This window comes from Carassius gibelio, chromosome A13, assembly GCF_023724105.1.
Source record: "Carassius gibelio isolate Cgi1373 ecotype wild population from Czech Republic chromosome A13, carGib1.2-hapl.c, whole genome shotgun sequence".
Classification (NCBI taxonomy): Eukaryota; Metazoa; Chordata; class Actinopteri; order Cypriniformes; family Cyprinidae; genus Carassius; species Carassius gibelio.
Genome location: NC_068383.1, coordinates 2,794,048 through 2,860,238, shown reverse-complemented (window position 1 = coordinate 2,860,238; position 66,191 = coordinate 2,794,048). Strand labels below are relative to the sequence as shown.

The following is a 66,191-nucleotide window of genomic DNA, read 5'->3' as shown; positions in this document are numbered from 1 at the left end:
GATTAACAACATCTACTTGAATGAACGATACACTCACTCATAAATCACTGCATCATTTACTCATGTCATGTCCATTACAAACCCTAATGACTTTTTATTCTGTGATATGAATAATGAGGTGTTAAGCAGAAGACCTGATCTGATCTTGGGGATAAAAACGTTTAGATGCATTTTAGATGGGAAAGCTATGTAATCAAAGTGTGTTGACACGCATATAATTAAAGTTCATAGCTGTTCAGGCCACATGCATGAACTTTACATCTCCAAAACCAAGCAAAGTCCGCATAAAAAAGTTTGCCAACCCCTTTTTGTGAGCTCAAATATCAGTAACTGTCAAAGATACCATAAAAGTAATCTATACGACTTGAGTGCTTGCAAATAAGTGAATTTACCATTGTTATACACTGAAAATATTCCCTTGTGTCGGCTTATATGTCCCATTTTGATGCAGCAATAAGAATGAATGCAATTTGAGAGCTGTGGTGGACTGAATGCTTAATATATTGCTTTTGGCTAAAAGCATCTAGTCAATGAATAAATAATAACATCATTGTACATTTATTTGAGAAACCAAATAACCATTTATTTGTAGAACAGTCAAACCATTGAGAGATGGCTAGACAAATGTTAAAAATCCACTTGCAAGAATGATTCGCCCAGAAACAAGACAAAACTACCAGAGTAACACTTCTAATAAACCTTTTTGTTGATGAGTGCTCATGCCAACTGACTTAAAAAAAAATGTGTCCACAATGCATTATTTACTAGTTTTGAGAAGGTCATTATTATTAATTATTATAATGCACAGCATTCAGTATATATCATGGCTTTTCTGGCCATAAATATGATTCTTATGCAGTTTTATTGTTACCATGATAAATACTAACTGCATAAATGCAAATGTAACTGAATTATTTATAGCTGTTTAACTGCTGAAATGGCTTTTGTCACAAAAACACAGATTCATCATTATGTTGTTCCTTTTGGCATCTCAGTGCCAGAAATGTGTCAACACTTGGAGCTCTTACTCTGCAGTTTAAATGTATAACGTTGCAGTTCCTATAAACAAACACAAAACGGCATTCACAACCTATTGTACTTACATAATCTGATTTACTTACATGTTAAACAGCATTCAATATAGACTTAAAGGAATGGTTTACCCAAAAATGAAAATTTGTTGAAAATACTCACCCTCAATGAGTGCTAGTATCTACAATCCTTTGCAGTGAATGGGTGCCGTCAGAATGAGAGTCCAAAAAAACTAATAAAAACACGACACTATTAACATCTTGTGAAACAAACCCAGGCAAATCTTCATTTTTGGGTGAACTACAACTTTAACAATTTGTAATAACACAATAATCATGTATTAAGAGACAAAATGCTGAATTCATGCTCTGTTTCATTCACCAAAGCTAATTTTAATTTCATTTGGTACTAATTTGCTCTCTGCCTGCTCTAATATCGTCATGCATATATACTTCATCTTGACTGTGAACACAGAGAGAGTTGCTGATGAGACTAGAGGAGTCTAGCTAATGACAAAATCTCTGCCTGTCTCTCTACGCTATTGACGCTGCTTAGGCAGAGAACATATGGTTGCATCTATCACTAACTTGTCAAGATTCACCCTGAATGTTGCTGTTTATAATTAGCTGAGCAATTAAATGACAGTGCCTCTCTGGAGGCTGACAGCAGTGGAGGGGCTGAGTTAGATCTGTGGAGGGGTTGCCATTGGGGAAGACTATTGATAAGGATGTCATTCTGCAAAGACCAAGCAGCAGAGTACGCTCTGATCTAGAGATACAGCATGTTCACCTATCATCAGCACACACACATACACATTTATCTGACTGAGCTAACTTGATGAAGCATTAACAGTGTTTGATATAATTCCAGGGAGTCTGCAGGTTTTATAAAAGTACATTTAAGACAGTATCGAGATGTTTTTAAGGCCAAGTAAAGAAAAGTTCAGGAATAAATTAAAGGGAACAGGAACATTATAGTTTAATGTGGTCTCTGTAAATATCTAGAGAGCAGACATTGAGCTGTAACACTTCATAGATTAAAAATACAACTTCCAACACATTACTTTTTACATATTTTTTTACATTTCAAACACCAAAAAAAAAGGCTCAACTAGAATATGGAAATAACTTTCACTGTACCTTCTGATCACACGGCAAAAAGTGTGCTTTTTCTCAATATTTTTGTCTTGTTTTCAAATTCTTAAATAAAGATATATTGAGATATAAAATGACAAGATTTGAAGTTTTGTTCTCCGAGAAATTAATAAAAATTTATAATTAAAACAAGAAAAACTCTGCAAGAATAAATAAATAAATAAAAGTCCTAATGGGAACTATTTGATAATGATTTTCAGGTGTTTTACTTGTATTTTGAATTATGCATTGCAATGTGTTGTGTTGTATTTAAAGGTGAAAGGAAATAAAACCATAAAATAAATTTTCTCTCTCTTTCTCTTTCTCTTTCTCTCTCTCTCTCTCTTTTTTACAGTGAGTGAATATCTGCCAACCAGCAAAGAAAAATTTTGCATACCTCATTAATAAATATTTGTCCACTTTTAAGTATAAACTCACTTCATTTAGTTCAATTTCCCAGAAAACAAGAATTCAACTATCTTCATCACACTGTAAAAAATAAGTGTAATTTTAACTGTAAAATTTTGTAAAAACGCTACGGAAAAAAACTGATAATAGGTTAACAGTAAGTTCCCGTACTATATACAGGGAAAAACTGTAAAAGATCTAACAAAGCATTTAATGTAAATTTACAGTAAAATTCTGTTAATTATACAGCTCTTAGAAGTAAAAAAAGAACAAATCAATGTATAATTTACAGTCTAAAACTGTAAACTGATATTCCCAGAATTCCCTGCGTGACACTCCACGTTTGAAAGTATTTTGTTTAAATAATCATGTTTTTAAATAGTTCTTGTTATCAGTTATGTACATTTGAGCTTTATGTTACATCTTCTGTTGCTTAATGAAAGTTTTTTGCATTATTTAAGTATCACGTGTGTTACCATGATGGTGTTTTGTGTTTCCATAAATGTGCACCTTCTATATGTTAATATATACTTCTGCTTGTGGTGAAGCTACTTGTGATGAGCTTTGATACTTCATGTGGCTTTCTCTTATACAGTACCATCTTTATTATTATGGTGGTTGTCAGTATTTTCAAGGTACAAAACAGATTTAATTTTGTGTGTTGTTGAATTTACTGGTTTATATTCACATTTTCTTGTTTGTAAATTACAGCTTTATATTGTAAAATTAACAGTTTTTGACGTAAATGTGTTTACAGTTTTCTGTATTTTTACAAAATTATTCTGGCAACCACAGCTGCCAAAAAGTTTTTGTAAAAACAACAAAAATTTTTTTACAGTGCATATATCAAGTAAATATGTTCTGATTTATGGATGTGTAGATATTTGTACTGGAAAACAAGGCAGAAATACATTCAACGGACGACAATGCATGCAACATTAAAGCCATGACTATAAAAAGGCTTTCTGCTATGATTTAAGATGTTTTAAAGGGCCTAATTTCTAGAAGACAACAACAACAACAACATAGATAAAGTCAGCAAAATAATACCCTATAATAGCAAATGCATAATTCAATAATGCTGCAATACATGCTAAATCAACAACATTGTTCAATAAGAAATTATTTGCTCATACAGCTGTGGGAGAAATGTTAGAGGACAACGTGGGTCTAACATGTGTTTTAATGAAGATCACATGAAGAGTCACTAAAAATGAAGTAATTCACATTTCCCGGGGAGACAGAATGTTCCATATGCTGTCTAAAATGCTTTTCTACAGTATTAAATTAACACAATATTATAACATGAGCTAAGCAGTCGGGAATCACTTGTCAGCATCTGTCATTAAGGGGTTAATTAGTCATTTTCACAGTAAAACATTTCACTTAAATGGCACAGTGTGTTATCAGATGATCAGTCAGTTATGTTGGCTGAAACATATGTTGATAACCATTTAGTTCCCTGCAGGGATCGACATCTTGTAGTTGTGGTGCACAGAGTTTCTTTACACCATTATTTTATGACTGTAATCCATTGATTGTGTCCTTTTCATGGCTCCTCATTTATAGCTGTGGGAGAGAGATGATCTCTGAGGAGCCAATTAAAGTGACCTCCTCTACATCAATAACTGATGAGGAGGAGACGAAAAGAATCATAACATTCATTGTGCAGTGATGATGAACAGATTGTTTCCTCTAATCTGAATGAAGTCCTTAGATTTTGTCTGATTTGACGGATTTTTATTTTGATATGATCAAAAAGAAATAATTAAAAAATCCACTTATTTTAACATTAGAAAACATTTTTTAATTTATCATTAAAGCAATATTACTCCCCAAAACTTTTTAACTAGTGGTATTATTTTAAAAATCACCCTAGTGTTCACTCAACTGCAAACTGATTTCCATTTTTAACATTTTAAAATTATTATTTTATTCAATACATCAAGAAAAAAAATAAAAAACTTTTATTTAACAAGGATGCATTGAATTGATGAAAAATGACAGTAAAGTATCCTGAGTGGGGGTGGGGGGTGCACAAAGATATTAAGCTGTTTTCAACATTGATGATGATCAGAAATGTTTCTCGAGCAGCAAATCAGCATATTAAAATGATTTCTGAAGGATCATGTGACACTGAAGACTGCAGCAATGATGCTGAAAATACAGCTTTGAAATCACAGGAATAAATTACATTTTAAAATGTATTCACATAGAAAATAGTTATTTTAAATTCTAATAATATTTCACAATTTTACAGTACTTTTAATCAAACAAATGCAGCCTTGGTGAGCATAAGAAACATATTTTTCAAAAACATCTTTGCAACCTCAAACTCTTAGTGTACGATGTGGAAATGTAAAGCAGCAGGAATGACGCTCTTTCCTCAGTTCAATCAGATATGAAACTTATGAGACATTTTAAGTACCCTAAGCTAAATTTGAGGAAAAGATTCCCATCAGAATACTGTATCAGTTGATTATAGTTTAGTTATTTCAGAAGAGATAAAAAATATAATATGGGGATAAAATAATGTGGATATGAAAGCAAGGCCATCGTCAGTGTAGTAGATGACATTACCATCAAATAAAACATGACCTCACATCAATGCACAATGGGATTTAAGACAGATCCCTTGTTCTCTATATCATGCAGCATTTAGGTGGAACTACAGAAGATGAAGTTTACTTTACCTCATGTAAAACTGAACAGGGATTACCTGATACCTTATAAACCATGTGGCCCTGCTGAAATGGATGCTCCGCTGGCTGCATGTAACCACAAAAGAGCAATAATCATTATTATCAGGTAGTAAGGAGAGGTTTCTTATTGTAGTGAATGTCTGTGTAAATGATGCTCATTGCAGAAGGAACTACTGGAAAAACAGAGCTGTGATCATAGAGCGTCCTTTAGGTGGATCCTCTGCAATAAATCAATGCTGCGTAAATCATATCATATCCTTCATAAAAAGGCATATTGGGAAAGCAATAAAAAAGATTGGAACAAAGAAAATATTCCAGTAGTTACATCAGACTTTCATTTCCAGGAAGCATATAGCAAGGCCAGTTTAATGATTTAGCACTTTTCATGCTAATTCAAAGGGCTTTAAAGAGAAGTGGAGGGGAAAGGGAGAAAAAGACACATAAAAGTGAATATAAAGATCCATTAGGAATATAAAAATGAATACGAAAAACAATAATGAAAAGTTGTAATTAAACATTTTTCTTGCCTTTTGCATTTTGAAAAATGCCTTTTAAGTCAATTATGTAAAAAAAAAAAAAAAAGAGGTCGAAGAATGACTTCAATTGCATTAATAAATTGCATTTTGCCAAATCAAGGAATATTAATAAAAATTAACATACTGATTTATTCTGAACTGCTCTTCCTCTTCCTGTCATTGCATTCAACAAAATGACTTAAAATATAAAACAGAGAAAAGTGTTTAATTTCTACTATTTAATTTCGCAAGATGAATAATATATGACAAAAAAAATGTAAGAAAATATGCACTGTTGTGTTGTGTCGAGGTAATAAGCATTGTAATGGGGAATCATAATTCACAGCAAAACATAATTAAAAATACACCATTTAATTATAATATATTTATAACAAAACAGTTAAAAATAAAGGGTTTTTATATAAATTAAATATAAATGGTTTTGTGTGATTACGAAAATCCAAGTTGATATAAAATCTGTGTACAATATTAAACGCTTACATGCTTTTTAAAGATTTTTATATATTTAGTTTTTTTTATTAATTTGTAATATATTTTATAAAGTATAAATTGAATATAGAGGGGAAAACACACACACACACACACCATCTTTAAATATTTAATATTTCATTATTTTGTGTAAAATAGTAATGCTTTTCCTATTCCTTGAATAGTACCATATGTTATGGACACAAATGCATTCTTAAAACAAATGCAACATTACCCTATTACCTATATATATATATTTATTTAATGTATTGTTCAAATCTACTAACATTTAATGACATATTGACATATTTTTGCATTATTGACGCACGTTTTCCTAATGAATGTTGTTCAGTTGCTTTGTCGCAAAAGTGCATTGAGTAAATATATAGCAGACTTTAAGTATATGAAAAGTACACTTGCAGCGTATTTTTACTAAGTACATAAATGTGTAAATGTATTGGTAGTATACTAAGCATCAAATAAATGTATAGATTTTAGAATATCTATTTCTCACTAGGGTAGCCCATCTTCACAAATGAATTAGGCATGAAATCAACACTGATTAGCTTGTTGGCTTCACCACGCTCCCGCAGTAATCGCTCTTTCACTGATATTATAATAGCAACAGCAACTCTCAAGGGTCAGTGAAAAAATATTTATCTAACACAGGAATGTGTCTCACTTCAGATGTGATGGTGTTTTGTAGCAGCAGCACTTCTCCTTGCGATCAGATGTGTCTCGGAGGCTCGTGCGTCGCTGTTGAGTACTTTGGACAGGTGCCACGTCATTGAATCGCGCTCCTCTTACACCTGCACAATCTGTTCAGCAACAATCCCATCAGGCCACAGGGAGCTTGAACAAGACCTGCAGAACAATCACATTACTTCCTGACAGGGTAAATGCTGTGTGACTCTGAGCATCTTTATAGCTCCATTCCTAATTGAATAAACTGCCTTGCTGTATATTACATAAGTAAAGAAGGCAGCGACCTTCTAAGATTACATCCTGACTGAAAACAAATCTCATTGGCAGAGATGATGTGCTATAAAACTCCTCAGATTCCCACAGATTTGGGAAACTGTCATTCATTTAACATTAGAACATTTCTGCAGATTTTCCCTGCAGAAAATGCTTGATTTGGAAAACTCTTCACAGGCAACAACTCAAATATCACTACCATGAGAAGTGCACAGACAATATATTCATTAACAGTTATTTCAAAGGAGAATCTCTAATTGATTAATAAAAATAACTATACAAAAAAGTGCACAAACAGCATAAACCAAACACATTATTACTAGCCCTTTTTTATTTTTTATAATTATTTTTAGATGAATTCAGAAAAAAAATCAACAACTCAAAACTACTTTTTGGAGGTCATCTTTGTAGATGCTTTTCTCTTACAGACCTTAAATAGCCACTTTTTCTTCGTATTGATCACACTAAAGAAAACATTAAATAAATAATAGATGGGTAAATAAATAAATACATGTATATACATACATAATATACAAATAAGTTTAGGTGAAAAATAAATACACAACTAAATAGTGTACAAAATAAGTGTAGGTTAAAATAAATAAATGATAGTGTATAAAATAAATGTAGGTACAAGTAAATAAATAATTATATGCAAAAAAAGTGCAGGTGAAAATAAATAAATAAATACAAATATTATTGTGTAAAATAAGTGTAGGTGAAAATAAATAAGGGAATAAATAAATACACAAATATGTACATATATAAATAATAGTATTTTTAAGTAAGTGCATAAATAAAAAAATAAGTGCATGGTTGAAAATAAATCCAAAACAGCAAAATATTACAGAAGCATTGCAGAGATGCAGTGGTGGGAATTAATGTTCTTATTAATAACAGACACCCTTCACTGCTCAAACAAATTCACCTTTGCCTGTACCTTTTTTCTTGTACAAATTACCGTCATCCACACTGCGTTCTGCTTTGCTGATTCCTCCTCCCCTACGACCTTCACCAAAGGATGCACAAAGACATATAATCTCTATCTGTCTTTACACAGACCTGCACAAATATTTACTAAATGGCAAAACCTCCACCTTCTTTTCAAACACCCATGGTTTCGATTCGCAGTGAATGCATGAACTGATAAATCATCTAAATTGAATGCAATGTAAGTCACTTTGAATAAAGGCACCTGCCCAAGACATGAATGTAAAATCTATATCATAAGGGTTAAAGTAAATGTAGACTGTATTAACCACTAGCATTTTGATCTGTGTTCTATGGAATTACAATATGCATCAACTGATCTGTCTTCATTCCTCTGAACAAACCACAAAACATCACCGACCTCAAAACAACACTGACATCTCCGATTGGAAATGGCACACAAATGTTTACAGCTCGAGAAGAAAATAGGGCAAAGTAACTAGAGTCTATTAATAAATCAGGAAATGTGTTGCACCAATGCAAATGACCTTTGAGGGTCTGATCTATAATAAGTGGTGCTTTCTGAGTCAAACATCACTGTCACTTTTGCTCATAAGGATCGGAATTAATTAAACGAACCTAAAAATACAAATGCTTCAAATCACTAAATGTGCCCTATTAGTTTTTTAAGGCAACAAACATATAATACTTGTGTTTCTGATGAGAACACAGCACAAAAAAGCTAATCTACAGAACAAAATATCACTTTTTTTCACTTGAGGCAGCAAGTAATTATGATGTTCGGCTGCAGAGGAAGAAGAAAGACACAAGTGAGGAGGAAGACGGGAGAAATATAAGCAGAGCATCAGAAATAGTTGAGCTTATATAATAGTGCTGTGTAAGAGTATGTGCATTATATAAATGCAGAGCCTCTATGGCAGAATGTTTTCATGAGTGAAAAGTCATGTGATTATTAAATATGTGATGCTTTTGAACCCAATCAGGGCGATGTCTGACAACACATTTACATATTACATCCCCTATTTACAATGTATAACACTAGATAGAATGAAGAACAGATAAAGAACTGATGATCGTTTATCTGGTATATAGAATGCTAGATAGAAAGAAAGAACGATAGAAATAATTAAAGAGCAATAGAATGATATATGGAATTCTAGAATGAATGCATGATAGAAAGAATGATATATTCAACTATATAGAAAGAATGGAAAACAGATAAAGAACTACCAGTTAATTGACTGATATATAAAGCACTAGATAGAAAGAATGACAGATAGAGCACCTTCACATTGGCGGGCTTTACTCCCTGCTGTATTACATAAAAAATGCATGAACGTATACATAAATGCATGGACTTTCTCTCAGATATCTGTACAGAGAGTCTCACTGGATATAATTTCACCTCTCTGAGAGGACAGCTGGGAACAAAGCATAATGATTACAGTGAACTGATACGTTAAGATTAAACATAATTAAAAAAGCCTGGATGGGAAAACACATGGTTTTTCTGAAAAAAAAAAAAGCATGTGTAAAAATCGCCACCATGACATCAGGGCGTTGCTATGTGGTTGCCAGGGTGCTTCCAAAAAATATGCCTCCAGTGTAAGTGTGTGGGATTTTGAAAAGTTTTATCGCCTGCCAAGTGGAAATCTTGCATCTGATTGCTTAGAAAATGCAACAAGTCACATGATTTGAGACTTAATTAATGTTTAAGTTAACAAATGAATGAACATCAGTAACAGTGATAGTTGCATTAGCAAACAGCACTAATGAGGCAAAATGAATCAGTTTTATATAATTACTAACACCTCTCTCTCACATCTCGATCATTTGCAGTAGATTCATCATCGGTAGTGAAATATATCTGGCAACTCGCTGATAAAAAAATGTAGTAGATGCATTAGAAGTTCTGTCAGAGTTTGTGAAAATCACACAGACACAAACAAACCAAAGACAGTTGTGCTGGGTGAGTTATGCATAACACATTACCGGATCACTGTCTATATTTGATGATACAGTAGCTTCCTTCCCTGATCTCCTCTCAGTCCTGGGGCTCCTGTAAGAGAGCGTTTACACTTTACTAGAGAACAAACTTTTCAGAGACTTCAATGTTCCTATTTGTGTAAATATGAAAAGTAAACCAATGTCAGAATCTGTTGGGATAACGATCATCACAGCACTTACACAAAGATGATGAACCACATGATAACAAACATACTGTAGAATCCATTTAATATTAATGTTTTTATCATTAGTATAATTATTAGCTTTATGTGAGACACTTTTTCTAAGACGTTATTTACTTACTGATATACACCAAAAAATGATGGCAGTAATAATTAATCAAATAAACATTAACTTATGAAGCACCATTAAATGAAATCCAGCATAACCTAATACAAATATATACTTTGTACAAATAAAATATATATATATATATATATTGTTAAATTTGTTACAGGCAAATATATTTGTTTTTCATACATTTCATTTGGGTTTTAATTTTAAACAGTATAAATCACAAAAATAAAAAATGAATATTCTAAATAATATTCATAATATTCAAAAGATTTACGTGTGTTTGGATTAAATCTTGTATTTTGGATTCAAATGAATCAATTAAGCAATGAAAACCATATTTAACATGTAACTTTAATATCAAAACTAGATTAGCTACATGAATGTAGAATTTCACCTAAGGTAAAAAATTATTAAATAAAAAAGAGGGGTAAATTTTACATTTTACTGACTATTACTTATGTTTTTGTGATGTCTTTTAGAAATACGTGTCATATTTTCTGTTATATGCAAAATACTACTACTACTACTACTACTACTACTACTACTACTACTACTACTACAATCTAAATATTATTTATTAATTTATTTAATGTGTTGTGTTTTTTGTTTTTAGACAAACTGAACAAAACCGAAACTGAAATTTTCAATTAGACCTATATATATATATATATATATATATATATATATATATATATATATATATATATAGCGTTTTCTCAAGTTAAAGTAGTTGTTAACATGAACATCTGCTGTTTATTTCTCTCGATGTGCACACTTTTATAGCATTAAAATGTGTATAGTTTCATTTGGTTAACTGCAAGTGTTTAAAATCTCTTACATTGTGGAGGACGCCAGCGCACAGAAGCGTTCTTTGTTCACATTAGTTCAGAGTTACTGCTAGTTTTAATGTAAAATAATGCAATTCACTTCATAAACTATAACTTACATCATTAAAGAGGTCTACGACTCAAGTTTCATCGCATTTATTTAGGACCAAGACAAAACATTACCGTCTCCAGCCGCGAGAGGGCGCTCTATGTTCTCAGGGGTAGACTACAGGAGCACTGTGCAGCATAGAGCGCCCTCTGGCGGCTGGAGATGGTAATGTTTTCTCTTGGTTCATGTCAAATTAATTTTGATAAATAAGTCGCACCTGACTATAAGTTGCAGGACCAGCCAAACTATGAAAAAAGTGTGACTTATAGTCCGTAAAATACGGTATATATATCTGCACATTGCTGGTGGTTGAGGAGAGACCCCACATGATTGTACAGCGCTTTGGGTGGACAACAATACACAAAGCACTATATAAATGCATCATTCATTTATTCATTCGTTCATATAGGCTAGCCATATATAATTGATATTAATATTAATTAGGGCTATATTTTTATATTTATTGTTATGGTTATTTTCCCCTTACCTAATTAACGTTCTGTGATAAATAAATGTTTTCATTTACAAATTAAACTAGCGAATTATTAATTTATAATTCTACTATTTATTATTATTCGGTTAGGATATTTATTTAGTTATCGTTAAATTCAACCTCTAAAGTGCACTTCCAGTAAAAAATTCCTGTCACATAGCATAATCAAAAGCTTTATTGGCATGTCGGGCTTTTACAGTATAAGCTATTATTTACAAAACTCTTCAGGGCTGCGTTTTCCTCTGAACTAATGTAAACAAAGAACGCTTCTGTGTGCTGGCGTCCTCCACAAGTTAAGAGATTTTAAACACTTGCAGTTAACCAAATGAAACAATACACATTTTAATGCTATAAAAGTGTGCACATCGAGAGAAATAAACAGCAGATGTTCATGTTAACAACTTCTTTAACTTGAGAAAACGCTGCTAATACACGTTGTCATAACGTTCACCTTGGAGATTAAAAATGTTTCTTTTGTGAGACACCAGGAGCCCAAATTCAGACCCAGTCACCCAGAACAATAAAACCCACAGAAGAGGTGGGAGTTCAAAGGAGGAATCTTTATATTACCAAACTGCAGGGAGAGGAAGAGTAGATATATAAGTCATGATCTGCAAGATTAACCACAATCTGATGCGATTCAACCACCTCAGAGAAAACTAGAATTAAAAGTTAGTGAACTAACTTTGATGTTGGCTTGGCCATCTTGGCCATGGGGCAAAAGAGCCACAGTACTTGTGTGCCCAACATTCTTGAGTTGCCCCGCTGCAAAAAAAAAAAAAAATAATAATACCATAAAAAAATACACCTGCAACAGTCTTTTTCCATGGTCCCTTGCTGTTTTCTTTTTTAATAAAAAAGCCTAGGCTATGATAACAGCTACGACAGGGTCGTCTAGCTGAATGCGAAATAAGTCATGCAAAAACCATAATCTCCTAAATACCATTCAATTTAATCTTATTTTAATAGTACTGACAACATATTTTAAGTTATCACCCATTACTGAAAAATTTAAGAAGGGACACTATATATAGTATACTTCGATGAGTCAAGAGCTAAACAAAAAGTCCTGTTTCATTACAAAATACTGTAACTTTTATAAACTTTATACTATCACCACAAAATTTTAATTAATATTTATTATAAAATAAATATTTCATAAAACTGAAACTTAAATATATTATTTCTATAGGCTATACAAAACAGAAAAGAAAAAAGACTAAATAATAAGGCTGAATAAGCTGATCTATAGCATGTTAAATGGTGGTTGCCTGTCTATGAATGGTACACCCCTCTAAGCTCACAGAAGTGGTTTGACCCAAGTCCTCAGCAGCCAATGACATTGACCTCTTCAAACTGATTTTTAACATGTACTTCACGTGTATTTCACGTGTATTTCATGTGTATTTGACACGTGAAATACACGTTAAATACCCCCTGATTTTTCACGTGTAAACAACACGTATTTAACGCGTTAAATAATATTGGATATAATATCGGAGTAATATAGTATTTTAAGAAGCTCTTAAAAATATATATTATGTTGTCAAGCCAACATAACAAGTGTCTTCTTCTTCTTCTTCTTTAGGGTTTATCGGCAGCTTGCATCCATTATTGTTGCACTACCTCCATCTTCCGGATTTATTTTCCTTTAATATCCATTTAGATCATATTCTTCTCATCAGACCTGTTCTTGATAAAAAAAAAAAAAAAAAAAAAAAAATATATTTCCTCTGCTTTGGAAAACAAGTGTCAGCTGCTGCAAAAGCTTTTGAAGCACAGCAGCTGTGGTAAAAGAGTTCTCGTGTGTTCTGATTGGTGGATGATGATGATGAGTGGATAAAGACTAGAGCAATCAAATAGTGAGAGAGTGATCTGCTCACCTGGTTATGTTCATGGATGTTTCGACGTGGAAAGCAGTTCAGAATGGAAATATTGATATTTTATTTGTTAATAACATACTTTTTGTACGTTAAAATCAGTAAATGTTATGAAATTAGAGAACTAAGCCAAAAGTAGTGCTGGCGGTGTTGATTTGGATGGGAACTTCAGATTGTGAATCATTTGTGTCAGTTTGGGAGTTCAAAGCGAGTTTGCAAATCATTTGAGTTATTCTGGGAGTTCGGATCGGGATCGCGAATCATTTGCGTCAATTCCGGAGTTCAAAGCGCGTTCGTGAACCATTTGACTCAGTTTGGGGATCACGAATCATTTGTATCAGTTCGGGAGTTCAAAGCGGGATCGCGAATCATTTGAATCAGTTCGGGAGTTCGTAGCTGGTTCTCGAATCATTTGAGTCAGTTTGCGGATCGCGAATCATTGGAATCATTTCGGGAGTTCGTAGTGGGATCGCGAATCATTTGAGTCAGTCCGGGAGTTCAAAGCGGGATCGCGAATCATTTGAATCAGTTCGGGAGTTCGTAGCGGGTTCGCGAATCATTTGAGTCAGTTTGGGAGTTCGTAGCGGGTTCGCGAATCATTTGAGTCAGTTCGGGAGTTCAAAGCGGGATCGCGAATCATTTGAATCAGTTCGGGAGTTCGTAGCTGGTTCTCGAATCATTTGAATCAGTTTGCGGATCGCGAATCATTGGAATCATTTCGGGAGTTCGTAGTGGGATCGCGAATCATTTGAGTCAGTTCGGGAGTTCAAAGCGGGATCGCGAATCATTTGAATCAGTTCGGGAGTTCCTTTATGATGATTTGGCCTAAATGATCTGGTCCAGTACCATTTTGGATGCACGCTCACTCACTCACTCACTCATGTTTATATGTATATATATATATATATATATATATATATATATATACACATATTAGTCCAGATGGAAATAGAGGTCCATGCGCATCCCCCGGCTTTTTTATGCCACCTGATTTTTTTTAATCCTTAAAGTGTTTATTTTCATAATCTGCCAGGTACCAAGCGGAAATAATGTCCCAAAGGGTTCTTTTTTAACCCTTTGCTGCACCCGACCGGAACCCGAAAAATAAAAAAAATTATATAGAAAGTGGCATAACATTAGAAGTAAACAACATACAGAGACAAATGAACACATTTTCAATTCTGACCCCAGGAATTTAATGGAATGGTTATTTTTGACATTTGACAATATATTGACCTTATTTCTGGACTAAAATAGCAAAAAATGGCCAAAGATGTGTAGAGGATCAACTATTTTTTATATATATATACACACGCATACACACAAACCGGTATGCTAACACACACACACACAAATAAGTTGCATACATATCTAGAATTCAATATGACTGTATTTAAGAATAAATAATTAATACCATTAAAGCAATCATTACAAGCATCTTACATAATAAATAAATATTTTACTGTCTTATGGCACTGATATTTTTTTTTCTTAAGTTGTTATAGAAAGCTCTTAAGACAACAAAACGTTTAACATACTGATTTAGATGTATAGACAATTACTGTACTAGGCACTCTATTAAAACAATATTCACATTAAAAAAATTGAATTACTACAAAAAACAATGCAAAAGATGTGCCACTTTGCATCTTTTCTTTCCTTTTGATAATTTATGCACAAAAAAGGCAAAATTAAAGGTTTATTTGGTACACTACCCCAAACAGTACAAGGCTCTACTTCTAGTGCTTCCTGTACATAATATTCACTAAGCTTAAAGGGTAAGTTCAACCAAAAATAAAAATTTTGTCATTAATTACTCACCCTCATGTTGTTCCAAACTTTTAAGACACCTCGTTCATCTTTGGAACACAAATTAATATATTTTTGATGAATTCTGAGACCTCTCTGACCCTTCCATAGACAGCAATGTAATTATAATGATATAGGTCCAATAACGTGGCAAGAAGATCGGTAAAATAATCCATGTAACAACAGGGGTTCAACAATAATTTTACGAAGCTACGAGAATACTTTTTGTACATATATATATATATATATATATAACTAATTTATTCAACAAATTGTCTCCTTGATTTCACCATGGTGCTATTTTGGAGAGGATCCATGCACTGAACGTGAGCAGCGCATGCTATTATGTGTCAGCTGAAAGGTCAGAGAGGTCTCGGAATTCTTCAAGAAATATCTTAATTTGTGTTCCGAAGATGAATGGAGACCTTACAGGTTTAGAACGACATGAGGGTGAGTAATTAATGACAGAACTGTAATTTTTGTGTGAACAAACCCTTTAAACAAGTGCTACACAATGAGATAAAGAGAATAATCTGAATAATTACCACAGGGAAATGTTTATATCACTGGGAAATGTTCTTATAAATGTGTCACCATTGTGTGCTTGAGTTGGTTCTAGTAGTAATAGAGTCCTCTGCAATGCTGTTTTTGAGGTAAATGTGACTCACAGCTTAAAGACAGTTCCCTCCTTTTCATTTGTCTCTAAAAAAAAACAAAGCAAAAAAAAACATGACATATGGACAAAAATGTTATTGCCATATATACACACACACACACACACACATGTATGACTGCATAATGTACATACACACATATAGCACAATTGTTTATACACTTATTTATTTGCCAATTTGTACATTTTTTTTTTTTTGTCTGTGTGTTGTTGTCTCTGTGTACTGGAAGCTTATGTCACTAAAACAAATTCCTTGTATGCGTAAGCATACTTGGCAATAAAGCTCTTTCTGATTCTGATTCTGATTCTGATATAAGGTCAAAAGTTTACATACATCTTGCAGAATCTACAAAATGTGAAACATTTTTGACAAAAGAGGGATCATACAAAATGCATCTCATTTTTTAATTAGTACTAGCCTGAATCAGATATTTCACATAAAATATATTGTCCACAAGAGAAAATAGTTTACTTTATAAAAATGACTCCGTTCAATAGTTTACATAGACTTGGTACTTAAAGGTCCCATGACATGGATTATTTCCTTTTTTTTTACGTTTCCTTAGGTGTACTTTTGTTAGTATGATTTTTACATTTAAAATTTAGAAATAAAAAGCATTTTTATATCCTGATATTAGCCCTCTGGCTTGATTGCTCTGTTTGAAGGGGTGTGTCTGCTCTGAGACTCGTGAGTAAACGACAACTGTTGTGATTGGCTGACATCTTTGCATACGAAATGCGTATTACATGTGGAACCCCTCTCAAATATATATATATATATATATATATATATATGTATACAGTACAGACCAAGTTTGGACACACCTTCCCATCCAAAGAGTTTTCTTTATTTTCATGACTATGAAAATTGTAGATTCACACTGAAAGCATCAAAACTATGAATTAACGCATGTGGAATTATATATGCAATTATATACATAACAAAAAAAGTGTGAAACAACTGAAAATATGTCATATTATTCAAAGTAGCCACCTTTTGCTTTGATTACTGCTTTGCACACTCTTGGCATTCTCTTGATGAGCTTCAAGAGGTAGTCACCTGAAATGGTCTTCCAACAGTCTTGAAGGAGTTCCCCGAGAGATGCTTAGCACTTGTTGGCCCTTGTGCCTTCTATCTGTGGTCCAGCTCACCCCTAAACCATCTGGATTGGGTTCAGGTCCGGTGACTGTGGAGGCCAGGTCATCTGGTGCAGCACCCCATCACTCTCCTTCTTGGTCAAATAGCCCTTGATGCCTTCAGTGTGAATCTACAATTTTCATAGTCATGAAAATAAAGAAAACTCTTTGAATGAGAAAGTGTGTCCAAACTTTTGGTCTGTACTGTATATATATATATATATATATATATATATATATATATATATATATATATATATATATATATATATATATATACTATTACAGCTGTCGAGATTAACGAATCATGGAAGTGTTGATTATATAATTATTTTTTCAAATGAATCAATTCGGGAGTTCGGAGCGGGATCACGAATCATTTGAATCATTTCGGGAGTTTGTAGCGGGTTCACGAATCATTTGAGTCAGTTCGGGAGTTCAAAGCGGGTTCGTGAATCATTTGAGTCAGTTTGGGGATCACGAATCATTTGAATAAGTTTGTGGCGGGTTCGCGAATCATTTGAGTCAGTTCGAGAGTTCGAAGCGGGTTCGCGAATCATTTGAGTCAGTGATCTGCTCACCTGGTTATGTTCGTGGATGTTTCGACGTGGAAAGCAGTTCGGAATGGATATATTGATTTTTTTTTTGTTAACAACATACTTTTCGTTCCTTAAAATCAGAAAATGTTATGAAATTAGAGAACTAAGCCAATAGTAGCGCTGGCGTTGTCATGTGATTTGGATGGGAACTTCAGGTTGTGAATCATTTGAGTCAGTTCAGGAGTTCATAGCGGGATCGCGAATCATTTGAGTCAGATTGGGGATCGCAAATCATTTGATTCAGTTTTGGAGTTCGCAGCGGGTTCGAGAATCATTTGAGTCAGTTCGGGAGTTTGGAGCGGTATCGCAAATCATTTGAGTCAGTTCGGGAGTTCGTAGCGGGTTCGCGAATCATTTGAGTCAGTTCGGGAGTTTGGAGCGGTATCGCAAATCATTTGAGTCAGTTCGGGAGTTCTTAGCGGGTTCGCGAATCATTTGAGTCAGTTCGGGAGTTCGTAGCGGGTTCGCGAATCATTTGAGTCAGTTTGGGGATCACGAATCATTTGAGTCAGTTCGGGAGTTTGTAGCGGGTTCACGAATCATTTGAGTCAATTTGGAATTTTGGAGCAGGTTCGTGAATCATCTGAGTCAGTTCGGGAATCATAGCTGTATATGGATAGGCATTTTTAACTAATTTAGTAGTTCTAATTACGTTTTACACACGTGTTTAGGTGTGATATGTGAACTTTCTGTGCCTTTTAACAGTATCAAGTATATTCAAAAACTAAATTGTGCCTAAAAAGTGCATCCATCTAGGCTAATGTTAAGTTACATGATGAAGTCATACTAGTGTGCGTGGTGTGTGTGCATTTTGAGTGCGTTCTTTCACTGCATTATTCGGTGTATTCAAATGCATTTATAAATGCATGTGAATGATCACAAAATTCAAGATATGGGGGTTAGAAACACTTTATGTAGTTAATCAATATCACATGAAGAGTGCCATTTCAGTTTTTCTCCAAAAATCAGCATGATTAAAATGTGATATTAAGTTACTACAAACAATAATTTAATTACAAATACAAAATGTTGCAGAATGATGTAATATATAAATGAATAATAGTCTCAAGAACCTTTGTGCCAAAAGGGTTCTTTCTTGTCATTATAGAACCTTTTTAGCATAAAAGGTTCATTGGAGTTGAGTAAAGAACACTATGGTTCTATATAGAACCCAAATGAACCCTTTTTTTTCTAAGAGTGTTTTGTTAATAAAGTAAATAAACTGAAAACATGACTGTTTTAATGCTACTGAATAAAAATAAACGATCCACTCGAAAGTCTCTGCTCTGCTCTGGATCAGTGAGCTGCGTCTCGGGCCGATGACGTCACTTCCATGGAGGCATGTTGTACACGCCCCCGTCCCTTGACTCCGCCCCCACGTCAAAACAGTGCCACAAAGAGAGACGTGCAGAAAAGTGAAGCACAAAGGGAAAATGGTATCGCAAGCTCAAACTAGACTGACACGCAAAATAAAAGCAGCGTTGCAAATAAATTAATAGATATGACCATGGAAAATATGTATTGCAAAATCATTGCTTTCGCGATGTTTTATTTATGTTTTGCAATTCTTAATTTTTGTTTGCAAAAAGCAAATTTATTTTTTCCTCAATACTTGAATTATCGTCTGCAAAACTTTAATTTCATTTGCAAAACGTAAATGTTTGCGTATATACGGCGTTAAATTGACTCCATAGTATAAAGACTCAATGTACAATCTAAGTATTTTGGGAAACAGCAGTATAATAAATGTGATTTGATGTTATTAAGCCAAGGCAACATTTAAATAATGGCCATATTAAACACAGAGAAACCAGCGGTGCAATATAGAAGAAGCTTTGGGACTGTAACTGTGGCCTCGAGTGAACTGTCATTTTACAGTAATGTCCATTAAAAGGCCTCTTACTGGAAATAAATGCATTTGAACTCCCTCTCATTGGGCACTAGTGCCATAAAAGGATCACCGTCGGTTATTAATGTCGCCAGAGATGGCAATGACCCTGCCAACGGCCCTTCAGAGACCAGTCGTCATGTCCTTCTATTATAACCCCTGGACTGATGCATTACTGCCATTCGTTATTTACTTGTTTCTACAACATGTGCAGCATGAAATCTGCATCATTAATCAGGTTGTGCAACACAGCATCCAGAATGAGAAAGCAAAGTAAATGAATGAGACTGATGTCTCTATTAAAATCAATCTGCAAGTAAACCAATAAATGCCCAACTGTTATATAAACATCATCAATCAGGTGTTAGAAATAAAATTACTGATCATCCAGCCACTGTTTGGGTTTAATATGATATTGGATTATTATTTGTCACTGATAAACATATGGAAGTCCGTTTCCACCACGGTAAACAAAAGAAGACTTTTTTCCCTAAAATGTTGAGAAAAAGACAAAAAAAAAAGTTGCACCTTTTTTATTTTTTTATTCTGTGGCGAAACAAATAAAATAAAAAGTTAGTTGCTAGTTAGAAAGTCAGAATTCTGCGTTTATATCTTGGAACTGTGACATTCTCTCAGAATTCTAAGTTTACATCACACAATTATTGTTATTTATTTATTTTTTGCCATGGAATAAGAAATAAAAAGAGTTTATTGTGGCTTATTTTTGGCATTTTTCCCCTCACAATTCTGAGCTTGACGAAAAAAAAAAAAAATATATATATATATATATATATATATATATATATATATACACACACACACACACATAATTATTATATATGTAATTAACTTCAATCTTAAACCATATCATTTAATATTGTTAAAATGTAGTAGTGAGGTGAGGTGAGGTGTTCTGTTTTTGGATGTAATGATGAATATAGCAGTCATCATATACTCCTGAAATCTAAGCCACTGAAGACGCATTGGATTACATTTGTTTTAGTGTGGGATTCTTTTGATAGAAACTGTCAAACTTTACATAAGCTAAGAGAGTTCGTTTTACAATATCAATGTTGACTTCCATTCAGATTGGAAAAGTGCAACTGAATGTCAGACTTATTGATAATCACTTTTAAGCAAATTAAATGCATCACTGAGTCAAAGTGACTATAGTACATGATAAAGCCTGTGTAGCAAAACATCGGCTGAAACACATGAGGAAAAGACTATAAAAAGAACACTATAAACCTCATACTCATTTGCTCCTCTGCCTTAATAGATTCACTAGCCATCAGTTAGTTCTATCTATCTAGTTCTAAACGTACTTTAGAAATGTCAACGCAATACAACAATACTTGAACAATACTTCTACAGCATTTATTTACTAATTCATTATTAAAATCAAAATTTGTTTGTTAACATTAATGCACTTTGAACTAACATGAATGAAGAACGAATAACAGTTTTTTCATTAACTAACATTAGCAAAGATAAATACTGTAACAAATGTATCATTTATTGTTAGTTCATGTTAGTTAATACATAAACTAATGCCAACAAATGACACATAATTGTAAAGTGTTACCAAAAAAAAATATATTGTTAATTTAATTATTGTTTAATAATTGTTTATATTACATTATATTTTATCATTATTTCCATATTTTACCATTATTATTATTATTATTATAGTAAAACATTTATATAAATAAATAAATATATATACAGTATTACATCTTTTATATTTTCTAATGAGGTTAAGCATGTTAATAAATATTTTTTGTTGTATTTGCATGTAGTATTTTTTACAACTCACCTGACATTTTGGATGCATTTATTTATATATTTGCACTTTCTATTATTTACATTTGGCCATTAGGCAGCATAATTATGTATCGGAGGAGGGTGTCTATGATGCCTTTAAATGTTGTCTATAGATAGGCAGCACATATACAAACAGAGCTTATGTTTCTCAGACTGCAACACTGCAAACAAAAGCTTTTTAAAGCACTTTCTCCAAGCACAAATTAGAGTTTGACTGAAGTAATTCCAGCACGACTTATTGAGCAGAGATAGCATATTATCTGTAAATTGGAGTGGTTAATCCAGCTTTTGCCACTTTCTGGAATGCTTTCCCCACATCCTTGACTGGAGAAAAACATTGAACTTCTTGTTTCAAACAGAATTGCATCACATTATCGAAGCAAGATGTATGATTCACCTGGGACTGTCGAACCTCAGAATAAATGTTAGCTGAAATGTAATGTTTGGTCTGGTAACTAGAACAGATAGAACATTGTTTGCACATTGTATCTAAATCTTACAGCCTGTGAATTGCAGTGACCCATTAATTGGTTAGAATAGCATGCGACACAGCAAATTTACAGCCACTTCGACTCAAAAAAAAAATTGTACAAAAAAAAAAGACAGAGATACATTTCCATTAAGGATTGGCCTCTTGAAATCTGCACAGCAAAAATACACAAACACGTGTGGAAATAAAAAAATGAAATCTGGGGGCCACAGGAGTGATTTCTAAAGAGGTGGCAACAATTATAATGAAAATTGGTCTGCTACTCTTCAGTTTATTTCCAATCTATGAATATTTAAGTCATGAAGACTTGATTTGAAATTGCAGTACAACAGCTCTGGTACCGAAAGATGCCTGCTGAGAGCATGAACAAAGCACTTTAAGACAACGATTTGATTTGTGCAGGAATTTACATTGAATTAAATGTTGTAGTTAATTCTTTGGGAAGGCAGAATGGCCAAAGCCAAAACACACAGCTTAAGGCATTCAGTTCTTAAAATCCTTCTCCACTGAAGTTGTTTCATTAATGAAAAAACGGTTAAAAAAAACAAAAAAACATAAGCACCAGACAGCTTGTGATGCAACATGCTTGGGAGGGGGGGACTTCATCAAATTCAGGTGGTGGATGAGTATAAAAACATTAAATTAAATTAAATTAAATTAAATTAAATTAAATTAAATTAAATTAAATTAAATTAAATTATGCACACATAAATAAATGTATAAATATATTTGTATTTATTGATTTACATAAAAATAATTTTATACTAAATTAATTCTGAGGACACACTTTTCTACATTTCCAAATTCACTGCTTATCCCTATTTGAAGTTTTCCTAACAGGAGTAGGAGACCAATTTTTAAGCATATTTCATAAATTGTATTTTGAAGCTAAGTATAAAACACTTAAATGAGATGTATGAAAAAGAACTCTGATAAAAATTAAAGAACACTTTCAGATACCACCAGGTTATTTGTGTTAATCTGGTTAGGTGCTAGTTTCCTTTTAATTATGACATGCCCTATTTCACTGGCAACATTATTAATTTCGCTGAGAATGCAAGATTGCGGGCTGCCCAAAGGTGACTGAAATCCTAAAACAGGAGGAGGTCCAGATAAGTTTAGTTTATTTGGGAAACATTATGATCAGCATCACACTGGGGAAAGACTGAAGCTGAGTGTGTGAAGAAGTCAGTGAAAGCTGGAGGAGGAGCTGTGATGGTTTGAGGGATGTTCTCTGGATCAGGAGTTTGGTCTCTTATACAGACACATATTCATCAGAACCTCCTTCAGCAACATACGGTTCCTTCCCTGCAAACATCTCCCAATCAGCCAAACACAATGTTCCTGTCACACTGTAAAACAGGTAAAGCAGTTCTTGAAGCTGAAAACACTGAAATAATGAAAAGTCCTGCTCTAAACACGACTGAACATCTCTGGAGAGTCACTGGTGACTAAGTTGTGTCTTAGAAACCCTCTACAGTCACCGAACTCTAGAAGAGACCTGAAGAAGAGCGGAGCAAGATCACAGCAACCGGGAGCGGATGACTTTCTGCAAATGGCAATAGGACACTGGGAGGAGCCAGAGGAGCTTGATTTATTCACAGATTATCTGTCTCATATTCTACTGTCAGGACATAATGACAGGTTTAATAAATATGTAAAAAATATATATTTTTACAAAAGTTACCTACTGCAGCTTTAATACAAGCTTACATTTTGTTAAACATTAAAGGTATAGTTCACCCAAAAATAAAAAAATACCTCACCTTCAAGCCAGGTGTATATGACATTCTTCTCTCAGATTAATATAATCAGAGTTATATTAAATAATGCACAGGCTAATTCATGCTTTATAATGGGAATGCATGGTAGCCCAAAATATAAAGTCCAAAAAATTGCACCCATCCATTATTAAGTCCACGTGGCTCCGGGGGGTTAATAAAGGTCTCCTGAAGCAACACAATGAAAAGTGACAGTGAAAAGACTAGCTTCCACGTACTGTCATGACTGTAGGGTGACATTACATTTTTTCTTTTTGAACTATTCCTTTAAGAGCTTCAAGGAAATTGCTGATTCTGTTTTCAGACTGAATAATATTCTTCACGATGAGGTGTTTGGGTTGTCAGACTGGTCTTTCCCACTACAGTGCCACTAGCATGTTTAATGAAATGCATTGATCTAATGGTGAGTCACTCGCTGGATCAATGCAAATGTGCTCAGAGTCGATAACACACGACACAAGCTGCACAATTTAATACCTGTGTTTTTACAAATGCTATCAATGGGCAACCTTAAATTGAAACACCAACAGGTTTGTCAATTTGATTTCTCTACTAAAACAAGCTGAATGTACAGTATCATACAGACACATTTTTAACTAGGCAACACTTCCATGAATACTAAAGCTGTGTTTATAATGAAAATAGTATGAGTATCTTTTTTTATTCAGCAAGCATGCTTAAAATTGACCAAAAGTGACAGCAAATATATTTATAAAGTTACACAAAAATATGTTTTTCAAAGAAAAATTTTGTTCTTTTGAACTTTCAAAGAATCCAAAAAAAATAGTATCACGATTTCCGCAAAAAGTATTGTGCATTAACTGTTACATATTAAACATATTAGCTGTTTTCAATATTGATAATAATAATAAATGTTTCCTGAGCAGCACATTTCTGAAGGATCATGTGACACTGAATATTAGAGTAATGATGATGGAAATTCAGTTTTGCATCACAGGAAGAAATTACATTTTAAAATATATTCAAATAGAAAACAGCTATTTTAAATTAAAAAAGATCAAATTGTACTATATTTTTGATCAAATAAATGCAGCCGGAGCAGAGACTTCTTTCAACCGTACTTTTGAACAGTAGTACATATATACATTTTAACAGTGAGTCATCCATATTCTCTTTAGGAGGGAGAACCCCGTGAATAATGCTTCCAGGTTTATTGATCTATACAGGATGACAATGCTGAAGTCTGCAGGCCATGATAACAGAGAATGGGGAACATCAATCACTAACCCTATACTAACAAGAAAGCCCCATTTACAGCCGCCACATTGTGCAGATCTTTCAATCTCTGCTGGTATCAGTGGATCAGACACACCTCCTCCTCACTAGACACATGACACATCGTCATCGATCACCCAAAGACACACTTGATGTGTCTGCTCAAAACATTCAACCACATTCGATCACTTACTGTACCACTGCCATATTCAGGCGACGATGAACTGATTCGCTTGATTGAATTTCTCCTATCAGAATGAGAGAAGAGAATATAAAGAGATAAATACAGTACATAGGTCATAAAAGAGAAATTAGCATAAGCTTAATTAACAGCATTTGTGGCACAACCACAAAAAATTATTTCCACTTCGCATAGAAAATAAAAAATCTGGGTTACAGTGAAGCACTTACTATGGAAGTAAATCCACAAAACATTTAAATACACATTGTTATGTATACTTAGTGCTTTCATGAAATTATAAGTTTTGAATTTCTGCATTTAAACTCTATAAAAATTTAACTATTTGGATTAATATTTATTTTATAAATTATAATTACTCTTTTCACTGCCCATTAAAATATCAAATAATACATTACTTAGTAATTTAGTCAATTTATATATAGATTAATTTGTAAACAAATGTATTAATGCTTATTTTCATTGTACAATTTGTAATTAAATAACAAAATACTCCATATTTTCACAATAACATAAGTATTTATTTATTTATTTTTTAAATTGGTAAACCTTTATTTGAAGATTTTATGTAATATACTTTACAAAAGATTTCATATGTTAAAATGCATTATATGCTTTCATAATAATTATAACCAGATTTAAAATGCATTGTAATATTTGCAGACTTGTTGGGTGTCTGACATCTGTTTTAATGAAATATAATTTCTAAAGGTGTAATAAAATGAATAGATAAGTATTATGAAGTTTTATAAATGTGGTCACAATTATTCATGAGATCAATACATTATAAGGTGCATTACAAGGCATAAATAATGGATTCAGTTTTTATATATATATATATAAAATGTATTAATGGCTTTGAGTAAAGTGAAAATGTCTGACCTCATAACTGTCTTAATCTTCCATCAAAATGACATTAAATGCTATGTTAATGAATAATTTAATTCTAAAATCAAGGCAGTTGATAATACAGTAAATGAATGCAGCATCTGTGCCTGTCCATTCAAGAAAATTCAACGGAGGAGAATATACGCAACATTGCTCTAATGAGCGTCCGGTGCATTTCTAACCATCTTCATATCCCTTGTGTTTATTTACACTGGCCATCAGAAAACAAAACACACAAGCTTTGCAGCTCTAATTAGATGCTTCTGGTGGTGCATTTCTGGTCCTGTACATGCACAGCATCTCTATTCTCCAAATAAATCAAAATAAAATAACCTCACTGCTGCATCCCGCAGTGTAGGAGCTGCATCAGCCTCCGAGGAATATGATAATTCAGCGACTCTATAGAGGAGTGAAGCAGCACAATTAGAGGACACAATTAGAGAAACAAAGCTATAGAAAAGGAGTGAGAGCTCCAGTCGAGCTCTGTGGCTTTGATGATGTCTCTGTACTAGGAGATGAATTAGGATGTAATCCATTATGAATGAATTATGTACATCTCTGAGTACAGAGAAATCATCAACGCCGCAGAGCTCGACTGGAGCTCTCACTCCTTTTCTATAGCTTTGTTTCTTTAATTGTGTTAGTGAACTGAAGAAAACCCTGAAACTATGGATTAAACATTCCTTGTCCTGAATGATTCCTCAGATTGTGACTTATCAAAGAAAAGTCTGCTGCTACTTTACTAAGTGATGAATAAATGAGAGGAAAACACATTGCAGAAACACAAAAAAAAAAAAAAAAAAAAAAACACAAGATGCACAGATTAGATCTTTCTGCATGCATCTCATATATGGCCCTATATCAAGAGTGATATTACAAAAAATCCCCATAGTAAAATTTGTATATGTTCATATGTTATTAAAATAATATTATTGTTTAAATCATATTATATGTAGCAGATGGTATGTTTATTCTCACTATTTATGACCAAAGTAGGTCTCCAGGCAAAACGTTAATGGCTTTTAAAAGGACTGTACAGCAAACTGTGGAAAGAAATCCTAATGACATTGTTTTTTCCAAATGTGCAAACAAAATACATAATGCATAATACTCTTGAGCATGCAGCTTCATACTAAACCAGAATAATAATAAAAAATAATTCCTTAAATTTTCTAACCACATTCTATGAAAAAATTAATTAAAAATGTGTTAGCGGTTAGGTGATTTTAATGAAACGTTCACAGATTCTAACCTTATTGAATGGATAAGTACTGGTTGCCTCTTGCAATACCACGTCCTTGAATAAAGCACTTAACCCCAGGTTGCATCATGGAGTTCCATGACTTTAATGTAAAACTACAGTTTATGGATTTTATAACCTATCGTTCTGCAGGCAGGAACTGCATTAAAACTTAAAATCTCTAACCAACCTACATACATGAATTTATACCATCAAAGCTTTTATGGGTTAAATCAGGTAGAAATAGCTCTTTAAATGTAAATGTAGCACTGCATCACTTGCTCACCAGTGGACGCTCTACAGTCAATGGGTGCCGTCCAAATGAGAGTCCAAACATCTGATAAAAACACCACAATAATCCCCAAATAATCCACAGCACTCCAGTCCATCTGTTAATGTGTTCGGAAGAGAAAAGCTGTGTGCTTGTAAAAAATAATAATAATAATAACTAATCATTAAGATCTTTTCAAATTAAACTGTCTGGCAAAAATATATGTCTACAATCTATAATAATGCTTGTTCCAGTGAAAACGTCTCCATGTTATGAAGTCAAAAAACATCTTAATGAAGGATTTGTTTCTTGCAAACAAGCAGCTTTTCGCTTCACAAGACATTAATCGATGGACTGAAGAGGTGTGGATTACGTGTGCATTACTGTGATCCTTTTATTAGTTGTCTGGACTCTTATTCTGACGGCACCCATTCACTGCAGAGCATCCATAGGTGAACAAGTGATGCAATGCTATATTTCTACAAATCTGATGAAAAAAAAAAAAACTCCTCTACATCTTGGATGACCTGCGGGTGAGCACATTTTCAGCAAATGTCCATTTTCCTTTAAGGTAGCTATTGCAGGTTTCCATCTTTTACATTGCACGAAGATTACACAATTTCACTGATATTTTCTCTTAATTTGGAGGTATATTACTCCCCCCACTGCTATCTTTATGACAGAGTGTTTCGTTCAGGTTGAAGTAAGATGTGCGGTTTAGTTCAGAAAATAGCTGATTATATGCTGACTCTTGATGGAGGTTGTCAGAGCAGAGCGCAGGTTATGACTGGGAATTTTCTGCAGCGTTAATCATATAATCCAGCACTCCTACAGGGAGTCATTTACCAGATCAAGTGGTTACGATGCGAGTCCAAGAGCGTGTGTCCGAATTAAACATGCTGATGGAGAAAAGGACAGTCGGATGAATCCCTGACAAGTACGTCATGCATTCTGTTAAAGTTTTAAAGGAGCAAATTAAGGCATATGCTAAAGGTGAATTGTGTAATTTTTAGATTAAAATACATTTGCTTGTAATGCACTACACCTTTAATAAGAAATCAGACTGATTTTCAACTGTTGGACAATAAGATAGATCATAAAATCCCACAGATTGACATTTAAGAAGGGAATTGAGCAAAGCAAGCAACCACCCAGCATCCTAATGGGAAAGAAATCTTTTGCTTGGTGCCGCAGATATTACATTCTTCATCTTTAATGACATAAAACACAAAGATAACCGATATTTAAAGACCTTTCTGGTTTATCACAAAAGTGCATGTAAAATAGAGAGTATTGTTCACTATGTTGCACTCTACTGGAATTTTGTTTGCATTGTTCTGTTTTAGCTTCATTGCACTTTGCACCATCGTTTAACTAAAATTAAAACCAGAAAAAAAAAACGTATAATATATCAAAAACTCATTTTATTTTAGCTAATTAAAAGAGAATTGAAAATGTTTGTATTTAATAATTACAATATAAAACCTAATTAAAAATCGATCAAATTATTTCAATTATTAAATTAAAATGAGATCCAATATAATAAAAATAATTAAATAAAAATGTGTTTTTTTTTTATGTTTATCTACATATGCACTTTTTTTTACAATGCAAATTTAAAAATAATGCATCTTTTACAGACCTTTTTAGTCTACATTTTTAATTAGTGTGCATATATACAAAACTGCTTTTTTTTCTTCTTTTTTTCTTTTTTTTTTTTTTGTTAACACAAAAGTTGCAATGTTAATCACAAACTGGGGTGACTTAGTAACTGGAGTAATTGAGATAACGGTGTCCTTGAGCAAAGCACTTGACATCAGGTCACTGCAAGAGGTCTGTCCCTGAAATTAACATACTACATGAAAGCAATTATGAAATATCAACTATAAATCATATCCCATAAAAGCAATCCTGCTACATAAACTCAGCAAAGATGAATTCAGTGCCGCTGAAGGTCAGTATGATGCTGAAAACAGGTTAAAAGAGCCTCATCCACAGGTACTGACTCCTAATGACCTCCTTTCTGCTGAGAGCTTTTATTCTCAGATCTCCAATTAATGCTTAAATTCACTCTCTGTGCCTCGGTCTTGTCAGTCTGTGTTCCTCTGATATTTCGTCCCAGCAGGCAGTGGTTTGCAGATGTTTACACTCCAGACAGTGAGATGATGAAGCTGTCTGAGACATGCAGATCCACGCTTGGCAAATCCTGAATGCTATTGAGATTCTGAACACTTAATTATAATTAATTACGGAGACTTTAAAATAAGCTCCTTAAATATGAATTTGCTCATTTACTCATCCGTTCCAAACTTGATGAGTTCCTTTCTTATGTGTCAACTAAAGATGTTTAGTATGTAATTTCCTATACAGCAAAAACTCCAAAAAAAACAAAAAAGTACCAAAGATTTTAAGTATAATGCATGACAGAAGCCCCAAATATATATATACATATATGACATGAAAAAACTATTTCAGTCCCTGAATGGATGAAAAGTTTAGAGCCCTACTGATGATTAGTCTAGAATGTGTCCACCTTTGTGTGTGGGTCCATGTACATGCTGAATCGACAGGTTAAAAAAAAAGCCTCAAGTCCAAATATTCATTTATAACTATATAACAGGTTCCGAAGTGCCGATCTGAATCAACCGAGTCGGGAACAGGCTCCGAAGTGCCGATCTGAATCAACCGAGTCGCGAACAGGCTCCGAAGTGCCGATCTGAATCAACCGAGTCGCGAACAGGCTCCGAAGTGCCGATCTGAATCAACCGAGTCGGGAACAGGCTCCGAAGTGCCGATCTGAATCAACCGAGTCGGGAACAGGCTCCGAAGTGCCGATCTGAATCAACCGAGTCGCGAACAGGCTCCGAAGTGCCGATCTGAATCAACCGAGTCGCGAACAGGCTCCGAAGTGCCGATCTGAATCAACCGAGTCGCGAACAGGCTCCGAAGTGCCGATCTGAATCAACCGAGTCGCGAACAGGCTCCGAAGTGCCGATCCGAATCAACCGAGTCGCGAACATGCTCCGAAGTGCCGATCTGAATCAACCGAGGGTATATATATATATTTAATTAAAACTATTTGAAAAAATATTTTTTGTTACTTGTAATAAAATAGATGTTTTATAAAAATATTATGAAATATATAAATTTAGAAATCCATCTATTTGCCAAGGATTTTCATTTCTTTGATGTTCCAAAATCATTAAAACTAAAATAAATAAAAATATCTCAATGATATTCAAACAACATTACTGTACATTAATGCCTGCCTCTTTAAGACACTTTGTGCCAGAAAATCCCAAAAAGTCATTAATCACTTAAATATATGACTTCAGAAAGCGGAATATTTTGCTGTGATTTAGCATGTTGGTCACAAATACAAAGGTGTTGCATTCACCCAAAACCTAGAGTTACAGAGTCCCACAGTTAAGTACTTAACAGTTTTCTCCATAATTATATTCCCTGCAGTTAGTGCACTGGAAGTCAATCCGACTGAATCATCTGCCAAAAGGCTGAGAACCAGAACGATCTGGAGGAGGACGGGAAGTGTCTCTCACTCATACATGCACAAGCTGTGTGTCATCTTGACTGCTACAGGGAAACCTATTAAACAAACAGCAATGAAACTTCATTGATACCAAACAAATCCATTTGAGAAGAAAGAGTATTATCAAGCAAGGTTAAATTAAATACTCCCTCGTAAATGTGAGTTATTATTACTGTTGGCAGAATACAAAGCTAACACAATCATGGCTGAAAGTCAAGGTATAGTGATGTATTATCTCCTAATATAATGCACACAATATAATGACGTCACGCTAAGCTGGAAAAACACATTGTTATTTTAGTATTATATGTATATGTATTAATAGTATTCATTGATATCCTGAATTTATTTCCATATTTTATTTTAATTTCAGTTTGCGTTTTTGTATTTTTGTCATGTGCTTTTGTAATTTTTATTTGTTTTTGTATTTTTTTTTTTTTTTGGCTTTAATTTATTTAGATTTCCGCTTTAGTGATTTTGGTACTTAAACTTGTTTTATTTCAGCTAGTTGCCAAGGCAACATTTACAAATATATTCTATAAGCATATCTAATTTCAGTTTCAATTCAACTGATGAAAAAAAAAATTCTAATGGTTTTATCAAAAAACAAAAAACATTTTGTTTCAGTTGTAGTGACTAAACCTGGTCATATCCATTTTCAAAACAGTTATTACTTCTTTCATTTACTACTGGATTCACTTTATATAGTTTGTAGCATCCGTTCCTTTCCATTTGCCATTTATTATCAACATACAGATTTAAGACAGATTTTACTGGAATATTACATTCTGTTATTTCTACCTGAACAGCTTCTTTACCCACTTTATCATGTCTGTTTGGTTTGGTTTGGTGCTAAAAGGTGCTGCATTGAGTTTTTCTGTGTGGAAGTGTCAAGGCTAAAGACACAAAGAGCTTTCTAATAGATGAGAACAGAAATGCATCGTGACTGATAAGCACATTAGACTCTAAGAACAGTGAGAATAAGGAATCATAAGCACCGCATACGAATTAATGAGAGAGTCAACAGTGACTGGAAATGATCCTGACCAAACAAATGAAAGTGTTCACTTTAAAGTACAGCTCATTTCGACTGTGCTATTATTATACTCCAGTCTGGCAGATTTAATAATCAGTGTTACTGAACACACCGAAAATTGTGAAGATGATTACTGACTTGAGAAAGAAACCTACACCTCTTCCTCCCACAGAAATATTTATATTTTCTTTTTTCAGATTGCACCAGCATGAACATTTGAATTAATGTAGAAGGAGATCACGTGATAGGTGTGACTGATTCACTTACATTTTTGTAGAATATTTCATATAAGAGAGGGATATGGATATGTATATCATATCTTACATCAGAGTTAACTAAAACTATTTTAAAAAAACATTATTGTTACTTGAATTAAAATATTAACTGATGATAAAATGAAATTAAAAAGCGTATTTTATTTCAGCTACTTGCAAAAATCTATGAACTTTATTTACTTAACTCAAACTTCAAATAAAAATGAATAAAAATACTATTTTTATTCATTTTAACAAAGTATATTTAACGTAAAAAAAAAACAATTAATAAAAACATCAAAAACACAAGACAATTACTAAAACATTAACTAAAATGAGAGGAACAAAAAAATAGAAAAATATAATCGTATCTGAATGATCCTAAATAAAATTATGAATGAATGATCATAAATAATTACAAACCTTTTTTTCATGTTCTAAATGTGTCTACATAGTAAAACTTTAAATACAGTTTGAATAATGATTTTTAATGTGGTCTAAGACCCTACTGTGTGGATCACAATATTACAATACTACAAATTTCATGACTGGTACTGCATGAAGTCCTGCAAATTTGTTGTGGGCCAACACTGCACCCTGCTGACACAAAATGAAAACTAAATATGACATAATACCTTTCTAGACCCTCATCACATCTCTCATATATTAGCTACGTCAAATAAATAAATACACTCTTACAGACCTACAGGTCAAACATCGGATCTCTTCAAGACGTTTCATAAGCTGCCTTAATAAATCTCTTATTTAAATTCTTCACTTTGTATTTTTGATTGAATGTATAAAAATGTTTCTTTGTGTCACTATCAGCTATAAATTATTATACAAACCGGCTGCTGAAGTGCTCAAAACAAATGACTGAGATTGGTCCATCCTGACAGCGATGAGAAAAGTAACAGTACTTTTCACTGCACTGATCATAATCGTATTAAGATGATTAAAACAGTATATAGCAATTATTGGGGAGGAATTTAATTTGTATCACGGGTAGGATCCAAAAATGTCTGCAATAAAAAAAAATAATAATGTTTTTCTTTTTTAAAAATGCATCCTGAGAATAAATATTTGAAATTTGGCTTGCTAGCGCCACATATGTGTAGTTTTGTAGATACAACTCTTGTCTTTATTTTTTATTTTTATGTTTCTATTAATTGTATTAATTAATTCATTTATTTATTAATTTTTTGGCTCACACAGAATGCATGCATAACTTCAGCGTCAAATTTCTAAAAAGGGGTATTGAATGAATGATATTGTATGCATGAATCATATGAATTGTTACTAGTAAGAATTGATAGAATTATAGAATTTTAATTTAATGAAAGTAAGCATTGTTTTTGGTGTAATACTGCCCACAAATCTTAAATTAAATTCAATGCACTGAATAACAGTATGGAATTTATTATATGTTAATTTCTGTTTTGTTGCTCAGGCCTGGGAAGTCTGTCAATAAACTAACAAATATGAATATCATAAAATTGCCATTTTTATATTATTTAAAATGTATATATAATACAAAAATAAATAAATAAATAAATAAATAAATAAATATATATATATATATATATATATATATATATATATATATATATATATATATATATATATATATATATATATATATATATATATATATTGTTCAAAAAGGGTGTAAAATATTGTATAACTACACAAATCTATGGACCTCTTATTATGTGTATGGAATATTTGTACTTTAAAAAATAATTTCTAATAGCACAGGACTATTGAAGGGACCTAAATGGTGAATGCCATGTTTAACTGGAATAAATATGCAGAATCATCCAGATTTTTTTTCTTTTCTTATTTTTAGCAGAACTTGAAATACTAAAATAACTAAAGTATGAATACATATAGACATTTATCAAAATTACAAAAACATTAAATTAAACTGAGAACAGAAAATACGTATATATGACTAAAACATATAATCATCAAGTCTACAAATAATACTAAAATAACATTAGAAAGTTATTTTTATAAATTATAAAGTCTATTAATAAGAAATGTTTAAAAGTAAAAATAAATGACTAAAACATAAATTAAAATTAAGATGAACACTAAGTATAAAAACACATTTTTAAATATTAATAAAAACAATACGATGATGATGCAAAAAAAATTATGCTAAAAAAATAATTGTAAAAAATTTATGTCGTTTAACTTCAAAAGTCTGTAAGCAATAAATATTTGAATGTAAGAAGAAAAAAAAGGGAAAAAACTTTGAAAGTACAGACATAAACTGTATAGGCATATTTTTAAATACAAAATTAAGTATTACAATTAAAATAAAGATAGAACAAATTAAAAAAAGCTAATTCAAAATAATATTAAAAACTATAATTGTGTATAACTGTGTATTAATGATACTAAAATACACTGATGCATTTTCACTTAAGAAGTCTTTAAATAATAAATGTTTGAAAGTAAAAAAAAAAAATCTGTTACATTTTTAGAATTCAAATTACAATTAATAAAATATTAATTTAAAAATAATTTACAAACCTTGTCTTTATATCCAGGTTTTTAGTGTCTGCCGTGACCATTTAAACTTGCTTTCAGACTTTTTTCATGTTTAACCAAAAGTTTGTCCATCTAAAAACATTAGTCCCATCGATAAAAGAATGATTGAGGTACTTTTACAGTTAAAAAAAAAAAAATGTTTTTGCATGTTTCTCCTGTTAATTCTTCCAATACACTTTCCCAATAGACTTCCACTGTAAACCAAAACATGCATAAAAACCTCTTTTACAAATCCAATGAAAACACTTTCTTGGCAGTATAATATATTAAATTCAATGAAAATAATAAAATACTAATACAAAATGAAGTGTCTGTATAATGGGCCTATACGTTTAAAATAATAATTATTTATTTGAAGTGCTTGTTTTGTTTGTTTCATGGAGAGCTTGTCAGAACAGGCCAGTAAGATTATATTAACTATAATTTTAACTACATAAATGTCTACAAATTGAAACTGATCTGAGGTCATATAATTATAGATGCTGATGCATTGGTTCACAGAGATCCATTGGTCATCTTGCTGGCCCTGATCCTGCACGGTTCTGGACCAGATCTAAAATGTTACTGGACGAGATCTTGCCCACATTTAGGCCAAATTATCATAAAGGAACTCCCGAACTGATTCAAATGATTCGCGAACCCGCTTTGAACTCCCAAACTGACTCAAATGATTCGCGATCCCGCTACGAACTCCCGAACTGATTCCAATGATTCGCGATCCCCGAACTGACTCAAATGATTCGCGATCCCGCTACGAACTCTCGAAGTGACTCAAATGATTCGCGAACCCGCTCCGAACTCTCGAACTGACTCAAATGATCCGCGAACCCTGCTACGAACTCCCGAAGTGACTCAAATGATTCGCGAACCCGCTCCGAACTCTCGAACTGATTCAAATGATCCGCGAAGCCGCTCCGAACTCCCGAACTGATTCCAATGATTCGCGATCCCCAAACTGGCTCAAATGATTCGCGAACCCGCTACGAACTCCCGAAATGACTCAAATGATTCGCGATCCCACTCCGAACTCCCAAACTGGTTCAAATGATTCACGCTCCATCCCCCGAACTCCCAAAATGACTCAAATGATTTGCAAACCAGCTTTGAACTCCCAAACTGACTCAAATGATTCATGACTCAAATGTCAATTTCTATAATAATAAATAAATAAATTCATAAATATACTTTTTAACCACAAATGCTTGTCTGAATGAGCACTGCAGAATAAGAGTCCCGGTGTATTTTGGGCTTCTTTAATGGACCTTTTTCACATTTCCAGGTTTCTCAGCAGCATAAGTCGTCATAGTTGGGTAAACCTCTATAGCCGTCAATTGGAGACTACCACAAATACATTTGTGCAATTCCATTTGCTCAATACCAAAAGGAAAAACTTAATTGATAGTGTTATCATGTCAAAAAAAAAAAAGAGTGAGACTGGTAAAGGCAGACAGTAGAGATCGATGTCTAATTTACTGTCACTCCCACAAACGCTGTTAAAAAACACCCTTGCATTAGTGTTTAGTTTTTGTAATTTGCAAAGGTAAAATAATATAAAGTACAGTGTTATAAATCTACATGCACTCTTAAAGTTCTTTATGCACACCTAAATTTTTCAAATTAAAAGCACATGCTCCTCGGTGAGGAAAAATCATTTTATGAAGATACTCATCTGAAGCTTCATCTCAGGTTTTCTGCAGCACGTTGTACATTACACACCTTCACTTCATCCCCATATAAAACAATCTTCTGCCTGTTTGATCGCTTTCCTCTTATTTGTGGGCTGTTGTTTTTGAAACCTTGTTTCAGTCTCTCAGTGTTGCAGATGAATCTGGTTTGGTGTTTTGGACTCTTTCCACGCTTCATTAAACTGCACAACCATTTCAACCGTAATAATAATGTACCAAACCAGCACTTTAAAAGCATTATATAAAATTTTTACAGTCACGACCGCTTAAAATGCAGCATCGCCATCAAACAAGTTTCGAACACTAAAAATAGTTTTGATTGAATTTTGATGCATTCCTTGATGCACCTTTCAAAAGTGAGAATGTTTTTTTATAATTCAGATCCTGTATTAGTTTATTGACTAGAATCTCATTTGTTTAAACAGGAAGTTGTGCTTGCGAACGGTACACAACATTGGATTCGGATGATCGGCAACCTGTGTTAGAAAGGTTTAAAGTACTTCTGTTCACATAGAAAGCAAGCACTCACTACTGAAATGATCTAATAAAGTTTATTTTAAAAATGTAACACGTTCCTCTTTGACTAGGAAATTAAACTTTTGATTAATTGCTAACAGCTACATAATGGTTATTGAGTACTTCACAATATATTAAGTCTAGATGTCATGGAACATGCATACAACAATTCAGGCTGTATGAGAACCCACGGTCACCAAACACAGATGGATGGGGGGGGGGGGCACACAAAAAAAGCTGTACAGATATTCATCAGAGCTTCAGATCAGCACGAAGCCTCTTAAAAATCTCCAGCAATGTCTCTCGAGATCACGTCACCTCGCTCGCGGCATTCGGAGCGAAGCTGCGCGAGAACACGGTGCTTTCGCAAGTCTGGCGTCTTACGGAATGGTCCTCATCCAATCAGGATAAAGGGGCGGGGTTAATCATTTAAATCACTTCCGATGCATGAGCCGAATTGTTACGGCCAGTCTCGGATCACGTTCACACTCAAAACATTGCTGGAGAATACTTAGTGTTTCTCTCTCTCTTCTCTTTTTTCCTCAAATCTCTTTCACAGAAAGAACATACATCCTGCGGCATGAAAACAAACACAGCGATCAAAAGGTATAAACAACCCTGAAATTAATACACTTATAATAAAATAAAAAGACATTCAAGTACATTTAAGATTTTTGCTTGAAAATACAAAACTACATGAGAAAGCATTAAAATCAAACCTCTTTAAAAAAAAACTAAATGAAAGCAGAACTGAAGTGCTGGGTCATTTTTTTTCTGTACATATACAAGAGCGCGGTGACAGCTGCATGGAAAGCATCGAGTCTATTCGCTCTGGATCCGTTCCTCTCGTGTGGCTCAGATCGTCCTCATTCCCCAGAAATCCTGAGTCCGAGAGCGGCAGGGAGAAACCACAGCTCCTCGTCTGTTTAAATAGAAATGTTTCCTCTCTTTCTTTCCTCGAAGAGTTTGTCTGATTCAAATTGAATTATTTCTAGCGTGTAATCTCTCTGGTCTGGGTTCAGTTGTGCTGAAGTGTGTTGGACTCTATAGGAGGTGCTGAATCGTACAGTGTGTCTGTGTCGTGCGTCGGCTCTCCAGCTAGTGTGCAAGGGTTCGACAGAGTCCCTGCGCCGCAGTCACAGAAAAACCTGCAGAGCCAAGCACATGAACATTAGAAGAAAAAATAACATACAAATACATTTTTACATTTTAAAAAGTGAAGCCTAGTTTTAAATATTTTCATGAAATATAAGAATACTTTTTTTAAATGTTTATTGTTTTCATGACAATTAAATCACATTTCCCCCTTAATTCTTTATATCTATAATACAGTGTCCAGGCAAGATCATTTTTTAAATATGAAAATAAATGATATATTAAATAAATGCATATATGATGCACTATCATGATGCATGCAAAATGTCATACCAATTACTCATTCTGTAATACTTTTATTTGGAAGTAAGACACAAATCAAGACAAAATCAAGGTCAGTTAGCAACTAAATTTCATTAAAAAAAATATCAATACCACACCTAAAAAAAAAAAAAAGAATACAGCTAAAATATTTAAAGTAGTATCTAGTATACCTTGGAGTTCAAATAATTAAAATCAGTTTGCTTGTAAATCTCTCCTCACTTTAATAATGAAAAATAAGTTTAGTACGTGCTCCTAAATGTATGTTTAAATTATAATAACATTGTGACATTTAAATGATACTTTTCTTTCTAAATTGTAATTATAATGCATAAAAATCTATAAATGCAGTAGTAACTTTTGGACATAGATACATACAAATATACATATGCATATAAATAAATGTACATGTTTAATCAACACAAATGAATGTAAGTACAGCAAATAATATGTTAGATGTACATTTCCAAACATACTTTATAAGTCATTTTGTACTCATTGTACTTAGAAATATATATATTTATTAAGGAGAAAACAAGCTTAATTGTTGTTTTAAAGTTTTATTGGTCTTAATAATTCTTGTTTTAGTCGTAAATGCTTTTGGAGGGAATGACTGACCTGTCGTGTCTGATGAACTCCACGTCGTGCCCTTGATGGCACTTCTTGATGCAGTTCACACAGATGGCGTTGCGGTCTGTGGTGTTACAGGTGTGACACCTGCACAGAGAAACAGAGGTGTGAGGAAACACCCGTCGAGGACACACTGAGCTCAGATGCTTCTCAGGAGGAGCGTTACCTGTAAAAATCGTGCATTGGATAGCTGGTGTAACTGGAAATCTTGTACAGGCACTGACCTCTGCTCACCGCTTTCTCTATGGCATCCTGATTGTTCATGATTTTGTTGTCTGCGAAGAAGATTAAATGAGAGTAATGTTCATCTCAAGTCCACTGGATCATGAAGTGAGGGAAATGAAGAGGTTTCCACTTCACCTTTCATCGTGACGTTGACGCCAGACGCGAGAAACAATCCACCGAAGCGGTTGTTGAAGATCTGATTGCCTTCTAATGTCGCCGTCGCATGATTCGTGATCTCGATACCTGCGACAGATGGTGCTTCTTTAGTGCTCTATAATCAATATTTAATATGCATCTTATATCTGTGATTACATAAAAAAACAGCATTTGCAGAAATGAGTTTCATACATTTGCCTAGTAAAGTACACTTCTAGAGGAATTATTTTTTTTATATATATATATATATATATATATATATATATATATATATATATATATACACACACACATATACATATATATATATATATATATATATATATATATATATAGAAATGTACTTAACTATACAAATATAACATTACTTTTTTGTTTAAGGTAATAAATAAAATTAATTAAAAAAAAAAAAAAATCTTAATTCGGTTTTGTTCCCAAAACATTTTTCTTTTACTAATTTTACTAAAACTGAAAAAAGATAGATAATTTTTGTCTATTCGTGTGTGAATATATATATATATATATATATATATATATATATATATATATATATATATATATATATATATATATATATATATATATATATATATATATATATATATATATATATATACACACACACATATACATATATATATATATATATATATATATATATATATATATAGAAATGTACTTAACTATACAAATATAACATTACTTTTTTGTTTAAGGTAATAAATAAAATTAATTAAAAAAAAAAAAAAATCTTAATTCGGTTTTGTTCCCAAAACATTTTTCTTTTACTAATTTTACTAAAACTGAAAAAAGATAGATAATTTTTGTCTATTCGTGTGTGAATATATATATATATATATATATATATATATATATATATATATATATATATATATATATATATATATATTAAGTATAGTATAATTTTATGATTTTTATGATTTTATGAATATATTATATATATATAATTTAAGTATAGTATAATTTTATGATTTTATTATTTTTTAAAGTATAATTTTATGATATATATATATATATATATATATATATATATATATATATATATATATATATATATATATATATATATATATATATATATCTAAAATCATAAAATTGTACCATTATAGTTTTCATTTAAAATTTAGATTTATTTTTCACACATGCATAATGTTTATACATACATATATATATATATATATATATATATATATATATATATATATATATATACACATATATATATATATATATATATATATATATACATACATATATATATATATATATATATATATATATATATATATATATATATATATATATATATATATATATATATATATATATATATATTAGGGGTGTAACGATACGCGTATTCGTATTGAACCGTTCGGTACGAGGCTTTCGGTTCGGTACGCGGTACGCATTATGTACCGAACGGTTCGTTGGACTAATTAATTAAATTTGGAAAATAAAAAAGGTGTGTGAAATATAATGTTATGCGTTCAACAAGGTAGCCCAATAACCCAAACGACGTAACAGGCAACGCCCCTGACACCCCCGAAGAAAAAAAAAAAACACACTTATATGTTTATGTTAGGCTACTCAGTCAGGCGCTCGCTCACTCAGTACGCGCTGAAGGCTCGGTACGGAGCCCCGCACGTCACCTGTAGGAGAGAAAAAACATCAATCCGTGGCGACGGTTTTGCAATCCGTCCCCTCAGTTTATAAACCATCCTCATGAATTAATAAACTGTTCACTCGGTTTAACAAATCGTACCCACGGATTAACAAACCGTGCCCACAAATTCCCAATGCGTGCGCTCAGATTGTGTAAACCGTACCCTCGGTTTTTGAATCCGTACCCACGAATTCACAATCCGTGCGCACGCTTTCGCAATCCGTTCCCTCGGATTTGAAAACTGACACGCATTTTACACTTAACAGTGAAACATGCATCTAACTCCGGCAGGTGGGATGAGGTGGGTGGAGCTTAGTATAATAAAATCACAAAAATAAGTCTTCATGTTAAGAAAGAATTGTACACAAGCATTTCCAAAACTGTCAAAGGTTATTTAAAAATAAAGCAATTCACAAATTATTTTATGACAAACATTTTTACTGTCTTGTACTCATTTATTTAGCCTACAAATTAAAATTATAAAAAATAACTTTATTTTTATTTGTATCATTATTATATATTATTAAACAGGTTATGCATAAGAATCTTTTATCCAAAATAACTTACAAAAGAGGAAAAAATTACTCCAGAGTCAGTCACAATGCCAGGTTTATTGCACAATAATAATCAAGTGCTATTATAGATTATCAGCAATCGAACAAGATTTTAATGCGCATCTTTCTTATTAAATCTTTGTATTCCACCTCGTACTACACTTGATAGAGAATCACTTAAGGCACTTTGCTGTAAACCTATTCCACATAATAATATTCAATAAAACTGTATGTTAACACGTAGGAGTTTGCTGCATGAATCCGTGAGTACGGTTTACAAATCCGAGGGAACGGATTGCGAAAGCGTGCGCACGGATTATGAATTCGTGAGTACGGATTCAAAAACCGAGGGTACGGTTTACAAAATCTGAGTGCACGGATTGGAAATTTGTGGGCACGATTTGTTAAATCGAGTGAACAGTTTATGAATTCGTGAGTACGGTTTATAAACTGAGGGGACGGATTGCAAAACCGTCGCCACGGATTGATTTTTTTTCTCCTACAGGTGACGTCCTGGGCTCCGTATACGGACATCACCGCAGCGAATGGTGCATTTACGTTATAGCCGCGGATATGAGACCTTACTCTGTAGTGGAAAACGCAGGTTTTAAGAACATGCTTAATGTAATTGAGCCCCATTACAATATTCCTTCACGAGCCCATTTCAGACAGACCGTAATTCCTGCTTTGTTCCAAAAAACATAAGCCCAAATAGAGAACCAACTGAGTAAAAACACACTCAATATAAAGAGTTATAGAGTTCAATATAAAAAGAGTTACATCTTTGTATTTGTTCATAACTACTACAACAATATTACATTTAATTTGTAAAAAAATAAATCTTAAGAAATTTATCTGCCAATTTTTTCTTTTTGCTGTATCTAAAACGTACCGAACCGCACCGAACCGAACCGTGACATCAGTGTATCGAACCGAACCGAACCGTGAATTTTGTGAACCGTTACACCCCTAATATATATATATATAACTATAATAGCATGTCATAGATACTAACATTATAGAAAGAGAGATAAAATGTAGATTTTTTAAGGCATCTCTTTAAGTGTTAAACTGCACTGTGCCATGCGTAATCAGTAAATAACCATATATTCCAACACAACTCTGCAGAAAAATACACAGAAAATATTTACTATATAAAGCCATAAAGAAAGGTTTGACATTCCCTTCTGTTCACTCCTGAAAGGATGATGTCAGCATGATGTACAGAATATAAAAGCATTTTAAGGGGTGTTTATTATAGTAACAGCACTGACACACAATCGGAGGACGAGAAGTGAAATATACAAACTTAAAAGCGTCAATTTTTCCTTAAAATAAAATGTGCAAGATGCCTAAAATATCTAGTAAAAGTTGATTAAGTAGCGGTGCATTACTGAAATGAAAATGCATACCAGCAGCAAAGCCGTCGAATATCCTGTTCTTGCGCAGCACAGGGTGACTGTTAGTACTGATGAGGACTCCAGCCTGAGCGTTCCTGAAGATATCGTTCTCCTCCAACAGTCCTGCAACACATCAAACCACCGTCATGAAGCTGACGCACACAGAACAGCCTGCGATCAGAAGAGGAGCGTCACCTCGTCCTCCGTTGAAGATGCAGATCCCTCCGTCCCTCCCGTCGTGGATCTTGTTTCTGCGGAGCGTGGGGTTACTGTCGGTCTTGATCCAAACCCCGGCCATGGCGTTGTCAAAGATCTCGTTGTCTTCGATAAAGCCTAAACCTGAGAAGAGATCGAGAGGATGCTTATCTGTCTGACTGAAGCACAGAAACATGAGCCTTTAAATCAAGCAAGACAACGACCGAAATATTACCTGAGTTGTAAACAAGAATTCCTCCGTTCTGTCCACCCCAGATCTTATTGCGCCTAATTTTGGGATTGCTGCCAGTTCTACAAGAAGAAATCCAAAAAATATCTATTGCATGTCATTTCTTTTTTTTAAATGTCATGCAATTTCCTCCTACAAGTCTGAGGCTGCTCGATTACAGCGAAACTTGTTTTCGACTTCGGAAATACCATGCATTTACTGACCTTTTAAAATAAATAAATCATATGTTGTGGATTAATAATAATTATATAAAAATACTAAATAAAGAGAAATAATTATAATAAAAAATATATAATTAAAAATAATAATTCACAAGTTAAATACATTATAATAATCTAAAACAAAACAAAAAACGATTTAAAGACAGACAACGTTGTATTAAATGATAAAAATACTTGTCTTTTTAAAAGTGGATTTCCTTGAACTTTGGAAATAAATGTAATATATGATGTAATAATAATAAAATTAAATATAAAATAATAAAACATTAATTCAATATAGAATAATAAATATATATATATATATATATATATATATATATATATATATATATATATATATATATATATATATATATATATATATATATATATATATATTATTATAAAATAATAAATGAAATTAATTAGTTTAAAATTAAAGACTACGTTGTATTGCTCTTCCACAACCACAGAATATTTAATGTACACACAAATAAATAAATAGACTGATTAAAAGGGTCAAAAGTGAGAGCATCATTGTGAAACTGAATGTGGCACAAGATTTGTATCTTGACCATCTTATTTCATTATCATTGACAAAATTATAATAATAAATTCAATATCCCCAGCCCTACATAATAATGCTTCAGTCTCCTAAACATGAAAATCCCGAAACACAACCCTGTATGCACACTTTGGCAACAGAATCACCGTTGACTAATACATTTTGTAGTTTAATCATCAGACTGATATACTATTATACATATCTAGATATTTAAAAAGCTTCTGTTTGTAAAATGGCACAGCTTTTTAAATATCTGAATGTACTGTCTTATTATAATGCTTGACTGATGTTATGTTATTATGATAATCAAGCATAATTTAATCATAAAACTAGGTAACCATGCATGCAGGTATGTTTGTATGGTGCTGCTTAAGATATTGTTGGTCATTCAGTGTGTCTGTAAAAAAGGGGGAAAGACTATCAATACTGATGAGATTATAAAACTACTAATTTTACTAATGTTCGACATCATTTACTCGCCCAGAGTGAAGATTTAGTCGCACTGTAGAGGCTTGATACAGCAATGCCACTGACCTGATCTGAACTCCAGAGTACATGTGGTTATAGATGTCATTGTCTTCCAGCACACCGTGACCGTTATCATAAAAATAAACGCCCACCTGTGGACAGAAACACAGTGGATGCATCACTGCAGAGACTTTATCTGAAGAACCGCTCTGTCCCGAAGCAATGGTGGTGTTTCGTCTCATAAAATGTCTCTGCATGAGGCCATAAGTCATTATAAAGCGTGCATGTGGAATCCGGTCACACAGAGCGAGGGAAGTGAAGCGCACGCACCTGTTTCCCGCTGTGTATCCTGTTTCTGCGCAGTACAGGTGTGCTTCCCGTGGTCACCCACACACCGGCTAACGTGTTACTGTACACCTCGTTCTCCTCGATCACTCCCTGACCCTTCTCATGCTGAAAGAGACGGGACAACCAGCTTTAGTGAACAACATCACTGACTGCAACACGGTTAGATATTAACGGGGCCTTGGGGCAGAAACGCCATCAAAATGAACAAAAATGACCCCCAAATTCAAAATATGCCTCGCACTATTAAACTACTATCAGTTGGGACTGTCACGGTTAAAATTGCACAAAAAAATAAAAACATGAATAATAATGATAATATAAAAATAAATAAATATAAAAATGTATAATAACAATAAATGCATGTATAATAATAATAATGCATGTATAATAATTATAAATGCAATAATAAATGCATAAAATGTTTATAAACTAATAAATATAAGAATAATTTAAAAAAATACATTATTTTATTGTATTGAAAAAAATATTACAAATTAAATACAAAAATAAAAAGATCTGATCCATGTTGTAGTGCACAGCCAACTGGAAAACTGCACACAGAAGGTTCTTAGCATGCTTTCAGTACATTATTTATTCCCAATTTGAAAAATACTTTTAGTTTTTCATTCTACTAAGATGAGCAAAGTGAAGTCTTGTTTTCTAATGCATAAAAAAAGTGCATGGTTCTAATTAATTCAACAAGCATGGCATAAGACAAAACAGAGATATATTATGAAATATACAATATTGCATTCCCTTAATAGAACAATTCTTCTGCTGAACACAAAAGAAGATGTTGGGAGACCAAACAGCGGATGGTACACATTGACTTTCATACTATGAAAAAAATTTAAATAAATACTATGGAAGTCAATGGCTACCGGCAGCTGTCTGGTTACCAGCATTCTTCAAAATATCTTCTTTTATGCTCAACAGATGAAAGAACCCCATACAACTTTAAAGTTTGGATTTCTGACCCAGTGCTGTTTGCTCACCACATAAATGCCTCCGTGCTGTCCGTCGTGGATCTTGTTGTGCCGGACGATCGGGCAGCTGTTGGTCCGGATCTGGATTCCAGCTAAAGCGTTACCGTAGATGTCGTTCCCTTCAATGAGACCTCGGCCGTCACCGAATATGTAAACACCGCCCTGGTTGCCATTGAATATGGCGTTACCCCTGCCATTGATCAGAAGAAGGGTTATAACTGAGCATTAACGTGTAACTGTAGAGATATGATTAGATGTGTTAGAGTTTCTCACCTGATCGTGGGGTCGCTGTTTGAGGTAATCCATACGCCCGCAAAGTTGTTTGCATAGATCTTGTTCTCGATGAATTGGCCTCGGCCTTTCTCGTGCACGTAGATGCCACCCGTCTGTCCGTGATGGATCTCGCATCGCACCACCGTAGGGTTAGCATACGCCTTCACCTCGAAACCTGCTATCCTGTTCCTGTGGATGCTGCAGCTCTCGAAGTAGCCCTGCAGGGGGAGCCAGAGAGTCACCAAACACACGCTTCGACTGCGTTCTGATCAAAGTTCAGAATATAGTTCACTAAAACAAAAACATCATTAGGTTTAAATAAAAAAAAATCTATATTTTTTTTAATTCAAACTTCTTTTATTTCAGCAGATGTACAAATTATGTAGATGTACAAAATTTAACTATAGCTAAAACTGAAATGACCATTTTTACATTAAAATATACATAATAATCAAAAAATATATATATGCAACAATTACTAAAACTAAAATCTAAAAATAAAAACGAATTCAAAATATTAATTAAAACGGTTTAAAAATGTGTTATAAAAGCAAAATGAAGAGCGCAAATAAAAATAAAAAATATTCAAATTGTAAATTAAAAATGTCTTTATTACAGCTAGCTGCCAAGGCAATGTTTTTCTCATTTTTAGTTTTAAAATCAATACTATATAACTAATAAAATTATAAAAACACACAACAAATTAATTACACAAGTAAACAGACATAAAGCTTAAAAAAAAATTTTGTTAACTGAACAAAGGTGAAAAAATTAAATATTAATATTAGATGAAAAATTTAATTAACTTTAATTCAATTTTTAATAGTTTTAATGGTTATTTGCATACCATTATAGTACTTATTCATATTTGAATCGTCTTTTATATTTTCATTTAAATTAGTAATTTATGTTATATGCTTTGTCATTTCTATTAGTTTTTTATATTTTAATTTACCTTTCATTTATTTTTATTTAAAGTAATACTTCAACTTCTTTTATTTCAGTTAGTTGTAAAAAAAATTGCAAATGCACAACATAAGTTAAACTTAAATTAAAATGAAAACGTAATATTTAATATTTCATATGAGCTTAATATTAAATTCTGAATATGCCCCATGTCTTAATGTTTAAAGATTAAAGGAAATAAAAACACAATTGCTGACATTATAGCGTATATCTGACGTGTCGTTGAGGTGTATAGAGACAGAGAGTGTTGTTACCATCCCGTGGTCAAACGTGAACACCCCGACGTCTCTGCCGTGATGGATGTGGTTTCGTCGGATGATGGGATTGCCGTGGTTTTTCACCCAGATCCCTGCGAGTGCATTATTGGAGATCTCGTTGTCTTCGTAAATGCCCTGCAGAGCAAGCAGAGAGAGCGACGGCTGAACACTGGGACTCCTCTGCCACAGAAACCAGACAGAGCTTCACATTACCTGTGCGTGGTCTGTGATATAGAGCCCCACGTTCTCACAGTCACTGATGTTACAGTGTTTGATGGTGGGGGACGCTCCCTGGCCGCTCACACACACTGCAGAGCCCACTGCAGGAGGACAACATTCAGCTCAACAGCTCAATCAAATGCTAGTCAAAATCTCAAAGTATACATGATTTCAGCTCATGTGCACGATTAATAAGCAGCGCAGTGGAACGCAAAAACATGCTTTTTTTTTTTCCTCAAAGTCTGTTTTCATTTTTATGGATTGCATTTTATTGGATAAATTCAATTTGGTAATCAAAAAGCAGGTCTAATTAATTGAAATCATGAAACATGCAATTATTATTATTATTATTACATTTATTATTATTATTACATTTCAAATGGATACATTACATTTTTGTTATCAAAATGCATGTTAAAATAAATTGAAATCATTAAACAATTTAATAACAATTTAATTAAAGCTTAAAACAAACAAAAAAAATGCATCATTAGGGCCATATGAAGTTGGTTTTATTATTATTTATTATTTTACAAACGTTTTTTTTTTTGCATTTTTATTATTCTGGATTAAAAAAAAAATCTGTATTACATTTTAATGATTACATTGTCAGTTTGATAATCAAAAAGCATGTCTAATTAATTGAAATCATGAAAATTATACGATTAAATTTAAAAGTTTAACAAAAATTACATTTTTGGGGCCCTATATGAAATATATTATTTTACAATATTTTTCAAAAATAATGTTTTTTGTTTTAATTAACAGATCTCATTAACTGAATTCATAAAAATAAAATTTTTTAATATGTATTTTTTTAACAACAAGGCTCTAAGAAGAAAATAATAATAATTATTATTATTAATATAGAATACTTCATTGCTTTTTATTTTTATTATTTTAGAATATCTATAATTTCTAAAACATTATCAATTTAATGAATCTTCTAAAATAAAATCAAATGAAAATTTACTTTTTTGGTCAAACAAATAGCTGCACATTAGGTTTACTGTTAAAAATTTAATGTGGACAACATTTTTTATATTTCTTAAAAAATTAAGTTTTAATCATTTTATTACTTCGCTTACTTACAATACTAATATATTTCATAGACACTAGTCCTTAACACAATCTAAATTATTGTGCAGTGCTACTTTTGATACTTTTATTCAAAATTTGCAGAATTCCATGACAATTCCGCATTATACTCTAAATTCCATTTTTATGAATGGACTGGGTTTTCTGCATCACAGAAATCACAAGAGCCTTAGGGTTAAAGGTTGGTGTAGATGCCTAACCACAAGTATGAGCAGCAGTTATGGTGACCTTTGACTTCTGGACACTCATTCTGAAGACACACATGCACAACACACTGTGGTCACCTGTGCAGGTGCTGCGGATGATGCAGTGGTCAATGATGGGGCTGCAGTTGACGGTGATCTCCAGGCAGTGATGAGCGTTGTGATGTTGAGCTGATTTGTCATCAGGATTGAACTGTAACAGAGAACATTATATGCAATTATCTGCCTAAAAAAAGAACTGTGCCTTTTTGATTTTCCTGTGACAGGATTTTAGGTGAACTTTCTTTTAATGAAAAATGCATATGAAGAAACTCACCTTTATTGTCATATATCCTACAAACGCGTCCTCGGACCCCTCCATGAACACAAACGTTGAATCTCTAGTGTTCTCGATGATGACTTTATCTGCTACTTTCCCCGGCGCTGCAAAAGCATATGCACAATTAGCATTTAGGTTATTAAAAAGAAAACCTCTGGTGCTCTACACTAATATGCAAAAGTTTCACGTTTGTGAGATTTTTTTTTTAACTTAATACTTGTATTCAGCATGGATGCATTAAATTAACTACAAGTGAGTGTAAAGACATTTATAATATTCAGCATATTAGAATGATTTCTGAAGGATCATGTGACACTGAAGACTGGAGGAATGATGCTGAAAATTAAGTTTGATCACAGAAATAAATTACATTTTAAAATATATTCAAGTAGTAGACGGTTATTTTAAACTGTAAAAATATTTCACTATTTTTACTGTATTTTTTATCAAATAAATGCAGCCTGGATGAGCATAAAAACTTTTTTCAAAAACATTTTTAAAGAAATGACACCAACACCAAACCTTTGAAAGGTACTGTAGTTAAACATTGACATGGTTCAAGACTCATACTCATACCAGCTCCTATCATAGTGATGGGCGACTCGATGTAGATCCATTCGTCCGTGTAGATCCCAGAATGGACAAATATCAAACCGTCAAAGTGTGCTTCCTGAACTCCTCCCAGAGCGTCTTCAATGGTGTCATAATACTGAGGAAAGAGTGAAAAGCAGGATCCTCTAAATAAAGTCTGAGCCACATTTGAACAGCATTACATATTAAACTCGTCCTGCACAGAAATGAATGGGCTGTTACAAAAAAAAAAAGTGCATTAAAGCTATTAAACTGCCAAAAAAACACTTCAGACACCAAAGTTTAAACATCAAAACATCACAGAGAGTAGAAAAAGATTTTTACGGGCAAGTTATAAGCCACTTGAAGCTGTGCAGGGATATCTGACTGAAGTTCAGAGGTGTTTGCAAGACATTTATCAAACCATAAAGTCCATCTATAGATTGCATAGAACTTACCAGCATGTTTTCTCGTCCCTTGTATCTGGCCGGGTTGCTGTAGAAGTGTTCAGCGAAGCCGGGCTTGACGTGAGCGCCTTTATACTGGAAAACACAAAGGTCAGGGATACGTCAGAAAGCTCACTGATGATTACTGACACATTGTGAGCTCCCTAATTATCACATTACCACACCATCTCTCTGCTTTCGGACTCACAACAGAAAACAACAGAAAAAATCCATCTGATCTGGTCTGTAAATACTAAATTCTCACTGTTTTTAGCCCAAAAAAACATTCACAAACAGTACCAGTTGCTGAAAGCTCTCCTTCCAGGGATTGGGCTGTTCATACTCTTCTGGGTTGATCTGGTAGAACTTCCCGGACTCGGGGTGCATCATGGGACGCGTGTATTCGAACACCTCCATGTACAGTCTCTTCCTGCAGACCGGACGAGAAGAATAAAGATCAGTGACCCTTACCGAAACACTACTGTAAAGATGGCAGCAGACTGTATTACACTGAAACAATGTATTGAAACAGCTTTGTGATTTTATTTTTATTTTTTTGCAATCCATCCTTTGTCAGATGTACAGATGCATTTATCAACGGTGATTGATTTGAACTTCAGAAGCAAAAAGGCTTTAGAGCTGCAAAGTCTGATTCATTTCTATGAATCCGTTCAAGCGGTCTGATGCAAAACGGTGATTCATCACTCAAATCAGTTTGAAGATGTGTGCCATTTTTATTTATTAAAATGCTGAAGCTGATACATTGTTGCAATCCATGTTAAGACAGATATACAGTGCTTAACAAATGTATTAGACTCCCAGCACCCAATCTAAGGTTTGTGCCACAGTTTTACAAGAAAGACAGAAAAATTAAGTTTATTTATTTATTTACAAAGACTACAGTAAAGTAGGAAGAGTACATTAAAACAATGCCAGCAAGACTGCAAGCTGTTTTCAAGGCAATATAAAAAATATTACGTTTTTTGGTTATGTGTGATTAGTTTGTTATTTGCCTAATAAATGACACAAATTGCTTTAGTTTTAAACAGGTTTTGACAGATTCCTAAAGTATGGGTTTTCTCTTTATTATGACAGGTGTTCTAATAAATTTGTTAAGCACACATGATGCTTAAAATGTATTCGACTGTAATCGGGCATCTGAAAAAAACAAAAAAAATCATTAAGTGCTTTACTATTGTTTCTGATTTACATGCAAACCAATAACCCAAGCAGTGCAAGTGAACCGCATTTAAAAGACTTTATTGATAAATCGGATTATTTCCTGGTAGTGATGTCAATATGTAATAATTTGCGGATCTAACTTTCAGTATTTCATTTGTTATGTCGGTTGTTGTGTTAAATAAATGATTAAAAACCGAAGAAGAGCAGCATTGCAACATGTCAGGGGAAACTTTATATTATCCTCTCAAGGGGCAACATTTTGATTGTACCACTTCTACTTCACTGAACACATTTTTATAACTCTCTGGGTCAGAAAAGTGTGTTAGATTGCAGTATATTACCTCCTCCTTTACAGCAAAACATTTGCTCGACAGAAAGCAGGTTAATGCGTTTACATGCTGGGATAAATCGGCATAAGGGCTTTTTTTCATACAAAACATTGTTGAAGTAGATTACATTCTTTATAATCCTGTATTTATATATGAAGTCTGATTTGAACTTCAGGAGCTAAAAGGCTTTTGAGCTGCTAAATTTTACTATTTTCCACAAAGTTGATTTAATGAATTGGATATATACTGATTTGATCTGTCAAAGTTTTTTTTTTTTTTTTTACGTTCTATTAGAAATTTGTGTTTGATGCTGTAGAACACATACTTGAAATACTGAAAAATATAAAATACTGAAATGAATTTAATTACTCTGGATAAAAGTGTCTGCTAAATGCATAATAAATGTGGTCATCTTCAAGCATGGAAAACATGCATGATGAGATTTTATGGTTTTATTTCTAGCCTTTGTGGCTAAAATGGCTGTTTGGTTGATTAAGAAAACAAAAAAGCATGCATTTTAGTGTAAACTTACCAGAGGATGGGGTCATTGGCCAGTTCAGTAAAGCGTTTACACACACAGGCCGCTCGACACAGGTCCTGCTCCAACAGATAGGAGAAGATCTTCAGAACCACTTCATCCGGAAGCTTCACCTGCAGGTACTGCTCCGCTGGGGTGACTGGAGCGCAAGAGAAACAGTGTTAATGAAAACCATCTGAAGCTGATAACACTACATTTCTGTTGTAACTGTATGCAGAATCAATCTGATGTCCCTTACCAGGCAGATCTTGTGATTTTCCTGACACTCTGGCACGTTTTGCCCGATGCCCAAAGTTTTCTGTTGTTGATGTGGAAGCACCCTTTGAACAAAAAGAGTTTTAATCTCGCATTCAAAACCCATTCATTTTATTTCATGCATGTAGGGCTCTATGATTTCCAATATGCAAAAAGTGTGGACAGAATCAGGAAATCCAATCAAAAAATTTAAGTTGACCTAAAAAAAAAAAAAAATTTGCTTGAGGCAAACGTTAACTTAAATAATAGTTGAAAACATATTTATTTAAGTTTATTTAATTTTATAAATATTTACATTTTATTTCATTTTACTTTTTTATTTGCCAAGCCAACATCACTTATTTTCTTTTTGTTTAACATGGTTTATTGTTGTTATTATTATTATATATAGTATTATAACTAAAACAAAAAAACTAGGGCCGGGACTTTAATGCGTTAATTGAGATTAATTAATTACACAAAAAATAACGCGTTAACTAAGATTAATTAAGATTAATTAATTACTAAATAATTAAGATTAATTAATTACTAAATACTAATTAATTAATTCTCACTGGATGCGTTTCTCACTGGATGCGTTTCGACGGACCGATTATACTGGAGCACCAACTAGCGTTCGCATCGGTTCGCATATCACCGCAGCACATCGAGCCTCAAGTATCACCTCAACGCAAAACACATAGCAGCTAGCGTGGACGTGAACTATGTATTATTTTGTTGGTGCAACTGGCAGTTTATGTTGAACTCTTTATTGTTTTGGCCAAGGTTATTGAGAGTTGGACTTAGTATGTTATGGCCTCTGAAGCAACAGAGAGATGTTTTCTAATAGTCAGTGTTTCCAATGTTCTGAATGTAATTGACAGTATTGTGTTTTACTTAAAAAACACTTTACAGAAGGTTCCAGCACCTATAAGCTTCCTGAATTTCTGAAATGTACTATTTCTAAATTGTTTCTAAATATGCTATTGCTACACTTAATGGCAAAAATTGCACTAGTCTGCTAGACTTGGTTGAACAAAAATAAACAATATTTTGTTGCTTAAGCTTATGTATTCAGTCATTATTCAATGGTATACTATAAATCCATGTGAAAAAAAATTACTTCTCACTGTTCTCAGATCAAATATTTATATGCGATTAAAATGCGATTAATTTTGATTAATTAATTACAAAGCCTCTAATTAATTAGATTAATTTTTTTAATCGAGTCCCGGCCCTAAAAAAAACATTAAAAGAAAAAGTTACTTAAAGTTACAAAATAATGCAAAATGTCACCAAATTTGGCTACTTTTTTTCTATGAATAAATCAAAAACAGGGCTGTACAATTATTCAAATCGCAATATGGATTAACGTCTGAGAATATTAAACTGCAAAAGGACTGCGATTGAAATAAAAAAATGGATGTGTCTGTGTAAAGGAGTAACAGAATATAATCCATTAAAACAAACAAAATGAATTAAGGAAAAAATGCCCTCTGCATTTAAGCTGCTTTTTTTCTTGAAGTCTAAATGAATATTTCAGACCATTTTTACGCATACTACATATCTAAAATCTGCCTAAAGTGTTCGTCTGATGTTGAGTGGCACTGACGCACCTCCATGTTGGTCTTAGTTGGACAAGCTGTTCTCTTCGGTAACAGAGATTTTCTTCGTAGTTGGTACGGACTATTTTGAGCACCTTGACCAGATTCTTCTGCAACCATCTCGGCAGGCACTTCCTCATCTGTAGAAGAAAAGTTAAATATAGAGTTTGTGAAGAAGAAAATAAGTCTTTTAATAATTCAGCACAACTTTACATTTAACACCAACACCAAAGATCACACTGGATAAGTGAGAATTCGTACATAAAAGCACATCTCAAAGAACTCGTCAGTCTGTGTGTTTTAGAGAAGAACAGCTCATGGACAGAATAATATTTGTAGACAAATTTGGGCAGAAGCCTGAACGTATGTTCTATACAGAATGCAAAATTAGGATAAGAGCCTCCCACATAAAGCATCCAAAACTCAACTGTATTAATGCGTTTTAATGAGTTTACAGGCTTTGAATATAAATTTTATTTGTGCATTTTTTATAAATTACAAAATATCTAAATAATAAATTTGTTTACCAATTGAGAACATAACATTTATTTGTGTATTTTTATTAAATTACTTTGATTATTACAAATGGATAATAAACCAAAACAATAAATGAGTAAACCAAATTAGAATATAAATGTTTTAATTATTTTTAAACAAATTTTATTACAAATTAATAATAAATCAAAATCATTGTAAATAAAGACACACACACACACACATATATATATATATATATATATATATATATATATATATATATATATAAAAGGTAACAAAGAAACGAACTACAAGCAATAAGCCAAAAGTTAAGTAATTTTCCAGATAAGCAAAGTGATTGATTTTTCTCTTTTGTCTACATATATTTATATAAACAGTTATTATAACTGATGGTTTACATTCATTTTGCAAGCTTTTTAGAATTTTTAAAGAGAATACATTTTCCATTTTCTCAACCAACCATAAATAGCCTTGGCAGCATACTTTTTGCACTTAAAAGTGTGCACACTGATGTTTGACTAACTTTCACACAATGCCAAGCATGATGATCACATACAGCCAGGGAAACAAATGGCAGAATCCCAAAGGCTCTTCCAAACGTCAAGAACAGCCTCAGCCGGTTGAGTTCAGACACCAGTAGAAGACTTAGTCATTAGAAATAATGAAACACAGCATGTTCCCTGCTAAATCAATTCCCAGGCCTCCATGCTCCAGAGCGTATTTCAACTCGTCTAAATCACCATATGGTGGATGGATGCATAATGAACATTTGCATTATTGCTCTAGCTCTCATGTTTTCCCTGTAATCAGACATCTGCAGTGTCAGTGAAAGTCAGCTCAAACAAGCGACTTCAATAATTCAGGCCAAATGAAAGATTGGGAACACTGCAGTCCTCATCCTGACACACTTCCCAGGGATAAACGCTGGGATCAGCCAAAAGGTGGAACAACTTGGACTTCCGAGTTTAACGGCATATTGAAATCTCATCAAGCAACGTATGACACACTTGTAAGGCAGTAACGAATCAGCTTGGAAGGAAAGCAACGGAGACCTGTGACCTCCTCCAAAAACACATGGCTAATCTCCTCGGCAGCTGTGGAAAACGGAGCAGGTGACGGCGAGAATCAGGGTCAAAGGAGGCAGAGGTTGAATGGGGCGGTCATGACACCCGTGCATCCCTTTAATGGCAGGCCTGAAACCCGAGACGAAGCCAACCCAAACACAGACAGTATTTCCTCTCCAGACTCCTGGAGGTCCAGCGAAACCTCTTCAAATAGAAACGCTAGATTCATTTCAGAGGATGCTGATCGAACATAAAAGCCAAGTTCATTCAGAAACTGGTAACAGTAGACATCACACAGCGGTACTAGCCTAGTTACTAAAATAAATATGGTGAGCTAAATGTTTTTTTGGTCTGACTGGCTCAAATCAGGTACAAAAAGCATTTTAAAAAATCATTACTTGAAAAAAACTGAAATAATATATTTATTATTTCATTATATACTCAAACTTTGAGTTTATTTTAAAATTTATATTTTATTTCAGGTAGCTGCCAAGCCAACATTTCTTATTTTCTTTTTGTTAACATGGGTTATTAAAGTTAACTTTAAAAAAAATAATAATAATAAAAAGTTACTTTAACAAACTTTAACTTAAATAATAACTTTAAATAATTTTTTTTTAATCACTATTTTTTATTTAATTTAATTTAACTTCGGGTATTTAAAAAAAAATACAAACTTTAACAATAATTGAAATTATATTTATTTAAGTTTATTATTGTTATTATTATTATTATACAATATTTAAATTTAATTTTACTTCAGGTATTTGCCAAGCTAACATCTCTTATTTTCTTTTTATTTAACATGGTTTATTATAGTTATTATATATAGTATTATAACTAACAAAAAACATTAAAAGAAAAAGTTACTTGAAATAAACTTTACCTGAAATAATAATTGAAATATTTATTTACTATATTTATTATAGTTTATTTTATATTTTATTTCATTTCAGGTAGTTGTCAAAATAACTAAAACTGAAATAAAATTAATTAAATTAAAATTAAAACTATATAAACATTAAATAAAAAAACGAGAAAGAGAAAAGATACAAAAACTATACTATTTTGTTTTAATATAGTTATCATTATAGGAAACTTCAAACATTCAACACTTACACTCGTGAGTTTTAGCAAACAGTTATTTCTATTTATTATTAATTTTATTACAAAAACAAGACCAACAAACCAAAAATTTCAGCTTCTGAAAATGTAATAAATTGCACAAGTCATGTGGACACGATTTAATTTTTATGGTATATATATATATTTTTTTAACTCTTTCAGAGTCTGACATGGTCACCATTCTCTTTCACTGTATGAAGAAAAACACAACATGAACATTCTGCTAAACATCTTCTTCTGTGTTCCACAGTTTTTCTGCAAGATGAGGGTGAGAAAAAGCAGATTTTTGGCTGAACTACTCCTTTAATTGCAAAAGCTTCAGTAACTGATGGGATCTCTAAAGGGCACATCTGACAATACACTTACTTGCAGCAGTACAATATATCTCTTTTTCTAGCACTGATTGTACAGCAGACAAAAACAACACCTCCTGAGAGATTAAAGTCAAATGAAATTGCACTAAACTGAGATTGCAATGGATGTGAAATACAGATTTCAGATGAAAATATTTGAATAGAGAACATGAAATAACACAAAACAGTCATTTATAATGCTAAAACAACAATAGCAGAGCAATCAAAGAGAGTAAATGGGTCATTTTGATGCCATGTTGTCCTTTAACCTACAAAATAGTTTCAAGAAGACAGGCAGCATCACCATATGGCTCACATCCAGATGCTGAAGCCTTTTGGCCACTTCTTGTTTCCTTCACATCTCAAACTCCTCAGATGAGGTTTCCCCGAACTGAAAGTGAAACTAACTGCTCGTATAAAGATATTGAAAGCAAAGCATCTGACAGTAATCAAATCAAACGGATGATTAACATTAACGAGTGATTTCAAAGCCATACAGCAGCAAGACCACATAGTTTCCTAAAACTATGAGACAACAGAAGGAAGAACAATCCAGCGTCTAAACCTCAACAACTCTGAAAAGTCAAAAATGAGCTGCCATTGCAAAAGGATTGTGATTAAATCTTCAAAATAAATGTTTGACTTTTTCTCCAAGTAGTGATCTGTTAAATGTCACAGGTCAAGAAAAAAAAAAGTTACTGGATTTGCTAAAAATGACGAGGCTCATAAAATCTAATATTTTTACTGGAAAGCCAAATCTTGCATAGCCTGCTTTATATCAATGGGGGAAAGTCAATGTATTAGTTTTTCACTGTAAATTACATGACGCCTACTTTTTTACTTCCAAAAACTGTATATTTAATAGTGCAAATTGCATAAAAAATCTCATTAGTTTTTAACTAATTAACAGGCTTTTACCATTAAAATTTCAACCATTATTGCATCAGAGCGTACTAATCACATACATTTCCAGTCTGGTCATCTTGTGGTTTTGTCTACACTTTGATCATAACTTTTCCAATAAAGAACCAAAACTGACATCTCGACACATGACCTCTATGTATTTATTTGACATCAAAGTACCTCATGCATGCAAAACATTATACCAATATTCAAAAGCCAGGCTCTTGTAAAGCTGCATTTGAGAGACGTTTTAAACTGTTGGTGAAAACTAACTTAAAACTTCAGGAACCTGATAACAGGCTAATGCAGATTTACATCACGTCACCGCAATAATGCATTTCTAATCTTGCACTGTTCGGTTCTCAGCTCTGAGTGCATTTACACAGGAAACATGCTATTAAACAATCAGCTTTCAAAACTGTTAACATCCTACGAATCGACAGTGATGTTTGTAACTCAATACAGTGAGATGAGCGTCAGGGACAAAGGCTAGTATAGAGATACAAAGCGATTGGCTCAAATGTAGCATCATTCTCATCGATAACACCAAGATAATCTAACATATCAAATCTCTAGTTTATATACACATGCATATTACAGAGAGAGATTACATGCACATAACAAAGAGAGACAATTACAAGGCAGCATCCGTATGTTTTAAGACCAAATCATGTGTGAAGTCACACAACCAATCATCTGCATTGAAAGCCCTGGTTCTGGTAGAGTATAAGTGGATGCATGAGGCTATTTCTAAAGCGATATTAAAATCCACCACTGGTGATGCCGCTGATTTAAATACATGGGATTCAAGATCCCTCATAGGCATCAAATGGTGAAAGTCAAAGTCAAATCCAAATGCCCCATTTCAAATCAGCATCAATATTACCAGCAGACTGCCTCCAAACACATGCTCAGCTGTAACACGACACACTCTTTATCACACGAAGCACACCGTGGGAAGATGTGCTGCTGATTAAAAAAGAATTCTAATCTGTAGTGCGTGTAGTTTACCCATTCTGTACGAGGATCGTCGGCGAATGAGACACATCCTGTTGCTCTGGTTGCACCGGGGGCTCTCCAGGGCTACTAGTCGAGTAACCACTACAAACACCTAGTGCAACACAACAGACAGCACGCCGTCTCCAAACAGAGATCATCCACACTCCAGATCCAGCCCCCAAAAAAACTTTCTCATTCAGCGTAAACGTTATTGATTCAAAATTATTATATGGCAAGTGAGTTGCATATCAAGCACTGGATATACACCATCTAAAAAGATTGCTTTCATTTGTTTATCATTACTATGTAATTAAATTAATCAAATTAAGAGAATATGTGGGACATTTGAACAAAATGTTTCTATTTTAAGTTAAATATTTAAATAAATTGCAAAAACGTGTGTTATATCCACACATGTACACGCACAAAACATTATTAGAAAAAAAAAACTCAAAATGTTAAAAGATTACATGTTAGTGTATTTATGTACACACACACACAAATTAATGATTTATTTGATTGAGATTAATTGGAATGCACACTGACCAAAAACATGATTTTGTAAAATGGTCAAAAACTTCTTCCAAATGCATAAGTGTAAATGTAGTTCTAACAGTAGGGCGTGGTTCTTGCAACGCAAAGGTTATGGGTTCAGTTCCCTCAGGGAATGCATGAACTGATACAAGAAAAACCTTCAATGCATTGTAAGTCACTTCGGATTAGAGTTAGTTGTTCTTGCAAATGAACTCTTCATATATGCACACACACACACACACACACACAAACATTTACAAAAATACACATACAAGTAAATATTTGAATATGGAATGTTTAAAACAAAATTTGAAATGTAAATAAACTGGCAAAAAAACTAAAAGGTGAGTACAAATAATTATATGTAAATAATCAGTATAGATACATAAATTACAGAAAAAGAATATTAATGTGTAGAAATACAATACAAAAATACTAATTATTTAATAAAATTATATATAAATTTGACTGTGTGTGTATAAATGTATTCAATATAATGTAATATATTAACATATTGTTACATATATTTATGTTAAATAATAAATATTAAAAATATACAGCATATTATCTAAAAAAAATAAAAGCCTTGAGCTACTAAAAAAAGTGCAGAACCCTCAGAAATTATTATATTTACAACAATTCAGAAAATTAATCAGTGCAGAAAAGGTGCAAAAAATGTGCACTGGTCATGAAACTAGACATAATAAAATTCTCAGACAAAGTGAGTCAGAATTTGCTAATTACGAATTAATCAAATTTGACTAGAATAAAATATTTTGTTGCTTTTAGCTATTTAAACCACATTTTTCCATTCAAATCCATTCTTGCACAAGCAGGAAGGGGGAAAAAGTAACCTAGTAAATCCCACTTAACTTCTCACTTAAAAGAGCTTCTATCAAAGTGCATTTTCTTGAGAAAGTCTCATGCTGGGAATCTGCCTAACAGCATGTTAAGCTTCAGAGAAAACAATCCGTAACGTCTAAATAACAATACTTGATCGCCCCACCTTTCATTAATATTCTTTTCAGACTTCAGCCGCTAAGCTTCAAAGACATACACGACTCCCTGCAGGACACACATGAATAGATGCTGAATGGGGTTTAGATCTTATCAGCAGAACATATTTGACTTATCCTAACCCTAACTCATTGATACAAGTTTGTGTGGAAATTAAGGTTATTGATAAACGCTTTTAAATTTATGCACTTGACAGAGGCTTTTATCCAAAGTTACTTAAATTGCATTGAAGGTTTAAATTTTATATAATTTATGCATTTTTATTTGAAGCATTTTACAAATTTGTGCGTTTATCGAAAGCAACTTTCATTTAATGTGCACATTTTATCAGATAATGCATTCCCTTGGGATTTGAACCCATGACCTTGGTGTTTTACATTTACATTCCACTGAAGGATTACATTTTATCCATTCATTCATTCATTCACTGTGGGAATCGAACCAATAACCTTGGAGTTGCAAGCACCATGCACTACTGTTTAAACTACATTTACATTTATGCATTTGGCAGATACTTTAATCCAAAGTGACTTACAATGCATTGATATTATCAGTTCATGCATTCCCTGAGAGAACTGAACCCATAACCTTAGCATTGCATGCACCACGTCCTAGTGTTAGAGCTACATTAAAACTTATGCATTTGGAAAAAGCTTTTATTTAAAGTGACTAAGATTTACATTTTATCACATCATAGATTCCCAGGGAATCGAACCCATGACCTTACTTTCTATAGAAGAAACACAAAAGCCAACCACTGGGAAACAGCAGACGCGAGAGTGCCCTCTGGCCTTTGGATATTTACTGCTGATCACCGAACCTTGCTTCACTGAAAGATATGCATGTCAATCGCAGCTTCTGTGAATCGAGATTTTGATTTATAGTGCAGCTCTAGCCCCTAGTGTGAACTTTACACCCCAATTTAAGCAAGAGCTCATTTGCAAACCTAGCTGTCACTAAACACCACACACACCCTCTCAGTAATTGCTATCTCTCAGTCCAATTCTTGCCCATTCTTGTTTGAAAGCGTTGCCATTTTGACCCAGTTCTTTTATAAGAAAGATACATTCCAACTTATTTCCAAGCATTCCCTTGCAGTGCCCCAGCGGAGCCGTCCAAATACAGATATGTGCCAGACTCACCTTAATACACCTTGTGAGAGTCACTGTAGCATCATTGCCATTACTCACAAAACCCAAAGATGTGACACCGATGCAATAAATATCTCCATCCTGGAGTATTATCACAACAGTAAATTCAGCATTTAAATGTATCCAGGAAGTATTCTGTGAGGCGACGCACCTGCTATGAAAAGATCTTTTGAACATTACTTCAATGTTTTGGATTATAAACTAAGGGAATTATGGAACATACTACCAGTTGTGCTCAAGATTCTGCCAATGCAGAGGAAACACTTGACGAAATGAGAAAATGTTGGATAACCTTGAGCTCCACAATGGATTTAAAAAAAAAAAATGTTGTGATATGGATTAGTGCAATTTTTATTTTACAGCTTATAGCATTTAAGAAACACAACTGCAAATAATTCCCACATTTTTTTAGAAGACACTGCCAATGCAGAATAAACACTTGATAAAATGGTAAAACTTATGTACAGTACAGAACAATACGTCCTATGAAAGGACATCCGCATCTTAACTAAAAATATAGCTTGTCCCCAACTCAACACCTGCATGAAGACGGCCGTTTAAAGCATGTTTTCAATTAAACACCTGTCTCTCACAGCCTTAATTACAGAACATTCCCATTAGGTGACAGCAGCCCTTCATTTACATACCCATAGCTGCTCTATGTGCTGAAACCGTCCTTCAATTTCAATCTCGCTCTTGTCCCATGACTACACTCTAATTAGAAGTTAAGATGTGGTTAGGACAACCAGCTCTCGAGTTTGATTGCCTGAATCTCAAACAAGCTGTCCCGCTGTTAGATTTGCATAGCAAATGACCAAACTCTTTTAGCTGTTGGACTGGATGACCAAAAGGACTAGAGGTGCATTTGAAACACTTGACAACTGACTGGGTGGTCAATCAACCAACATTGAAATATAGTACTGCGCTTAATCCGTAACAATCATACAACCCTTCAATAACTACATCAGAGGACTTCATAACCCAACTATCAGCACCAAAGCCTTGCTGGTTAACTGAGAGGGTTAACTAGTCCTTACAACTCATCAACAAGCAAATCAACCCCCACCAACAATAAACAAGTCAATGAGGGTGTCAGGTTTACAGCATCCAACACAGCTGACTAATTAAACCAAGGAAAACATAAACAGTGCAATGGTAAAACCATGTTTTTGGACATTTACTCTGGTGTCCTTAGAAGTATACTTGGGAGTATCATGTGTATACTATTTTTTTTTTTTTTTTTGTATGTGCATGGTACTCATAGTTAACTTTAAAGAATACCATGGTAAAACTTTGACACTTGTCCAAAAAAATCAAATTACCATGGTAAATATCCAATACAAAACCTGACAGTACTGTTGTACTTTGACATAACCCTTACAAAATTAAATATTGCAATGCTGTGATGGTATCTTGTGGTAATACTAAGGTATATTTAGTAAATATCACAATATTTACAAGAAAACCATACTGCTTCCATGGGAAATGTGCAAAAATATAGCCATGGTAGATGTCTCGCTTACAAAAAGCACCATTATACTAATATGTTTTTTAGACTTGCTGTGGTAGAATGAAGGTTTCTTAGAAATGTCATAATATTGTACCATGTTACTACTGTGGTAAATCTATCAAAGGAAAATTATTACTATGGTACAAGTCCAAAATCACGGTTGTTTGGGTGTATAATAAGGTACAGAAAAATATCATATTCACGTACCACTGTGTGTGTGTGTGTGTGTGTGTGTGTATATATATATATAGAGAGAGAGAGAGCACTCCAGTGTACATAAAAAAAAATAACATGGTACGAACATGGTATAACCATGATTTTGTTTTATGTGTATTCACTGCAAATGGCCTAAATAAAGAGTTTATTACATAATCTAATGAATAATGGTTGTGACTTGTGCGGATTGTGCTATATTTGGTAGGCTTAGTTAGCTGTTGTGTTGCTAACAGCCGATGCTAACCAAACAACTGACCGCTGCCGTTTGTCACAAATATATCATCTTCGGTGCCACCGATTAGACTCATGACGCATTTAAAATCAAGACTAGTTAATTCTGGAATGTTCCATACTCCAAAATATCACGTTAAACGGGATTTATAGTAGACAGTAGAGCAAAGCAAACCCAGTTAAACAAAGCGCGGCCTGCGGGGAGATCAGAAGCCTCGGTGTTTCCTAGGGAATTGATATTAACACAAATAACCTCAAAATACAACATCACTACACGAATTCTGCTGGAATCTGAACATGACGTCTAAAAAAGACGGACTAATGTGAATGAAGCCCAGGTTAGTGTTTGTTAGGGGTATATTCACCTCCTTCTGCGTTGTTTCTGTCCGGCGGCACCGGGCGCGGCCTCGACACTCGCCGGGGTCTGCGGCTCGTCGCTCTGACGGAGTTCATTTGACGGGTTTCTGGTGTAAACACACACCGCTGCAGCCCCTTCCTCTGGATCCCTACACTGTGCTGAGCTCGGAGAATGTAAATAAAAGCCTCAAGTGCATTGCACTGAGAATCTGCTAGGGCTGGGCTCCGGGAAAAGGGTTTTTACTGTCCAGGCGCTCCGGACCGAGAGCTCCGATCTCGATTTACTGTTTTAGGAGGAGCCATTTACACACACACACACACACACACACACACACACACACACACACACACACACACACACACACACACACACACACACACACACACACACACACACACACACACACACACATATATACACAACTACACGTTTACACACACACACACTCCTATACATAAATACACATTTACACACACACACACACACCTATACACAACTACACATTTACACACACACACTCCTATACACAAATACACATTTACACACACACACACACACACTCCTATACACAACCACACACTTACACACACACACTCCTATACACAACTACAAATTTAAACACACACACACGCACACACACACACTCCTATACACAACCACACACTTACACACACAAACTCCTATACACAACTACACATTTACACACACACACACACACTCACACACACTCCTTTACACAACCACTCACTTACACACTCACACACACACACTCCTATACACAACCACTCACTTACACACTCACACACACACACTCCTATACACACACACTCCTATACACAACTACACAATGTAATTTGTAATTTGCAATTGGAAATTCTAGCAAACAAAGTTGTATGCATGCATATGGTGCATCTTCATACATGCATTTCTATTTTTCTAGAAATTTTAAGAAGATGAATAGGTTTTGAATATTTGGTGCATGAAATGTAATAATTTATGATGTAATTATCTGTACAGTCTATATCAGAATCACCTTTAAATGATAAGCATAAGATCCACAGGACTCAAATCTTAGATTTTACTGGAGGTTTTGAACAATATAGTGTTCTGAGTCAGAAGACAAGCGTGTTTTTGTTTGATTTTAATAAGTTGCAGCTGTTTAGAACGTCATTATTCTGACAAGACAAAGAAAACCGATGTGGCTCTTAAGCTGGGTGGTGTGTCCCAAAAGCATTTTAAGTCTAAGCAGAGGCTACTGGTGACAGTGTTTTCTACAATCTACTTATGCTTTATATAAGGAAAAAAAAAACGGAATAAAAAAAAAATCAGGGTTTAAGTTGACTAAAAAACAAAACTATGAAATAAAAATATTGTAACAATACTTTAAATAAAATAAATGTTAGGCTTACTAAAATTATTATAATCATTTCCAAGGCAAGATTTTAAACCTTAATTAATTTAACC

The 66,191-nt window shown here is 33.4% G+C and overlaps 1 protein-coding gene across 2 annotated transcripts; it reads right to left on the bottom strand.

The window, feature by feature from the left end:
* Positions 1-37,474: 37,474 nt before the first annotated feature.
* LOC128025876 (F-box only protein 11) lies at positions 37,475-65,043 on the bottom strand. Of its 2 annotated transcripts, none has more exons than XM_052612458.1 (22): positions 64,735-65,041; positions 54,781-54,908; positions 53,169-53,250; positions 52,925-53,069; positions 51,182-51,311; positions 50,894-50,977; positions 50,442-50,574; positions 49,863-49,969; positions 49,628-49,739; positions 48,240-48,346; positions 48,024-48,161; positions 46,804-47,021; positions 46,540-46,720; positions 45,527-45,649; positions 45,263-45,348; positions 43,949-44,025; positions 43,714-43,857; positions 43,531-43,641; positions 39,860-39,967; positions 39,666-39,774; positions 39,488-39,586; positions 37,475-38,601 (listed from the first exon to the last, which is right to left on the bottom strand). In XM_052612458.1, the coding sequence occupies exons 1-22, from the start codon at positions 64,820-64,822 to the stop codon at positions 38,472-38,474; spliced, it is 2,640 nt and encodes an 879-aa protein (XP_052468418.1). In that variant the 5' UTR covers positions 64,823-65,041; the 3' UTR covers positions 37,475-38,471. The 2 variants fall into 2 exon arrangements, 1 of the variants encoding a protein (XP_052468418.1); XR_008186277.1 differs by having other exon boundaries at positions 38,416-38,601; positions 39,724-39,774; positions 64,735-65,043.
* Positions 65,044-66,191: the final 1,148 nt, after the last annotated feature.

Coding starts and splice junctions, on each gene's coding strand:
- LOC128025876 (XM_052612458.1), bottom strand. CDS start 64,822: ATGAACTCCGTCAGAGCGACGAGCCGCAGACCCCGGCGAGTGTCGAGG. Junction 48,162..48,239: donor ATATCACAGACCACGCACAG/GTAATGTGAAGC, acceptor CTTGCTCTGCAG/GGCATTTACGAAGACAACGA. Junction 43,642..43,713: donor CATCTTCAACGGAGGACGAG/GTGACGCTCCTC, acceptor GATGTGTTGCAG/GACTGTTGGAGGAGAACGAT.